Genomic DNA, 72,089 nt, shown 5'->3' with positions numbered 1-72,089 from the left:
AGAACCAATGTTCTTGATTTGTTCATTTTTGCGGGTGCTGAAGCGCTTCTCTGCAAAATTATTGGCTCGTTGTTCGAAGACAAATGATTACCTGTTTATACCAGATGATAATTAAAGGGGTTGTCCCGCGGCAGCAAGTGGGTCTATACACTTCTGTATGGCCATATTAATGCACTTTGTAATGTACATTGTGCATTAATTATGAGCCATACAGAAGTTATAAGAAGTTTTTCACTTACCTGCTCCGTTGCTAGCGTCCTCGTTCCCATGGAGCCGACTAATTTTCGCCGTCTAATGGCCAAATTAGCCGCGCTTGCGCAGTCCGGGTCTTCTGCTGTCTTCAATGGGGCCGCTCGTGCAGAATGTCGGCTCCGTGTAGCTCCGCCCCGTCACGTGCCGATTCCAGCCAATCAGGAGGCTGGAATCGGCAATGGACCGCACAGAAGCCCTGCGGTCCACAGAGAGAGAGGATCCCGGCGGCCATCTACAGCAGGTGAGTATGAAGACGCCGGACCGCCGGGATTCGGGTAAGTACTACCCGGTTTGTTTTTTTAACCCCTGCATCGGGGTTGTCTCGCGCCGAACGGGGGGGGGGGTTAAAAAAAAACAAAAAACGTTTCGGCGCGGGACAACCCCTTTAACCAATCAGGGACTACTTTTAGGTGAGCTTAAACCAAGTGACTAGTGAACCAATTCTCATCATCCTGCCGGTGGCCATGTTTACTCGGAGCAATCATCGCTTACATTCGCTCTTTAGAGACATTTTTTGAAAGAAAGTTGTCCTGTGTAAAGACACCCTAAACTCATCAGACGGAGAACAGAAAGATTGGAAGAAACACAAACTAAGGATTTGTTTTAAGTAGGAGAATTATTTTATTAGTTTTTAAATTTTTTAAATTAAATATAGGGAAGGAGGAGTACAATAGGACAAAGAAGGCTGGGGTAAAAAAGCAAAGAGATGGAGGGATATCAATCAGTGGCGTAACCATAGAGGATGCAGGGGATGTGCTTGCTCCTGGGCCCAGGAGCCTTAGGGGTCCCATAAGGCCACTCTTTTCCATATGGGGAGCCCCGTACTATAAATAAAGCATTATATTTGGGGGTCCTGGTACAGATTTTGTATTGGGGCCCAGAAGCTTCAAAATATGCCTCTGATATCAATGGTAAAAGGGGGAAAGGGTAAGAAAAGGAAGAAGGGTAAAGGGAAGGTAGGAATTCGAATGAAATTTTAAGGTGTTTTCTTTTTCATGAAGACTCGGTTTTTCTCTCAGGGGCATCAGGCTGGTTTCAGGTGTAGACTGGGACCTAGAAGAATAATGAAACATGAGAATACCTGAGTGGATGCGAGTAACAAAGCGATCTGTTATATCATCACAATAACATTATAATGAGCCACCCTTATAAACGACATACCCGCGTGAAAGTACTCCCAGAGTGAGAAAATCGTGCGAGTTTTGTGCATTGTGATATGCACAAAACTTCCTTGAAAATACAACCCGTTATTCGTGAGCGGTGAATTTAGATGGGCGACTTTTCTCTCACAGCGATGGTGTAAGACGGAAAAATCACAGCATGTTCTACTCTCATGCAGATGTGCGTCTCCTGCTCGGCACACAGACAACGCGGGTGTCCGGGTGCTGTGCGATGCGACTCGTGTCCAAGAAGGTAGGGTGGAACACGCTCTCGCCCATGTGAATTCAGAGCTCTTCACAATTAATCATGTGGCACATGAGTAGATTTGCTTTTGCTAAAAGACTTTAAAAATTTTTATCAGTCGTTATCCAAATGAAAACAGCAAACCACAAGTTCAAGTTTGTACAAGTATGTTAAACTCCTGCCCCCTCTCCGCCCCTCGCCGGCTGTTGCAAAGGGAGGGGGTGTGATGGGGCGGGCGCTAGTGTGCTAATCTCCTGTCCCCTCCCCTTGCTGGATGCCGCCATGGGACGGAGAGGGGGAGGGAAGGGGGAGGGAATTCAGCAGAGCCTCTGATAAAATCCCTCTCACCTCCCTTTTTTCGACAGCTCCCGTAGGCTCCCATAGAAGTCTATGGGACTAGCTGCTTTATTCCGGCTGGAAGATAGTTCCAGAACCATCTTTTTTGCCTGGCATAAAAATGGCCGGCCGGAATGCGCACCATTTGCGCTATCTTTTCGGGACGGCCGTTTTATGCACTGGAAAATCGTCCATCTGAACTGATTCCTTGGAATTCAATGCATCAGATGGTCGCATGTATTGGCCAGTCAAGGAAAGCGTCCGATATACGTTTGCGTGAGTAAGCGCTGAGATGGAGAAAAGAGAAAGGGAGAGATGGGAGCGATGACAATATCTGCATAGCTGCAAAATATGGTAAAGATATAAAAACAACAGAAACAAATGATTACCTTTAGCTAGATGGAGCTCTTATCATTTAACCACTTGTTTTTGAGGAGCGTCTTTAGAGATGGTCTTTTTCTGGGGTCCGGCTGCAGGAGTTTTTTCATGAAGTTTACGGCTCCTAATTTAAAATGACATTTACAAAATAAATCCGTGTATATATTCTTGTTCTAGACACTACAGAGACAAGTTCTGGAGGCAATGCTTTATGTCCCATGTGTGATGGTAACAGCCCCCCGTCATACACTGAGTGTTACCTTTAGAAAGGTCTGATGGAAATGCTATTGGTTTTTCTTTCAGTTGGTTCAGTATGTTGCTTCCGTTGTCCAGCTCTGATGTATATGGGAAGTTGCCGGTCAGCATGGCGTAGATGGTGACTCCACTGAAATAGAGAGTACAAATCAAAGCGGTAAGTTAGAAATTATCCATATTGTTGTATTTGTACAATTGTGCTAAATGGAAGCTTTTACTAGAATCCATCATCTGGTTTCTCCTGCCAGCGAACGGCACTGGCTTCTTCTTGCCCAGATTGTCTACTCTGACAGGTCTCTCCTTGTTTGTATATAGAAAGAGACATGTCCGTCTGGGTGATCTGGGCGGGGAGAAGCCAGCGGGGCCTGAGGACTCCTTATAAAACCAGCTAAGTCTACTTACATTGACCAGACGTCAACTTTTGAATCATACGGCTTGCCCGCAAGTAACTCAGGTGCCGCATAGGCTCTTGTGCCACACTGCGTTCTCAATGGCTGGGGGCATGATCCATAATAGCCGATGGTGTTGCTAAGGCCAAAATCTGTAAAATCATAAAAAATAGTCCTAAGAAGTGACTCATATTTCTATATGGATTCATATCCTACACAAGTCTAGTAGGAATTGTATCTCATTTATTTACACTTCTGCTCTTTCTATGCTGAGGAGTCATCACTGAAGCATTCATGGAAGGCGCTGTGCGGGGCATCAGCAGGAAAGTTACTTACCCACGAGTTTTATGTTGTTATCTTCATCCAGTAGGATGTTTTCTAATTTGATATCTCTATAAATAACAAAGGAAATGATCAATCAGTTCAGTAATAATAAATTACAAGCTAAGTAGAAGGTAATGGAAATCATGTTTAGGGTGGCTTCACATGAGTGTATGCAAAACCGCTCACTGCAGCACATGAACGAGGCAAGTGCTGAACTTTTTGGGCATGCAGAGCCATTTCACCCACGACACACCCTATCTGTGGATTAAATGGCTAATTAGCCTAATGAGCTTCAGATGTGTTTTTTCCCTTTTATGCAGTGTTTCGCCCTTCCCCTTGTGTATTTGCGCACCTCATGTAGACCTCTATAGGACCTTTGTTGTGCAAAACGCAGGAAAATAGAAATAGTAGCAGGTCCTACTTTTTAACAAGTGTGAAAAACGCACTCCTGAGAACATACCCAATAAAATCAATGGGTTCTATTCTCTGTTTTTGCGTGCACAAATATGGTCGTGTGGAGAAACCATTACTTTATTATATGTATGGCATTTCTGAGCCGCCATGAAGTAACTGCATTGCATTATGTATCCGGCCCCGGTCCTGAATGTTACAACCCAGAGCCGCAGTCACAATTCTGCTGGTTTTTGTTGGAAACCGTCAAGAAGCTTGGTGGCGGACTCCTCCATAACAGCTTAGCTGAGCCCCTGTATAATGCAGTGAGGCGGTTATGCCTCACACACCAGATTATTGCAGTAACGCCACTTTCCAAAATGTCAATCACTGGAGGAAGCTTTGTAAGAACATTGACTTAGTGAAAAATGACAGGAGGTTTCAGCTCTGAAGCCTCCAGAAATGTAATGCTAGAATCGTAGAATTCAGGATCAGAGCACAATAAGTAATGCAATGTATATAGAATGTGAATATATGGAATATACAGTGCATGAAGATTGTTTACCTGTGCACAATCCCCTTTTTATGTAGATGTTCTACTGCTGTTATAATTTGCCTGATGTACGGTTTGGCTTGATGTTCTTCGATCTTCTTTTTTGCAATAAGTTGGTCCAATAGGTCACCGCCCTCGCAGAGCTCCATCACTAGGTAGTATGAACTGCCGGTCTCATAGGCTTCATACAAGGGCACAATGTTTTGGTGCTTGATCATCTTTTGGAGTCTTATTTCCCTCTGCAGGTTCTTTATTGAGGTGGGAGTCTTTAGGGATTTGGCCTTGTTTATGATTTTTACGGCGACCTATATTACAGACAGGATACATGATGTGCAGTTAGCAAACGGAAATAACCCCAAACCTTGAATATTCACTATACTAAGATATAGCAGAGGTGAATTCATCATTATAGCAATTCTGTTCTTCACCTTGATCCCTCAGGTAACTGAGAGGGTTTACATGCCGTCCTATGAACCTCAGAGATACCATCTAGCAATATGATGGCACATGCTGGCACACTGGCGCATGATTAACAGCTCTTCTACATTAAAACAGTTCAGCTCTGCTATACCGGTGTGGGTATTGGTCTGTGTCGTTGGTTGTAATGTAATGTAGCATCATTCATCACCTACAATATTCTTCTTATAATAAATGAAAACTCTACCTTGTGGCCGGTTGGAAAATGCAGGCCTTCAGCAACCTTTCCAAAAGAACCTTGGTTTATGGTTCTGCCAATATAGTACTCGCCCACACGCAGTTTATGGGGGTAGTATGGCAGACCGGGCTGCTCACTTCTTCTGCCGTCCTTGGCAGGCATGTTTCTGCTAAAGAAGAAAAGATTTCTTTCCATGTTAGTCCCAAAAAACATAGGGTTTTAATGAGGCAATAATCCCCGTCCTGGCTTATAGGGCATATAAATATGTCCATATAACCATATCATTCAGTGCCTAATTAACTATAGCATACGGGCTGGTGCACAAATAACAGCTATACGTTGACCACTTATTACATTACATCACTAAGGTTTGTCCAAAGAAAGGCAAAAAAATGAGATAAAAAACAATTTTCCCCATTCAAGTGGAAAAATTTCTTGCTGACTCTAGTCTGGCAATCGGAATAATCCCTGGATCACTGACCCTTCTGGAGTAATTAGTGGCTATAACATCTAATATTGTATTGCTTTAAAAAAGGCCCCCGGACCCTCTTGTACTCTTCAGTGATTTCACCATCACCCAGACAGCTGTTTCATAGTTTTTGCCCCTCAATAATGTGCAGCAGGTCAAAAACCCAGAAGCAGCTGTCTGTGTATGGTATTCTGGCTTAGTTTACAATTCCCAGTCATTATTATAAGGCTTGTCTAAAAAGTCTACATTGACTTGCAGGAATGCTGCCTTCCAATAGGGGGCGATGCAGAGGTATTGTTCCATCTTCCATATTTGCATATTTCCCAGAGGAGCATGCATGGCCTTATAAGTCTCTTCACTATATGATACCCTTCCTGACCCATGTATTATGGACAAAAACAGAGCTGAAATCTGGTCCCCGGCTAATGTTGATGTGGCAGCAAATGAAAATATTACTTGTCCACTCAGGAACTGGTATTAATTACAAGATAGAAAAAATGGGAATTTTCCAAGCAAGCAGTGCAGATTGTATAGAAGATGATGGTGGTCTTACCTCAATATGCAGAACAGTTAGGTCTCTTCCAAACTGGAGGAGGACAATCCGTCCCCTCGCCCCCTAAGGGGGAGCAGAGGTAAAGAAAGCTCTGGAAAGAGAAGAGAGAAAGTGGATCACTTACTGAACACAGACCCCCGGACACATCCAGTAGCCCCCAGTATCATCCCCAGTAGCCCCAGTGCTCCTTATCCCCTTCGCGCCCCAGGAGGTACATTTATGTCCTATGTGTGTGTTGGGTCAATATGACGCATGATCGGAAGGCGAGGCTCCATAACATTGATGTGTGCCTCAAACTTGCAGGTTACCTGAGTATGTCTGGCGCATTTATGCAAGCCCATTGAGCTCTTGCACTGCGCAGAAAATAGGACATGTCACATATTTGTTTGTGCGACCAACATGTGTGTGCAAAATACACACGTGAACAAACCCATTGAAATCAACGCATTCTATTCACTGCTTGTCATGTGTGCTGGTTTTCACGCATTATACATAATGCAAATATGACCGTGTAAACCCGGCCTAAGCGTCAAGTTGAACTTTGCTGCATCTGTACATATCCGGTCACTGAGCTACCTAATAATATGAGGTGAATTACATACAGCGATCTGCTATCATATTACAACCACTGACAGAGGAATTGAACAAAATCAACTATCTCATTACACGGACACCATGGTGTTACCTTATAGAAGGGGGTACAATTATAACATTGGCTTGTACATTCCCACCCCCTAAATAATGCATTTACCAGCGCCCCATATTTGGACTATGATACAAATGACCTGATAGCTTGGTATCAGCAATTACACCACCTTTTGCTTGAGGTCCTTAAAAATAAAACTTCTTACCTGATGAGCTTTCAAAAAGTTTTCAACAGATGAGCTTTTATCACAATAAAAGTTTTCAATCCTATAGAGAAACTCTGAAAAGTACGAGCACAGTGTCACCAGGATGCGACTGCGTCCCACCAACAACACTGTGTGGCCAGCCAAGCAGCTGCTAGAATGTTAACCGCTGTCTGGATTGTGACATCATCATGGTAGGGATGTCATGCAGATCGGGGCATACTGCGTATACAGCACTGATACATGTACTGCTTAGGCTGCCTTTACCATCATGGCATTCATTTATAGTCACCCAAAGACACCATTGTTTTATAATGGCGGCCCTTCAGGTTTCTGCAATGTTTCCATTGTTTGGTGACATAATATACCTGTGTGCAGCGCCTTCATTGCAGGCAAATATTAAAACCTGCTGACAGAACCCCCGATACCCGGAAATTTGTGTTGTTTTATTTTTGTACAATATCTAAGTGCGGCTCTAAAACCCCATTCACATGTATTATACTGGAGTCTGTTCCAGTGTATTGGTGCAGAAGCCATGAGACGTCCACCATGGCTGTCATGTAACTTAACCCCTTACGCACGGACCCATTTTATGTCCCAAGGACGAACCAATTTATCAGTTTTTTCATTGAGACATTCCTAGAGCCATTACTTTAAAATTTTTCAAAGGGCTTGTTTTTTTGCGGGACAAGTTGTATGTTTTATTACATCATTTTGGAGTAGATATAATATGTTGGGGGGGTTGAGAAAAAAAAAATCACTATTGTTTCTTTAATTTCATTTTCACGGCATTCAGCGTGCAGAATAAATGATGTGATGACATTATTCTTTGGGTCAACACGATTCTGGTGATACAAAGTTTATACAGTTTTTTTATATTTGCTACTTTTGTAAACTGAAAACACTTTTTTTTTTTTGTTTTACGGTGTTCACCATGCAGTATAAACAATATGTAAATTAATTCTGCGGGTCGGTACGATTCCAGCAATACCAAACTTATAAAGTTTTAAAAAAGATTTAGATTTTTTTTCTCACCGTTTTTTTTTTAAAGAATGTTTTTTTTTTTTAGCATTGCATTCATAGACCCCCAACATTTATTTTTCTTGGTCAACTGTGTAGTTTGAGGTTTCTTATTTTTTCGAGACAAATTCAAATTTTCATCCGTACCATTAGGTGACCCATATGACTTTTTGATCGCTTTCTATTTAATTTATTGTGAGGTGAGATTTACAAAATTAGCTATTTTTTGCCATGTTTTTTGTGTGGGTAAAATAATTTACCAACTAATTACAAACGCGGTAACAAAATATTCGTAATGATATAGATATATATTTTTTGTACATAATGAAGGGGGAAAGGTGAAGTTTTAACACTTTTATTTTCATTCTTTCTTTAATATTTTTTTACATTTTTTTTTACTTTTTAATCTTTGTTCCACCATCAGACATCAATATCTCTACCTTTTATGTTGCTTATAATACACCGCTATACTTTTAGTATAGCCGTATATTAAATTAAATTGTCTATGAAGCTCAGCCACAGGCTGAACCTCATAGGTCACCGTACATGGCAGACCTGGAGGCCATCTTCAAGCAGTTGGATGGTATGACAACCAAATGCAACCAATTGATGGCATCTTGGGGGTCCAGTGGGTAATAGAGGGAACCCCCTCCCTCTCTCAGCCTTTAACATGCTGCAGTCATATTGACCGCCGCTTGTAAAGGATTAGTCAGTGACGATCGGAGGTTTCTCTGGTTCCTGCTGTTTGAGCAAGTGCCAGACTGTCAAGTGACAATTGAACATCTGCTCTCCCTGGCATGGGATACTCGCTGTAAAATGCACATGGATGGTTATTAAGAGTTCAAATGGGTTTTCTATGGCCTCATCATTGTTTAACAGGCAGAGCTCTGTAGATCTGGTACTGGCTGTGCCAGGTACTGCAGCTCTCTGCGGCCTTCTGCCATTCAAGTGAATAGGACTAAGATGTGTTACAATGCACCAGGCACTCTGCCTGGTAAACAATGAAGGGGACGCGTGCCATGGCCCCTTGAGTCAGCTGATCGATGCCAGGAGTCGGACCTCCACCAATCTGATATTGTTAGCTAATTTTAAGTAAAAGGCACAAATAACAAAGTCCCTGAAAACCCCTTTAATCTTTAGTGCAAAACATAAAAGATAAGTGTTAAAACACATTAAAAAGGTTTTCTGAGCAGAGCCGGCGCATCACCAGCGACATTTCTGTGCGGGCCTCTGTGAGGCTCGCACAGAAATAGGAAATGCTGCGATTTGTTTACTGTGTGAGATTTTTAACGCAGTCAAATCACAGCTGTCTGCATAGGATTGTGCGCATGCATGCAATACTATGATAGCGAGTAGTGGCCGAAATTCTGCGGGAAATCTCACCGCGGAATTTCCGCCCGTCTGCATTTACCCTTAGGGCTCAGTCACATGGGTGCCGATGCGCCAGTGTTACTGCATGAAGAAGACAGCCACACTGCAAGTGCGGACGACTCTCTGCACCGCCGGAAGAAAGAACATATGACCGGCAATGGAGCCAGTCATGTGTTCTTTCTTCCGGTGGTGTGGAGAGTCGTCCGCACTTTCAGTGTAGCCGTCTTATCGTAGAGGAACACGGGCACATTGGTGCCCGTGTGACTGAGCCCTTAGTGAGAATATGTGGTTACATGTAAAGAATATTTCCAAGGTCAAGTAGCTTGTGCCATGTCCTGAGGTACCTACTTTGTAAAGGTGCATTTAGACATGAAGACAACCGCTCAAAAAATGGCTTTTCAGAAATCATTTTGCATAATCTACTAATTGGTACTAATGCCTATTAGTATCAATTAGTAACATGTGAACCTCTGGGAAATGAATTTATTCTCTGAATTAATTCTCTTTGTTCTGCCAGTGGGGCTAATGGCTGAGAACAGCTGAGACAATGTAATCAGCTGTTATCAGCGCTCACCTGCAGAACACAGCGTGCGGTCTGTCTTATCAGCTCTTCTGCTGAACTACGGATTTTAAGCCGAACTAAAATCCATTGTTCGGCAGAAAACTGAAAGATGGGCACATTTACATGCAATGATTATCGCTGAAAAGATGTGTTTTGAGCGTATTTTGAGAGATAATCATGTCTAAATGGCCTTAAAACCCTGGACTACGCAACCACTTAAAAAAAAAGGTGGGCACTGCATAGAAAAACACTCAACTGCAATTAATACCATAACCTTTATTAGTAGCAAAGACACAAAGATTTTAGGAAAAATAAAATCAAGATGAAAAAAATCTTTTTTACGTTATCAAGTTGTTTATTAGTGGAAACAATTAAAACATACACTAAAAAAAAGTACAGAATTGGACTCTGCATCTATAATGACCTAAACATTAAAGGGGTTGTCCCGCACCTAAACGAGTTTTTTTTTTTTTCAATAGCCCCCCCGTTCGGCGCGAGACAAACCCGATGCAGGGGTTAAAAAAGAAAACCTGAGAGTGTTTACCTGAATCCCCGCGCTCCGGTGACTTCTTACTTACCTGGTGAAGATGGCCGCCGGGATCTTCACCCTCGGTGGACCGCAGGGCTTCTGTGCGGTCCATTGCCGATTCCAGCCTCCTGATTGGCTGGAATCGGCACGTGACGGGGCCGAGCTACAAGGAGCCGCTCTCCGGCACGAGCGGCCGCATTCAGAAAAGAAGAAGACCGGACTGCGCAAGCGCGTCTAATCCGGCGATTAGACGCTGAAAATTAGACGGCACCATGGAGACGAGGACGCTAGCAACGGAACAGGTAAGTGAATAACTTCTGATAACTTCTGTATGGCTCATAATTAATGCACAATGTACATTACAAAGTGCGTTAATATGGCCATACAGAAGTGTATACCCCCACTTTGTTTCGTGGGACAACCCCTTTAACATTTTCAGGCTATTTGTTCCACATAGTGAATACCATAGAAGCGGGGGAAAAAAAAAAAACAATACCAGAATTGATGTTTTTTAGACACTTTGTTTCCTGAATATGGAAAAATGTGTGACCAAAAAAGTTGTATGTACCCCAAAATGGTATCAATGGAAACAGCAACTCATCCGCCCTTAAACAAAATCTCTCACTCAGCTCCATTGATAACAGAATAATGAGTCTTCAGAATATGTTGACAAATTAGGCCTAATTCCCACTGGTGGATTTCCGCCCCGTATCACGTGGTGGAAATCCGCGACGTTGCCCTGCAGCTATTAGGTTCTATTGACCCTAATAGTGCAATGCTCACGGTGCGGAATTTCATTGTCGAATTTTGCCCCGTGAAATCACCCGTAATCACCCGCGGCATGTTCTATTTGCCACAGGTGTACGTGCGGACTGCTTCCATTGCAGTCAATGGAATCTGTCCGTCACGCTATCTTCCTCTGTAGCGCCTGAAAATGCTTCCCGCCCACTGAAGCCTGTGTCATATGACACGGCCAGCGCGTCATGTGACGCTGCGGGCGCATCATGTGACACTGCGGGCGTGTCATATGACAATGCCGGCGCGTCATGTTCTGCACTGCGCATGCGTGCCGGCAAGGGATACGGGACATCGGGCAGGGGATCCGGAGGTGAGCATGGGGTCTCTGGGGGGCGCCGTGACAGACTCCGCTGCGGATTTCCTTTTGCGGAGCCTGTCACGACCTTGGGCACTAGGCCTTAGTTTCTTTTTGTTAAATTTCACCCACTGACTGGGTGGCGGGGGGTTACTGCTGTGTTCTTTGGCTTCCAAGAAATACTAGAGTAGAAAACCCATCAGAGTGCCTGTTTTAACAAAGCACTGGACACAGCACCTCACCTGGGCTTGTGAGTTTGCTAAATGAACCTTAGAAGACTGGCAACGTGTCATGGCCCGATGAGTCATAGAATTATGGAATGGTAGAGTTGGAAAGGACCTCCAGGGTCATTGGATCCAACCCCCTGCTCAATGCAGGATCACTAAATCATCCCAGACAGATATTTGTCCAGCCTCTGTTTGAAGATTTCCATTGAAGGAGAACTCACCACCTCCCGTGGTAACCTGTTTCACTTATTGATCACCCTCACTGTTAGAAAGCTTTTACTAATATCTAATCTGTGTCTCCTCCCTTTCGGTTTCATCCCATTGCTTCTAGTCTTTCCTTGTGCAAATGAGAATAGGGCTGATCCCTCTGCACTGTGACAGCCCTTCAGATATTTGTAGACAGCTATTACGTCTCCTCTTAGCTTTTTGTTTTGCAAGCTAAACATTCCCAGATCCTTTAACTGTTCCTCATAGGACATGATTTTCAGACCACTCACCATTTTGGTTACTCTTCTCTGAACTTGCTCCTGTTTTTCTTTTTTTTTAAATTCTGAGTGCCCACAATGGGCACAGTATTCCAGATGAGGTCTGACTAAGGAAGAGTAGAGGGGGATAATTAGCTCACGTGATCTAGACTCTATGCTTCTCTTAATACATGCCAGAATTGTATTTGGCTTTTTTTTGCTGCTGCATTATGCTATTGACTCATGTTCAGACTATGGTCTATTAGTATACCCAAGTCTTTTTCACATGTGCTGCTTAGTCCAATTCCTCCTGCAGCGTTCAAGGAGCCAGTCCACAGGCGAGGAGATGAGGGGGTAGAGTTAGGCCGTGTCAAGGAGCTCTACCATCTCCTCCCTTGGGGGTTGCATGAGACCCGTTCAAGTTACCGCTGGGGAAAGTTTCATGGGGGTAACCCAAAATGTAGATTATTTTAAGAGTCCTGTCATTTGTGACGCCACCGTTCCTTCCTCCGCGGTGATATCAGATGATGAAATAAGTGATCTACATACAGGGAAACGTTTAAGGAGCAAATTCGGGAATGGTCGGCAGTGCTCATTTACTTGAGGCATTATTCACTGTCCAAAAACAGTAGATACACACGCCCGCAGAGAATGGTGTATAACACAAGAGAGGAAATCACAGGATCACAGAAAAATCCACAGTCCAAAGTTATCTGTGGGATTCTGTTCCTAGTCACTCTTCTTCACTCTCTAGCTCTCTACCTGTCAGCACTCACAAGTGGACACAAAATTCACTCAGTGCTGCTTGGTGGTTCCACTGTCTCTCTTCACTCATAGTGTATTAGGGGTAACACTGGCATCTCCCGGGTAAAGTAGGCCCAGGGAAGGCTGGTGGATATCTTCCATTCCGGCCCACACAGAACAGATGGTGTCTGTGTGGCTCACTTGCAGAACTCCATACGCTCCTCTCTCTTGCAAGACTAGAAGAGACTCCTTGCAAAACACCTTGCAAACATATATACATAGCACAATCACATGCCAAACAATGAGATACATTTTCCAGGCATCTCACATACCAGATAGTCAACCCACTCAGTGCTGCAGCTATGCAATACACATCATATTTATGCAACATATAAGACACTTACAACACATAGGCACAAGACAAATGCATGCATGCATCATGGAGGGGCCCTCTTAACTCCCATACTGTAGGTGCTTTTATTCATTTTTTGCCCAGATGTAGGACCTTGCATTCCTACTCATTAAATACCATTCTGTTAGTAGTTTCCCACTGTTCAAGCTTTTCTAGATCTTTTCGAATCCTTACTCTTTTCTATCCCTCCTAGCTTTGCGTCTGTTTGCGTTTGTACTCTTCCTCATTTCTTTTCCTTTCCTTTTTAGATTGTGTTTTTTTAAAAATTTTTATTGCTTGTTTTTTCCATCTTATGATGTTCTAATGTTACGCCACAGTCAGGGCTGCAATATTAGGGGGTTACCATTCACTATCAAGAGATTAGAGAAATAGAGAGGGTACATGGAGGGTGGGATGGGTCGGAGATTGACCTTTAGTGAGGGTCTTCTTCCCTCTTTATGGGGGTTCCAAAATTCGGGACCGAGCATAATTGCAGTTCGCACTTGCAATACCATAGGTAGTACCTGAATGGGCCCACCTCCAGGGGTTTATTGTATGTGCTTTAAGGTTTAGCACTTTGTCTGAATTTATTTGGGGAATTTTGTAGCACTTCCTGGGTTGCAGGTTGTCAATTTCTTTGTATTACTTAACAGTGATTTGACTTTGTTTTTGAAAAATAGAAAACTTAAAAATAAAAGAATTTATAAAAAAAGAAGTGGTTGCATACTGGTGTGGGGTGTAGTCTCATGGCATGGGTTGGGTCCACTGATCCATTGAACAGTGCCCGCTACGTTTCACTGCTTGGTGACTATTTGCAGGTCTTTATGGATCTCATGAAGCCCCGCGATGATAGGATATTTCAGCAGGATAATGCATCATGCCATGAGGCTTAAGTTGTCCAGAATTGGTTTGAGGAGCACTCGTGAGAGTTCCTATGAATGGAAAGGCCTGCATGTTTACCCATCATGAGCCCAATGGAGCATGTATGTGAAGTATAAATCCATTCACACCTGAGATCATGCACATACAAATATCGTGGAGCTGTAGGTGGCTATCCAGATGGCATTGCTCAAGATCCTTTTAGACATCGGCTGTCCACTTGTGGAATCAATGCCACGTTAAGTCGCTGCACTTTGTCGGGACAGAGGGTGTCCTATTTAATAATAGTTCCTATCCTATGACTTTTGGCATATCAGTAAGACTCCAAAAGTATACCTTTAACACAAGTGAGAAACTGGATACTCCAGGATAAAGTTCAAGATATTTGTTCAAGTTGGGTTAAAAACAATGAAAATGGCTAGTAGACCCCAGGTTCGTGAGTGCACATGCATGGACCTGGGTTTGCTAGCCATTTGCATTGTTTATAATCCTTCTTTAATAAAATTCTTGGATATTCCAGATGTAGAATAAAAGCCAGTTTCAGAGTTGCTACTTCCACTCGCTTCAGCAAGAAGTGTATGAACAAGGGCTGATGGTGTAATGAGGTGATCACAGGTGAGAGGGACACTTATTCGCATCCACAACAGTTATGACTAACACCAACCAGTATGGACGACAGTCATGAATAATATACTGTCAGGGTAATTTCTGCGTACATCACCAATCAGGCCCACCCCACTTGCCCCGCTGCCGGCGGTAAAGAAGAAACCACCACACAGAGGTCTGGTATAGTTCCTCACACGGGGACATGACTGCGCTGCGCCTCTTTATTACAGATTACATAAGATCTTATACCCTTTGGTCTCATCACCAGGAATGGGTGATGGGCTCATTGGCTAAAATTCACAGCATAACCATATATGGGAAGTCCGGATTTCCAGCCTGAGACAGTGAAAGTTATGTACGTAGTTGAACAGTCGTTATCTTGCTACGGCGCCTCTGGAAAAACAGCCAAGTACACGCGGCCTTCGTGTCTGGTTATTCCTTGTGTTCAAGAGACATTTTGTCTTCGCCTTGCAAGGCCTCTTGGCATATCTGATATAAGGCGAAGTATTAAGTTTTTCATAGAGTTAGTACATATAAGAATAAAGTTAGTATATATATAAAAAGAAAGGCACATAACTATATCTATATAAATGTATATATTCCAGTGTTTTCTACCTACAAGGATATATATGTATCCTTCTCAATACCAGAGCGTATTAGTTTATTCATTATTTTACTTCTTGAATAGACGCGCTCAGATATATAAATACGTAAATGGGAATTTATACCATTATGTTATGCAGCAGAAAACAAGTGCTTTTGTAACATTACAGGAGCAGTCCCATGAAAATAATGTATCACCGGTCCACAGGACTGAAGGTAAGTATCTAATTTGTGGAGTACTACTAACACCCACAATGTTCACGAGCATGGAAAAGCGCAGTGCAAATGGCTCCTTTTAAATAGGAAGTCATTCCTGCTACCACAGTACTGCTCTGTGGGTTTTTCCATTGGATGGTTGGTCAGACTTTAACCCCTTCCTGCTACATGACATACCGGTACGTCATGGAGCGGCGGGATATGTATGAAGAGAGGTTGCGTGGCAACCTCTCTTCATACAGTGCGGGTGTCAGCTGTTTATAACAGCTGACATCAGCGGGCAATAGCTGCGATCGGCCGCGCGGCCGAATCGGCGCTATTAACCATTTAAATGCCGCTGTCAATTCTGACAGCGGCATTTAAATTCCCCGAAGCGGTGAGATCGGGGGAGCCGTGCAGGTGTAATGGCAGCCAGGGCCTAATGAAAGGCCCCAGGGCTGCCTTACCAGACTGCCTATCAAGCCATCCCCATGGGGTGGCTTGATAGACTGCCTGTCAAAAAGAAGTATGACGTCATGCTATAGCATTACATCATACTGCAGGAGCGATAAAAGCATCGCATGTTAAAGCTTCCCAGGGGGACTTTAAAGTAATGTAAAAAAAATCAATAAGGTTTTTTTTAATTTAAAAAAAAAAAAAAGTTGTAAAAATTTAAATCACCCCCCTTTTGCCATATATATTATTAAAAAATCTAAATCATACAATAAAAATATGTATTTGGTATCGCCGCGTCCGTAAAAGTCCAAACTATCAAAGTAGCACATTATTTTTCCGGCACGGTGAACATCGTCCAAAAAATAAAATTAAAAAATGTCAGAAATGCACTTTTTTCGTTACTCTATCTCCCAGAATAAACGCAATAAAAAGTGATCAAAAAGTCAGATGTATTCCAAATTGGTACTCTCAGAAACTACAGAACATCCCGCAAAAAAATGAGTCCTTGCTCAACTACGTCGACGGAAAAATAAAAAAGTTATTGCGCGCACAATATGACCGCAGAAAATAATTGAAAAAAATTAAATGTCTTTGAAAAAAAAAAAAAAGAGTATAGTAAAAAAAAAAACTATACAAGTTTGATATCGTAGTAATCGTACCGACCCATAGAATAAAGTTATCATGTCACTTTCATTGCTGTTTGTGCACCAAAGAAACAAAACACACTTAAAAAAGCGAAATGTCGTTTTTTTCATTTTACTCCACTTAGAATTTTTTAAATGTTTTCCAGTACATTATATGGTACTTTAAATATCACCATTGAAAAATACAACTTGTCCCGCAAAAAACAAGCGATGTCGATGGATAAATAAAGGAGTTACGATTTTTTTGAAGGGGGGGGGGGGGAACGAAAATGGAAAAAGGAAAAGGGGCTCCGTCATTAAGGGGTTAATTAGCCAGATATAATATGGAAAGACAAAACCTGCGAATCTCACAAGGGTGATATAAGTTCTTGAGAACAATTAAACCTAACTACCTTACCCAACTTGTATGGGAGCCTGCTAGATGGAGGGACACTCTGGATTTATTATTAACTAACAAACCGGACAGAATCACGGCGGTGCAAGTTAAAGGACCCCTTGGAAATAGTGACCACAATATAGTTAATTTCCAGTTTTCATTCAATAGGAAGCCTTATTATGGAGCGACAAAAAACCTAAACTTTAGTAAAGCAAAATTTGATCAGCTCAGAACTACTATCGGTAACATTAATTTGGACTTTGTCCTTAAAAATAATAGTACGGATAACAAATGGGAGAAGTTTAAAAACATCCTAAATACCTCATGTGAGCAGTTCATCCCCTTTAAAAATAAAAGAAATACAAATAAAAGGAAACCAATGTGGTGCGACAAGACTGTAAGAGAGGAAATAAGCAGAAAAAAGAAAGCATTTAAATTATTAAAACAAGAAGGCAGTGAGAAAACATACAGGAAGAAAACAAATTGTGTAAGGAAAAGATGAAAACTGCAATGAAGGAGGCAGAAAGACTGATTGCCAAAGAGAGCAAAAATAACTCCAAACTATTTTTCAATTATATGAATGGGAAAAGGATTTGCACTGAAAGCAGTGGCCCTTTAACAAATAATGCAGGAGAAATCATAGAAGATGAAGGGAAAGGCAAAGCTATTAAATAGTTTTTCTCAAGTGTATTCACGAAGGAAAAAGAAATGTCACATGAGATGCAGGGGCATAAAATGAACCTCCCACAAAATAGAGATGGTTAAAAAAGATTAAAATCGACAAATCGGCAGGCCCAGATGGAATACACCTAAAGGTTCTAAGGGTACTAAGTAACATGATAGACCGCTATTTCTTATATTTGGGGACACTATTGAAACCATGGTTGTACCACTGGATTGGCGTATTGCCAATGTGGTTCCAATATACAAAAAGGGGTCAAGAAGGTAGCCTGGTAACTACAGACCAGTACGTCTCACTTCAATAATTGGAAAAATATTCAAGGGATTTCTGAGAGATGTCATCCTGGAACACCTCAAGGAAAACAACAGAATAACTCCTCATCATCATGGGTTCATGAGGAGTTGATCATGTCAGACCAATTTGATTAGCTTCTACAATGAAGTAAGTTCTAGGCTGGACCTGGGAGACTCTATTGATCTTGTACATATATCTGCATCTTTCTAAAGCATTTGACACCTTGCTGAATAAAAGACTGATATATAAAATGAAGCAGCTCACACTGGGCAAAAATGTGTGTAGTTGGGTAAAGAACTGGTTCTGAGATAGAAAGCAGAGGGTGATAATAAACGGATCATACTCTAATTGGGCCACCATTGCTAGTGGGGTGCCACAGGATTCAGTATTAGGACCCATTCTGTTCAATATATTTATCAACGACCTGATAGAGGGGCTGCACAGTAAAATATCCATATTTGCATACTATACAACATTATACAAAGTGATTAATACAAAGAAGGACATGTACAGCTGCAAATGGACACAGATAGGAATATACTGCATATATAATAGTCTGGGGGAACAGAATTTATCTTGTCATAATTTGCCAAGTTCCAGTCTATTTAGTGCAAGCTAATTCCTCCATAGATCCATCTCAGGTTACTTAATGGAGAGTACTGATGCAATGTGCGAGGAGAGAGCCCAAAGCCAAGGAAATGGTGGGGATAGAGTTGTCACTTGTCAAAGTGGTTCTACCATCTCCTCCCCTGTAAGGGTAGCACAGGACCCGTCCACGTTACTACTATGGGGAGGTAACAGAAAACCGCAGTGTGGTTTTAACTTATAGATAATTGTCACGGGTGACGCCACCATTCCTTTCTATTTGGTGAATCCAGATGATGGAATAACAGTCCAAACACACAGGCAGTAGCTTGAAACAAAGTCGGGAATGGACAGCAGTGTTACTTTATTATAAATCCAAACAGAGCAGTTCAACAGGTACATAGGCCAAAACAAGTCACTGGTGCAGACACAGTTGATGGTGCGACAGGGAGGAAATCACAGAATGAATATCGGGCCCAAAGTCTCAGTTATCTGTGTGACTCCGCTCCTGGCCCAAACTCCTTTTCTCTCTCTTCCAACTCTCTATCCAGCACTCACTCTCAAAGGCAGCACTCAGCGCTGCATGGCGATCTCCTCTCATCCACTCATTCTGTAGAGCTCCTGACAGTAGGAGTCCCAGGGTAATGTCAAGGCCATGGTTCAGCCTTCTCCACTAGACGCAATGGGATGAAACTGAAAGGGAGGAGACACAAATTAGATATTAGAAAAAACTTTCTGACAGTGAGGGTGATCAATGAGTGGAACAGGTTACCACGGGAGGTGGTGAAATATTCTTCAATGGAAGTGTTCAAACAAAGGCTGGACAAATATCTGTCTAGGATGATTCAGTAAATCCTGCACTGAGCATGGGGTTGGACTTGATGACCCTGGAGGTCCCTTCCAACTCTACCATTCTTTGATTCTATGATTGTTCCATTCACAGACCATGGGGGTTCAAATAACACTAGGTCCTGCCAGCTCCTCATATGACGCGGCGGTAGGTGGGGAAGCGTTTTTGCACGCTATCTCCCGCTGGTTACAGCGGGAGATAGCGTGAACGGACGGCTTCCATTGACTGCAATGGAAGCCGTCAGCGCGTACACCCGCGGCAAATAGAGCATGCTGCAGGTGAGGACAGGAGATTTCACGGTGCATAATTCCGCGGTGGAATTACGCATCGTGAGCATTGTGCTATTAGGTTTAATAGAACCTAATAGCAGGGGGCAACGCAGCGGATTTTTGCCGCGAATTTACGCGGCGTAAATCCGTTCGTGGGAAGGAGGCCTAACCCTTTCAATCATGCAGAGATGCAATTCTTAGTTTTGCAGACGCACTCCTCATTCAAAGACTGTATACAGGGCAAAGTGCAAAACAGTACTTTGGCAGAAAAAAATCAGAGATGGGGACGCAGCACTAAACCAGCACTGCATTCTCTTTATTCTCAAGAACGATATGTAAAAAGAACTCATCGCCCACGTTAACCTAAACAGTCGCCGTATCCGAAAACAGCCTAGTCATTAAAAGGTTAAAAATGTAATTTAACATGGAAAAGAAATTCAAATTTCTTAAAGTAGAAGTACTCCATCCTCACCTCTTGGGCGGGGTCTCTGATAAACTAACATGATAGGGTCAGAGTCCAGTAAAATTTGACACCATCTTCATCTTCCATTTTAGTCTGAGGTTTGCGCTCTATCTCTATAGAGGAGTCTGAGGAGATCAACATCTTCTTTCACTTCTTCCTCCTTTTTCAGAATCTTCTCTAGTTCCTTCATTTTCTACAGAGAGCGTCAGGTAAGGAATAGGAGGAGGGCAAAGCTGAAAAATAAAGACAGTACATAAATACCTGGAATTACAAAGACACCAATTTAAAAACAAAGCAGTTTTAGGATTATTCGGCAGCGCCCCGTCACCGAGATCACAGCAACTGTTCCAGATTAATAACTGTGTGGTATGTCGGAAAACAGGGGTAATTATAGAGGCCTAGTTGGGATGGGCACATGGGGTAATAAAACCAGGTATGCCTCCTCCCATGCCTGCTGCAACCCCGACACTTTTGGGGGTGTATCTCTAGACCTCAGTGGCATGGACAGAATGTAAAAAGTAGCGCTATGTGAGGCTTCGTAAGCTTGCTGAGGTGCGGCGGTCTCACAGAGAAGGCGCACAACAAGCTGCTCCTGGAACTGCAGGAAGGCGAGCGTTCTTGGGGCTTCTTGTAGATTACTAGAGATGAGCGAACGTACTCGTCCGAGCTTGATACTTGTTCAAGTATTAGCGTGTTCGAGATGCTCGTTACTCGATGCGATGTTCGAGTTACTTTCACTTTCATCTCTGAGACGTTAGCGCGCTTTTCTGGCCAATAGAAAGACAGGGAAGTCATTACAACTTCCCCCTGCGACATTCAAGCCCTATACCACCCCCCTGCAGTGAGTGGCTGGCGAGATCAGGTGTCACCCGAGTATAAAAATCGGCCCCTCCCGCGGCTCGGCACAGATTTATTCTGACATAGAGGAGGGAAAGTGCTGTTGGTGCCGGAGCTGCTATAGGGAGAGTGTTAGGAGTATTTTAGGCTTCAAGAACCCCAACGGTCCTTCTTAGGGCCACATCTAACCGTGTGCAGTAGTGTGGAGGCTGCTTTTTGCAGTGTTGCACTTTTTTTTTTTTTTTTGTATATCGGCCGTGCAGAGCATTGCGCCCTGCAGTAATTATACATACTCCAGGGCCAGTAGTGGTGGTGAGGCAGCGACAGAAGACATATATTTATTGAATATAGGCAGTGGGCCTTTCCAAAAACATTTGGGGAAAAAAATCTATTTGGGCTGCCTGTGACTGTCCTCAGTGTACTGGGTCTGTGCTGGGTGTAGTTGTCCTCCTAATTCATACGCAGCCAGCTAAGTGTTACAGCAGGCTTGCGCAAAATTATTTCCTGGCTCTGCTGTGCGTTCGGTAAGCAAAGTCAGCCTCCAACCACAGGCCAATAAGCGGCACATTTAATTACAGCGTTCTGTTTCTGCACTACTGGTAATACACCATGTTGAGGGGTAGGGGTAGGCCTAGAGGACGTGGACGCGGGCGAGGACGTGGAGGCCCAAGTCAGGGTGTGGGCACAGGCCCAGCCAGTGCGGTGGCCAGGGGTAGAGGCAGGGCCAGACCGAATAATCCACCAACTGTTTCCCAAATGCCCCCTCTCGCCATGCCACCCTGCAGAGGTCAAGGTGCTCTACGGTGTGGCAGTACACACGACCGACGAACAGTGGTGTGCAACCTTTGTCGCGCCAAGATCAGCTGGGGAGCCACCACCACCAGCATGCACAGGCATATGATGGCCAAGCACCCCACAAGGTGGGACAAAGGCCGTTCACCGCCTCCGGTTTGCACCACTGCCTCTCCCCCTGTGCCCCAACCTGCCACTGAGATCCAACCCCCCTCTGAGGACACAGGCACTACCGTCTCCTGGCCTGCACCCACACCCTCACCTCCGCTGTCCTCGGCCCCATCCAGCAATGTCTCTCAGCGCAGCGTCCAGACGTCACTAGCGCCACTGTTTGAGCGCAAGCGCAAGTACGCCGCCACGCACCCGCACGCTCAAGCGTTAAACGTGCACATTGCCAAAGTGATCAGCCTGGAGATGCTGCCGTATAGGCTTGTGGAAACGGAGGCTTTCAAAAGCATGATGGCGGCGGCGGCCCTGCGCTACTCGGTTCCCAGTTGCCACTACTTTTCCCGATGTGCCGTCCCAGCCCTGCACGACCACGTCTCCCGCAACATTGTACGCGCCCTCACCAACGCGGTTACTGCCAAGGTCCACTTAACAACGGACACGTGGACAAGCACAGGCGGGCAGGGCCACTATATTTCCCTGACGGCACATTGGGTGAATTTAGTGGAGGCTGGGACAGAGTCAGAGCCTGGGACCGCTCACGTCCTACCCACCCCCAGAATTGCGGGCCCCAGCTCCATGCTGGTATCTGCGGCGGTGTATGCTTCCTCCACTAAACCAGCCTCCTCCTCCAACGCAACCTCTGTCTCGCAATCAAGATGTGTCAGCAGCAGCAGGACGTCGCCAGTAGTCGGTGTCACGCGGCGTGGCAGCACAGCGGTGGGCAAGCGTCAGCAGGCCGTGCTGAAACTACTCAGCTTAGGAGAGAAGAGGCACACGGCCCACGAACTGGTGCAGGGTCTGACAGAGCAGACCGACCGCTGGCTTGCGCCGCTGAGCCTCCAACCGGGCATGGTCGTGTGTGACAACGGCCGTAACCTGGTGGAGGCTCGGCAGCCTCACGCACGTGCCATGCCTGGCCCATGTCTTTAATTTGGTGGTTCAGCGCTTTCTGAAAAGCTACCCACACTTCTCATACCTGCTCGGAAAGGTGCGCCGGGTCAGCGCATATTTCCGCAACTCCAAGACGGACGCTGCCACCCTGCGGACCCTGCAACATCGGTTTAATCTGCCAGTGCACTGACTGCTGTGCAACGTGCCCACATGGTGGAACTCTACGCTCCACATGTTGGCCAGGCTCTATGAGCAGCGTAGAGCTATAGTGAAATACCAACTCCAACATGGGCGGCGTAGTGGGAGTCAGCCTCCTCAATTCTTTACAGAAGAATGGGCCTGGTTGGCAGACATCTGCCAGGTCCTTGGAAACTTTGAGGAGTCTACACAGATGGTGAGCGGGGATGCTGCAATCATTAGCGTCACCATTCCTCTGCTATGCCTCTTGAGAAGTTCCCTGCAAAGCATAAAGGCAGATGCTTTGCACTCGGAAACTGAGGCTTGGGAAGACAGTATGTCGCTGGATAGTCAGAGCACCCTCATGTCTATATCTCAGCGCGTTGAGGAGGAGGAGGAGGGGGAGGAGCATGAGAAGGAGGGGGGAAGAGACAGCTTGGGCCACTGCTGAGGGTACCCATGCTGCTTGTCTGTCATCCTTTCAGCGTGTATGGCTGGAGGAGGAGGATCCAGAAAGTGATCTTCCTAGTGAGGACAGCCATGTGTTGTGTACAGGTACCCTGGCACACATGGCTGACTTCATGTTAGGATGCCTTTCTCGTGACCCTCGCGTTACACGCATTCTGGCCACTACGGATTACTGGGTGTACACACTGCTCGACCCACGGTATAAGGAGAACCTTTCCACTCTCATTCCCGAAGAGGAAAGGGGTTCCAGAATGATGCTATACCACAGGGCGCTGGTGGACAAACTGATGGTAAACTTCCCATCCAACAGCGCTAGTGGCAGAAGGCGCAGTTCCGAGGGCCAGGTAGCAGGGGAGGTGCAGAGATCAGGCAGCATGTACAGCGCAGGGAGGGGAACATTCTCCAAGGCCTTTGCCAGCTTTCTGGCTCCCCAACAAGACTGTGTCACTGCTCCCCAGTCAAGGCTGAGTTGGCGGGAGCACTGTAAAAGGATGGTGAGGGAGTATGTAGCCGATCGCACGACCGTCCTTGGTGACGCCTCTGCCCCCTACAACTACTGGGTGTCGAAGCTGGACACGTGGCCTGAACTCGCGCTGTATGCCCTGGAGGTGCTTGCTTGTCCTGCAGCTAGCGTCTTGTCAGAGAGGGTGTTTAGTGTGGCTGGGGGAATCATCACAGATAAGCGTACCCGCCTGTCAACCGACAGTGCCGACAGGCTTACACTCATCAAGATGAACAAAGCCTGGATTTCCCCAGACTTCTCTTCTTCACCAGCGGACAGCAGCGATACCTAAGCAATAGGTAGGCTGCACCCGCGGATGGAAGCATCGTTCTCTATCACCATCAAAAACGGGGACATTTTTGCTTTATCAATCTGTGTATAATATTCCTCCTCCTCCTCCTGCTCCTCCTCCTGAAACCTCACATAAACACGCCGAACAGGCAATTTTTCTTAGGCCCACAAGGCTCAGTCATATAATATTTCTAAACAATTTTTATACGTTTCAATGCTCATTAAAGCGTTGAAACTTGCACCTGAACTAATTTTTATTTTAACTGGGCTGCCTCCAGGCCTAGTTACCAATTAAGCCCCATTAACCAAAGCGATTAATGGGTTTCACCTGCCCTCTTGGTTGGGCAATTTTTCTGAGGTACATTAGTACTGTTGGTACACCAATTTTTGGGGGCCCTCGCCTACAGTGTAATCCAATTAATTTTTTGCCCACCTGCATTACAGCTGACGTTACATCAGCTGTGTTGGGCAATGCAATGGGATATATTTATGTACCGCCGGTGGGTTCCAGGGAGCCACCCATGCCATGGGTCCACACGGAGTTGTAACTACATGTGTCCACTTCTAAAGAGCCCCAGTCTGACTGGGGCATGCAGTGTGGGCCGAAGCGCATTTGCATTAAACATGACATTACCTCAGCTGTGATGGGCAATGCAATGGGATATATTTATGTACCGCCGGTGGCTTCCTGCCACCCACCCATGCTGTCGGTCCACACGGAGTTGTAACTACATGTGTCCACTTCTAAAGAACCCCAGTCTGACTGGGGCATGCAGTGTGGGCCGAAGCCACCAGCATTTAATCGGACCTTACCTCAGCTGTGCTGGGCACTGCAATGGGATACATTAATGTACAGCCGGTGGGTTCCAGGGAGCCACCCATGCTGTGGGTGCACACGGAATTCCCATTGCGGAGTTGTACCTGCCTGTGACTATTTATAAAAAACCGCGGTCTGACTGGGGCATGCAGACACCTTGACAGAATGAATAGTGTGTGGCACATAGGTTCCCCATTGCTATGCCCACGTGTGCAGCTCCTGATGGTGGTGGCACAGGATTATATTTCTCATTGCTTCTGTACCGCATTGTAGCCGTGCCAACCCTCTGCAGTGTGTGCCTGCGGTTCCTCCTCATGGCAGACGCACTTATAAATAGACATGAGTGTGGCGTGGCATGAGGGCAGCTGAAGGCTGCGTAGGGACAATTTCGTGTGCGCTGTGGACACTGGGTCGTGCAGGGGGGGGGGGGGGGTTGGGCAGCATGTAACCCAGGAGAAGTGGCAGCGGAGTGTCATGCAGGCAGTGATTGTGCTTTGTTGGAGGTAGTGTGGTTCTTAGCTAAGGTATGCATTGCTAATGAGGGCAATGAAGATGTAAAAGTTGTTGGGAGGGGGGGGGGGCACTCTTGCCGCTATTGTGGCTTAATAGTGGTACCTGGGAACTTGAGATGGAGCCCAACATGTAGCCCCTCGCTGCCCTATCCGTTGCTGTGTCGTTCCCATCACTTTCTTGAATTGCCCCGATTTTCACAAATGGAAACCTTAGCGAGCATTGGCGATATACAAAAATGCTCGAGTCGCCCATTGACTTCAATGGGGTTCGTTACTCGAAACGAACCCTCGAGCATCGCGATAACTTCGTCCCGAGTAACGAGGACCCGAGCATTTTGGTGCTCGCTCATCTCTATAGATTATGCATTACAGGTAGCGATCTGAATAATGCCGGGCTCACACGGCCGTATGTGGAATCCGCTTGTGGAGGCCCGCAGCGGATGCCGGTTGTGAGGCCAGCTGTGTCCCTGCGTACGGCCACGTAATATACTGCACATAACTGCATACTCACAGTACACAGTACTCATGCACAGTACACCTTTTTTTGTTTATATTTCCCAGGCCCTCACTTAGCGATCACATAGGTAACGGCAGCCCGTACACAATGTAATTACGAATGGGCTGCAGGTATATCCACGACCATAGAGCACAATAGGTTCTATGTTGCAAATATCCGTTCTGTTTTACATAGTATTGACCAGCCAATGCATTTGATTCATCTGCGTATTGCCGCGGATCAAAGACATACAGAATCCGCAATTTCTATCTGGTCGTCTGAGACCAGTCTAAGGTAGATCGCTAAGCTTTTATCATGTGACAGGGGACCGCTCAACGAGGCCACCGGTCACTGCTCCAGGCTATGGTCTGTCTTTGATAGTCGGAAGCACGGGAATTTAAAATTTTCTAAGCCTCGCTGGCTCCTGCGCATGTTTCAGTCATTCTGCTGGCAGGCGCATGCACAGAAGTCGGGAAAGGTCTGTGAAGGATTATCACGTCAGGGTTCAAATGCGGAGGGCTCTGGTAAAGCGTTTCATCTGCTCACCATTCAGGAAAAATTAAACTTCAACTTTTTAAAACTTTTATGTGATCGCCGTTATCCAATGTGATCAGGGATCACTCACCATGGCTCTCAGTCACTGCAGCAGGTTCTTGGTCACCTTTAGTAGCCAAGAGCAAGGAGACTTTAAATTACTGCAGCAATCTGCAGCTTTAATACATCTGTCCGACAGTTTGACGACAGGCGCATGTGCAGAAGCTGCGGTAAGGTCCGTGGATAAATCGGGGGGCCTTAGGTACATAATTTCATCTCCACTCATGGATATGATCTTGAGGGGAGATGAAGCAAACTTTTTTTTTTTTTTACTTTACATGATGGATATCTAATGGATAACAGTGATCATGTGACCAGGGACTGCATACCACGGCGCTCAGTGACATCTCCTTGCTCTCTGCTACTTATGCTAGCTGGGAGCAGGGAGATTTTAATCTCTCCGGCCTTCTGCGCATGTGCCCAACATTGTGGGACATCATGGAGGATTGAGGTGAGTGGTTTATTTCCCTTTTTGTTTACTTTTATGCGATCGCCATTATCCATTGGCTAAATCAGTTTTAGCTTAGTGTCTGAAGGAGGCAGACCTCTTGCTCTGCAGGTCTTCTTTTTTTAAATTTTTTTTCTTCTTCTCTTCTAGCTAGGCATCGGGGATTGGCTAACAAGTGGGGAAGGGTCAAAAAGTGCTGCCAAACACACTGTTACCCACTCCTCTAAGAATACAAAATGGACCAGAGCATCACTAATGACTGGCTTCCCGCCAGCAATAATGGGGTCATCTGAATGTTCCGGACTCCTACCCCCAATTCCAGTGACCTGTCAATGCGATGTCACTGAAGCAGTGATCCTGCTGGTGGCTGGGGGAGCTGAAGGGAAGAGGATTACGATACATGAGTAGACGAGAGTAGGTCAATATTGCACCAGCGTACCTCCACTTCTTTTCCCCTTCTCACCTTCCCCCTTGGATCCATCCACCACTGCGCAGATGACTGTAGTTGCTGGCACGCTCTTCCCTCCCCCATCAGTGCAGCGATGATGTACCTTCGGGGCAGGGGGCAATATCTGGGGTCCCATTAGTATGCAGGAAAGGGGTGCAATTACCCCTCATCCCTGCACTATCCTTCACAATACTCTCTCATTCCAGTCGGGTTATGCTCTAGCGAGCCCCTGGCCTCTAGAACCCTAGAGGATGCAACCAGGGACCCCCCTCTGCCCATGCTGCTACTTGAAGATGGAGCCGCCTCCAGCCTAAGCTTAACTTGAGCCTCCGGCTGTAGGCTGGTATAGGCAGCAACTGGGGGCAGGACTGCCAACTTATGGTGTTTGGGTGAAAATTGCCCCCCTCCCTGCGTGAATCCTGTAGGTATCCGGCCTGGCCCTTGCTCCCAGCTGTGAGTGCTACTGGCCTTGCCTCCAGGCAGACAGGCAGGGTGGGCTCAAATCAAACCCTTGGCTCCTAGGCCTGTTTAGGCCGTGCCATAGGCGGGGCTCCGGATGCTGCGCGACCCAACAGCGGTGCTGCCTCTGGATGGGGCTCAGATTGAGTCCATGGATTCTAGGCCTGGTAGACAGTGATGCAGCTGGGGCTCTGGATGGTGTGCAGGGAGGGGGTGGAACCTTCTTCTCTCCATGCGTGTTTCACTTACAGCACCAAAAATCCAGCCTCTCCCCCCCAACCTTCCAGGCCTGTTTAGGCTGCAATGGAGGGGGGAGGAGTATAGAAACCCATCAGGGTTCTAACCGCCATGTGGACAATCTGCTGTCATCTGTAAAGCGAGAGACGCATTATAGCTAATCTGCCTTCATACATTGAATCATAGTATGAGGCGGCGTATTTGCTCCCCTCTTTCTGAGGTGCAAATATCCTGCTGATAGACCCCGTGTCTGACAGGACATTTGGCCTTTCCGTATCTGACATCATAGTTATATACGCAATGATAAGAGAACCTTCTTTAGGCCAAGAATGGTACCCTTCACAAAGCAGTATTTTTACCATGCTCAGGCATGGTATGTACCAGTAATTAACACTTCTATCCATGGGAGGAATAAGTCCATCATGCAACAGTCTGCATAGCCTGACTTTACATTCCCAGGAGTTTGAGTGGTCATCATCTACCATAAACCAGGGTTTTTGACAAGACTTTATTTGTATGTGGTGTGGCAAGTGGGGTTCACTCGCCACTGGATCGCCAACCTCTCTGTTAGTAAATAGGCACCACACGTGTACAAAATGGCTCACGAGACTTGAAATCTCTTTAAATTTGGCACCTGCCAGTTTTATTTCATGTTACAGCAAAGTAAATACAGCATATCATATGCCGCATATCATAAAATCCGAGCCGCAGCCCATCCTGCGGACAGGCTGCGGATCGGATAACTTCAAGGATCTCTCCCATGATCTGTTTATACCCAGGACTGCGACGGTAACAGAAGGGCATCCTCTACATCTAAAAGAAAGCAGGTTTTATCACGAACACATAGAGGGGTTCTTTACTGTAAGAGCAGTGAGACCGTGGAACTCTCTGCCTGAGTATGTGATAATGGCAAAATCGATAGAGGAGTTTAAGGGGGGACATCTTTTTAGAGCACTACAATATTACTGGATATTGACATAAGGTGAACAGTGGTTTGTTTTTTTTTTATCTCAAATCTTGATCCAGGGATTACACTGACTGCCATTTTTTTTTATTTTTTATCTCAAATCTTGATCCAGGGATTACACTGACTGCCATTATGTAGTTGGGAAGGGATGTTTTTCTCCAAATGAGCTAAAGTGGCTCGTTGTTTTTTTATTTATTTTTTGCAATCCTCTGGACCAACAAGGGGGTGGAAATCGGCTGAACTAGATGGACATTTTCTTCATTCAGCCTAACATACTATATTACTTTGTTACTATGTAACTCTCTACCGGCCAACACTCACACTTCTGGTAGCACCGGCACATCCTGGGTAGAGTAGGCCCAAGCCAAGCAGAAGGGAATCGCTCAGCTTCCTCCATTCTCTCCACACATGGACTGATCTGTCTCTGTGTAGCTCTCGCACAGACTTGCAGACTTGTCATCTCTTCCAAACAGAATAGAAGAAGACCCAGTCTCTAACTCTCTTCTACTTTTGCAAGAACTCCTGCTAACTCTCAGACTTCTGATAGACTGACTTGCATACACTTTGCAAACACCTAGCACAATCACATGACACATAAAGTGATACATTTTCCAGACATAACCCAGATGTTAACCCATTCAGTGCTGCAGAGGTGTAATACACATCAAATGCATACCACATAGAAGACACTGATAATACTATTGCATGAGACAAACATTTAACTGTCAGGACGCGGGGTCCGGGAAACTGGAGGTCCCTGAAAATACCCGCAACCCCTGTCCCTTCCTACTTGCCCCCCTGGGCTAAGCCCCAGGGCGACAACTGGGCGACGGTCCCTACACTCACTAAGGAAGGGGAACACGGGGACTAACGAACAGACAGGCACTGGAACAAACAACAGCAAGGAGAGTCAGGCAATCCGGGTCAGCAACAAGAGGGTACGCGGTACAAGAGGGTCAGGCAAAGGCAACGTCAGGTCCAAGGGCAGAAGGTCAGTAACAGGAGTCAGGATTCAGGATTCAGAAGAACGCAGTACGCTGGTGTAGCAGGAAACCCAAAACTAACACTGGCACTGGTCAGGAGACACCAGCAGGTTTAAATGCTGTCAGAGCTCCCGCCCCAGCAGCTGATTGGGGCGGGGAGCCTGACAGCAGCTGAGTGCACCCAGCAGCACTGGGGAACCCGCCCCCAGCACTGCAGGAGGCAGGACAGGAGACACACATTTGGTTGCCCGGATACCTGGGACGCGACGCGGGGCAACACCCACCATGTCCCTAGCAACCCGGCGGCGAGGCGGAGCCCGGCGGCCAGGGGAGGTGATGAGGACCGGGGCTCCCCTGCGCCGCACAGTGGCCGCACGTGTGATCGGACCGGCGGTGCGGGCACGACGGACCCGCGAACCGCCAGTTCTTACAGTACCCCCCTTTCTACGGGGGGACACCGGACCCCCACGGCCCGGAGCAGGCTTGAGGGGAAAGGCTCTGTGGAACCGTCGGACCAACAGGGGTGCATGTACGTCCCGGGCAGGGAGCCAAGTACGGTCCTCAGGGCCAAAACCCTTCCAATGTACAAGATATTGCAAAATACCTCTCACACGCCGAGCATCAATCAAACGCTCTACCTCAAACTCCAGTTCCCCCTGTACAAGAGTCGGAGCGGGCGGGCTGTGGGCGGGCAGAACTGGGGTTACATATTTTTTCAGCAGCCCCTTGTGGAAGACGTCATGAATCTTCCACGACTGCGGAAGAGATAATCTATACGCCACAGGATTGACCACCTGAGAGATGGTGAACGGACCAACAAAGCGGGGAGCCAGCTTTAGGGATGGAACCTTGAGTCTCAAATTTTTTGAGGCCAGCAATACCTGCTCCCCAACCACGAATGGTGCAGAGATCGTGCGTCTTTTATTAGTTTGACCAAGCAGTTTATCCTGGGAACCCTGAAGGTTCTTACGAACCTGGGCCCAAACTGTGCACAGTTCATTAATGGCAGAGTCCACAGATGGCGTGTCAGAAACTGAGGGCGCAGAAAAAGAAAATAGAGGATGGAAACCATAATTACAAAAGAACGGCGACACATGAGAAGACGAATTTACATGGTTGTTAATGGCAAACTCGGCGAGAGGTAGGAAGTTAACCCACAGATGTTGATTGTCCGAAACGAACAGTCGCAGGTATTGGATTAATTCTTGATTCATCCTCTCAGTTTGCCCATTCGACTCGGGATGGAAGGCAGACGAAAAGGACAGACCAATATTCAATTTCCTGCAGAAAGCTCGCCAGAAGCGAGCGACAAACTGTACACTTCTATCTGAGACCACATCCTCAGGAACCCCATGCAACCGCACCACCTCCTTAATAAACATGTCAGATAACAGTTTGGCGTTTGGTAGCTTGCTCAGAGGAACGAAATGTGCCATTTTGGAGAACCGATCTACAATGACCCAAATGACCGTATTCCCCTGTGACGGCGGCAAATCTGTGATGAAGTCCATTGATAGATGTGTCCAGGGCCTGGACGGAATGGGCAAGGGAAGAAGAGGCCCCTCAGGACGTCTCCTGACACTCTTCCCCCTGGCGCACACCGGACAAGCAGTGACAAACGCCCGAGCATCCCTACTCATATGAGGCCACCAATAAGTTCTGGAAAGTAATTCCTGCGTTCCTCGGATACCGGGGTGCCCAGCCAGGACCGAGGCATGCGTCTCTTCTAACACCTTCAACCTTAATGGTAATGGAACAAAGAGTTTGCCTTCTGGAAGTGCTTCAGGAGCTGATTGCTGCGCAGCCTGAATTAGCGGTGAGAGGTCAGAGGAGACAGCTGCGAGAACCACCCCAGGGGAAAGGATAGTCTCAGGCTCCGACTCGGGAGGTTCCGGAATACCAAAACTCCTAGACAGAGCATCAGCCTTAACATTTTTTGAACCGGGTTGGTAAGTAACCAGAAAATTAAAACGAGAGAAGAAAAGAGCCCAACGAGCTTGTCGAGCATTCAACCTTTTAGCAGAATCTAAATATATCAGGTTCTTATGGTCTGTGAGCACCATGATCTGATGGCGTGCTCCCTCCAAGAAATGCCTCCACTCCTCGAACGCCCATTTTATAGCAAGTAACTCACGATTGCCTATATCATAATTTTGTTCAGTAGGGGAAAATTTTCTGGAAAAGTAAGCGCATGGTCTAAGATTTGTGAGTGTAGACGGCCCCTGAGAAAGGACCGCCCCTACTCCAAACTCAGAGGCATCCACCTCCACCACAAACGGGCCCGACAGGTCTGGTTGGACAAGAACAGGTGCGGAGGAAAAGGCAGCTTTCAGGGTAGCAAATGCCGCCAGCGCATCTGGAGACCAGGTACTCACATCTGCCCCTTTCCGGGTGAGATCCGTTAAGGGTTTAGCCACTACAGAAAAGTTCTTGATGAACTTCCGATAATAATTAGCGAAGCCCAAGAAGCGCTGGAGGGCCTTTAGAGTGATTGGTTGGGCCCACTCTGTGATGGCTTTCACCTTCCCCGGATCCATCTGGATATCCCATGGAGTAATGATATACCCTAAAAAGGATATCTTCTGCACCCCAAAAACACATTTTTCAAGCTTAGCAAACAGCTGGTTAGCCCTGAGTCGAGTCAGGACCGTTTGAACATGTACCTGGTGTGTCTCCCAGTCGGGGGAAAAAATCAGAATATCATCTAGATACACTACGACGAACACCCCCGTGATGTCCTGAAAAACTGAGTTCATGAAACCTTGAAATACAGCAGGGGCGTTACACAACCCAAAAGGCATGACCAGGTACTCAAAGTGACCGAGGGGCGTATTGAATGCAGTCTTCCACTCATCCCCCTCCTGAATACGAATGAGGTTGTAAGCTCCCCTTAGGTCGAGTTTAGAGAACCACTGGGCACCGGTGACCTGGTTGAGGAGGTCTGGGATGAGCGGGAGGGCGTATTGGTTCCTGACAGTGATCTTGTTTAGCTCCCTGTAATCAATACAGGGTCTGAGACCCCCATCCTTTTTCTCCACAAAGAAGAAACCAGCCCCTACTGGAGACTCGGAGGGCCGGATGTGCCCCCGGGACAAACTATCCTGGATATAGTCCTTCATAGATTCCCTCTCCGGAACCGTAACATTATAGATGCGACCTTTAGGAAGTTTGGCCCCCGGGATCAACTCTATCTTACAATCCCATTCTCTATGGGGAGGCAAGGCTTCTGATAGCTGTTTGGAAAAGACATCCGAAAACTCGGAGAGGTAGTCAGGTAGTTCAACTCCTTCACAGGTGGAGACATCCACCCCCACTGGGCGCACGTGGCTGTCACAGCGAGAACCCCACTTGACCAGTTCCAACGTATCCCAGTTAATTACTGGGTTGTGTTCCCTTAGCCAGGGTAGCCCCAGCACAACATCCACAGACAGGTTCTTCATAACCAAAAATGTACAGGACTCCGTATGTAAGGCCCCAATAGTGAATTGTAACTCCGGGGTAGCCAGATTTACAAGACCAGCCTGCAAGGGAGTAGAGTCGACACCAGAGACCAGAATAGGGGGGTCTACACGGAAAAAATACTCAGACAGTTTAGCAACAAATTCAAAATTAACAAAATTAGCAGCAGCTCCAGAATCCAGAAACGCTTGCCCAGCACGGTAGAAAGACCGGAATTCTAAGGTGCAGGGCAGCAACATTTTAGACTTTACAGGGAGTACCTTAGCTCCTAGACAGTCCTCCCGACAACTGCCTAGGAGCGGAAGTTTTCCTGCCGCGGCTTTTTCTCACAGGTCACAATGCGATGACCCGGCTCCCCACAGTAGAGACAGAGGTTCATTCTGAGACGATATTCCCGACGTTTCTTCGGGGTCATGGTTCCCAGTTCCATGGGTTCTGTGGAGGGAGGGGTTAAGGTCGGAACCACCGAAGGAGTAGACGTACGGACAGGGCTGGTCCGAGTCGAGCGTCTGGCCCTCAAGCGTCGGTCAGCCCGGATGGCCAGAGACATGGCTTGCTCCAAGGTTCTGGGCTCCGGGTGTGCCACCAGGAGGTCCTTGAGGCCCTCCGACAGACCGGTCAAAAACAGATCCTTTAAGGCCGCGTCATTCCACCCAGACTCCGTGCAGTGTTGGCGAAATTGTGAACAATAGTCCTCAGCCACCTTCCGCCCCTGTCGCAAGGCCAGGAGTTTAGAGACTGCGAAGGCCGCACGGTCAGGCTCGTCATACAGCTGGCCCAAAGCAGTAAAAAAGGCGTCTAGTGACTGTCGGGTGGGGGAGTCAGCTGGTAAGGAGAAGGCCCAATTTTGGGGTTCTCCCCTCAGGCGAGTTATCACGAAACCCACTTTCTGGTATTCTGTGCCAGAGGTGTGGGGTCTGAGGTCAAAATAAAGCTTGCAGCCTTCTCTGAACACAAAAAACTGACTTCTCTCCCCGGAAAAGAAGTCAGGAGGTGTAGCTCGGGGTTCAGAAACCGTACCAGGAGTGGCAGGGAGCTGCATCATATTAGAAGCCCCTCGCTGCTCCTGATGCTGCAGGCGAGCAGTCAGGTCCTGGACCAGGTCCGTCAAAATCTGTACCTGGTTGGCTAAAGCCGCAACAGCCTCCATAGTGGGTTTCAAGGTTGCTGGTCGGATGTAGGGATCCGACTTCCGTTCGGCCAGTGTTACTGTCAGGACGCGGGGTCCGGGAAACTGGAGGTCCCTGAAAATACCCGCAACCCCTGTCCCTTCCTACTTGCCCCCCTGGGCTAAGCCCCAGGGCGACAACTGGGCGACGGTCCCTACACTCACTAAGGAAGGGGAACACGGGGACTAACGAACAGACAGGCACTGGAACAAACAACAGCAAGGAGAGTCAGGCAATCCGGGTCAGCAACAAGAGGGTACGCGGTACAAGAGGGTCAGGCAAAGGCAACGTTAGGTCCAAGGGCAGAAGGTCAGTAACAGGAGTCAGGATTCAGGATTCAGAAGAACGCAGTACGCTGGTGTAGCAGGAAACCCAAAACTAACACTGGCACTGGTCAGGAGACACCAGCAGGTTTAAATGCTGTCAGAGCTCCCGCCCCAGCAGCTGATTGGGGCGGGGAGCCTGACAGCAGCTGAGTGCACCCAGCAGCACTGGGGAACCCGCCCCCAGCACTGCAGGAGGCAGGACAGGAGACACACATTTGGTTGCCCGGATACCTGGGACGCGACGCGGGACAACACCCACCACGTCCCTAGCAACCCGGCGGCGAGGCGGAGCCCGGCGGCCAGGGGAGGTGACGAGGACCGGGGCTCCCCTGCGCCGCACAGTGGCCGCACGTGTGATCGGACCGGCGGTGCGGGCACGACGGACCCGCGAACCGCCAGTTCTTACATTAACATTATGGAGAGACCCCGCTAACTCTGGGCCACTACACTGGCATCTGTCGTAATCTGTATTATTATTTGTTTGTAATCTACATTATTATGTGCTTGTATGAAGTACCCAACGGGCTACTTAAAACATCAGCAGTAGCAGCCGATTCAGAGACATCCAACACTGGAGTGCTCATGCCTGTTAGTACTACAGTTGCATGGGACAATATCCTGTACTGAGAATAGGGTCTATATATATCCTCTTCTGGTCTTCTTTCAGATTGCTTTTCTTAAAAATTTGCCACCATAGCTACGCCCCCTCTGCCACATCAGCACCACGTCTGCTCCTATGGCAAGACCCATAAGCCCCATAGACCAGCAGCGCTGGAGGAGGAAGAGAAGATGCCACACAGCCCTCACCTGTAATCCGGCCTGAGATAACTGCCCCTACAGCGACCCGGGAGACAATTCTCAAGAAGGGAGAACAGCGCCTGCTGCCTCTAATTTCATAAGTATACTTGTATTCTTCATGTTAGGAACTCCTGAGAGCTCCCAGCACCTCTCTGGATACCTGCCTCCCAACAGGACAGAAAAAACACTAGGGAGGTTGGGAAAGGAAGGGGAGCTTTAAAGCTCTCTGTGTGTTCCTGTCCTAGCAGAAGGCGGCAATCTCAGGAGTGCTGTCTCTTCTTAAAATAAACCCTCAAAGTTGATGGCTACCTAAGTATCCATCAACTTTGAGGGTTATATTACTTAAAAGATGACACATCAACCAACTATTACTGTAATTGATAACTTCCTTCAGAGAATCAACCTTCCATCACTATCTGAGGTACAACTCAACAGCCTTATTGCTCCTATTCTCCCATCAGAAGAAGCTGATGTAATTATATCTTAAACCCAATAAATCTCCGGGCCCTGATGGCTTCACCAATCAATGCAAACTTTTTTTCATCCATATTATCCCCACATTTAATTTATACTTTTAATAGAACAGTTTCCTGTGGACGTCTCCCAGTAGGAATGCTACAAGCCATTATTGTCACAATTCCCAAACCAGGAAAAGCTTCAGATACATCTGCCAATTTCAGGCCAATTTCTTTACTAAATTTGACACGAAGATATATTCAAAACTCCGAGCTCAGAGACTTCTTTCAGTTCTTCCTAACATAATTCATAATAACCAAGGAGCCTTTAAGAAAGGGAGAAAGACCCTGGATGGTACCAGGAGGGTGATCAATCTAATTGTAAGGGCTGAACTCAGTGGAATGTCTTCTCTGCTCCTTGCTTTGGATATAGAGAAGGCACTTGACAGACTATATTGGACTACATTTTGCTTTTGTAACACTACATAAATTTAGCATACAAGGCAATATGTTCAGAGCAATACAAGCTCTATACAGTTATTTTTCAGCCAGGGATCTAGCGGATTGGTCAATCTTCAAAACCTCTTCGAATTACTAATGGGAACTTGTCAAGGGTGCCCTTTGTCTCTGTTATTATTTACCCTAGTAATGGAGCCTCTTGATGAACTAATTAGAACAGAAGAGGGCGTGAGGGACATCCTGACAGGTTTAAGAAATCATAAAATTGGCCATTTTGCAGATGATGTGCTTTTAGCATAATCAAACCCTCGTTAACAGCTGTGTATAATATCCTACTCGAGTTTAAGGCTCATTTACAGGCAAAGATATCATAACGATTAAAAGATTGAAAGTTTTAGCGATCATTTTGCATAAAGTGGTAATGGACACTAATGTCCATTAACACTTTATTATCTTTATTTGCATGTAAAAGAGCCTGCGAGAGCTCGGGCTGGGCTCTGCATATAGCTGCATTGTTCTCCTTGGGCTGTCAGCAGAATACAATGGAATCTCCTGCCTCCAGTGGAAAACACAGCATGCGGTCTGTTAAGAGATACTTTATCTCTCTTGGCTGAATAGTGGATGTTAATCTCACCTGAAAATCATTGTTCAGATAAAAAGTGCCTGATGCTTAATTATCGCTCATTTATGGTCATTTGAATAAACCACAAATACTAAGAATTAATGTAGTCAACTCTTTGAGAGACTTTTTTGCCCTTCGAAATAATATACAATATATAAACACTTTTTTTAATGTGGAATCCTTGGTTTCAATTATTTCCCTGATACATTTGCCTTTGTTTTTTATTTGAGTTATTGCTTAAACTTTGTTTCTAATTTTTTCTTCTCCTCTGTTCTCTCTTAAAGTATCTTTTTTAAGTCTTTTGTGTTACATATAGAATTGTATGGTTCACTGTTATATCGTACCAGCCACTATCTGTGAATCTAAAATGGTTTTGTAACCTTTCTTTTGAATGTAAGGCTTGAAAATGTTCAATAAAAATTGATTGGAAAAAAAGGAAACGTCTCCCGAATCCGTCCTTTCCTCACTGCAGAACCTCTTCCTATTGCCCTTATTCACTCTTGGTCTGATTACTGCAAGATCGGTCTTCCATTCACTAAACTAAATTCGACCGGAATGCAGTAGCCAGACTTATCATTTTGGAGGCATCGCTATACTGACGCCTCCACCCTGTGTTGGTCACTGTACTGATTGCCTGTCCAATATAGAATACAATTGAAACTCATCACTCTCAACCATAAAGCCCTTCCCAATGACGCATCACCCTAAATCTCCTCCCTCATCTCGGTCTACTACCCTATCCATGCTCTCCACTCTGCTAAGAACTTAGAGTAAATTTCTCTCTAATTCAAACTTCCTACTCCCGCCTCCAAGATGTTTCACAAGCCGCACCAGTTTTCCGGAACCCACTATCCCAGACAATCAGGCTAATTCCCAATGCCCACAGCTTTACGCGTGCCCTAAAAACACACCTACCATATTTCCTAAGCTAAACTCTTCTGCCTTTACGCTGTCTCTACAATCTCCCTTGACAACCTCTGACCCTTCTTCCCATTGCATCCCCCACACACCACATCCATCCATTATTCATAAACACAGCTGGGGATCCACTCACACAGCTTTATGTATGTATAGTAGTCTATGTGTATACTTCCTTATAGTCTGCAAGCTCTTGTAAGCAGGGCCCTCACCCCGGTAGTTCAAGACGTTCATGGGTTTATTACTGGACGTTATGACACTTTTTTTAAAGTTATCCCCAAAGTGTAAGTGCAGAAAAGTATATTAGCACTATATAAATAAAGATTATTATTATTACTCCAAACAGCTAATGGAAGCCAGGAAGGGGAGTAGGTGATAGACACACTACTGTTCTCTATGAGAGTTAACTGAAAATATCTTTCATGATGGCTCAGTACCGTATAAAAGGGTTGTCTCATCATAGACATTGGTTGCACATCTGGATTAGTGGAGTCCAACCCGTGTGATCCCAGCCAATCACTAGAACAGAATGCAGCACATCATTTCCTATTGGCCCCATTCCGCTTTTTTAAATCTAGCAATATTATGGGCCATCATACTCAATAATTGGCCATATGGTTGTCCTGAAAAAAACAGATGGAGCCAAAATAAAAGTGTTGTTCTTTCTATAACTAGGGATTATTTTTGCAGTAGCACTTATATTTCAAGCATCCTGAAAAATCCTGAAAAATCATGCTGCATCCTCAAAAATCCTAAAAAATCATGCTAGGGCTTATTTTCAGGCAATGTCTTATTTTCAGGGAAACGGGGTAGCTAAGTATAAATGCTTGGCGTTTGTTAATCGCTGCATTCAAAGACCCCTTACAGTTTTGGGTTTTTTTGCAAGCAGTGCTGTGTAAGGCTGCCTTCACACTAGGGTGAAAATCATGTAAGATTTGGGCATTGCAAGACGCACCCATTGTTTTTAAGGGGGCAGCGCGGCTTTGAAAGAAATGTGAGAACTCTGCGATCCTCTGTGGCGATGCGAGGCTGTTTTCATATGAGCATCCATGGGCTTTCACATGGTAGCAAGTGCGATATCCGGCCGTGATTCCCAGCCGGTTATCGCACTCGCCAGTGTGAAGCTAGCCTTAGGGCTCAGTCACACGGGTGCATCGGCACCCGTACACCGTCGCCGATGCGCCAGTGTGACTGAGTCGTTACTGCAGAAAGAAGTCGGCTGTACCTGAAGACGGACGTCTCTCTGCAGCGCTGATAAAAGAACACATGACTGGCAATGAAGCCGGTCACATGTTCTTTCCTCCGGCGCTGCAGAGAGACCGTCTTGAGGTACAGCCATCTGCTATCCGCAGTAACACGAGCGCTGATGCGCCCGTGTGACTCAGCCCTAAGGGGTATTTTTTGTGGGATGAGTTGTACTTTGTTGATCGTTTTGATTACTTTCTATTTCGTTTTTTGTACGATTATAGGAAAATTAGCTATTTTGGCCATATTGGCCGTTCATATTTCATGACAGTTTGGAGCCCAGTGATGTATATGTTGTAGGCAATGTGTGAAATGAGTCATTATATAGAATGCCCAAAATGGGACGGCAAAGTATGAAATGATTAATATTTCACACATTTCCTCTTCATTCTATGCAGTGCCAAACAGCGAACCTGCAAAGTATAAAATACTCCCACTAGTAGTGGATTGCCCCCCAACCTCCGCATCCTAGCCTCGGCCATCCATCTTTTTTCCTGCACCAAAAGATATGATTCTAAAGGCCTCCCATTTCTCTTGATCATCTTTGAGATTTTTCGGCATCTTGATTGAAGCCCATCTGTGATAAATTATGTTATTATTTCATATTATTTTATAATTGTCCTTCTCACGATCTATGTTAAAAAATGAAAAAATCCTAATGTCCGGAAGTTTTCACACTGACCACTGAGCCTAATAATAGTCTGACACTTCCAATACCAGTGAAAACTTTTCAGTAGTCATCTCATTATCATCACAGGCAGGATTACAATTAAAGGTGACACTTGTATAGAGATAACACAGACATTTTCCACCGGAAGTGACGGACCGCAGCGATAACTGGTTTACATCCGGCCTGGTACCACTATGATTTGTGTGCCCTCTGAGTACTGACTCTAACTATCCGAGTGCCTCACGTTGCCCCCGGGCCTTTATGTGGTGCCGGTGGCATTATGCGGACGGGCGCACATTTCTGTCTCGTCACTTCCGGTCTCTACCGGACGTGACGTATCGCGGCATGGTATGCCAGAACTATAGGCTACCATGCTTGTTCCGCAAACTAACGGGTCCCCCATGCATCTACTTACAATTTTACCCGGATGCTTTAGTACTCTCCAGCCCTGACACCTTGCGGACTTATTTGGTCACCGGATGCGACATAGCGTTCCTGAACCACACTGGCTATTCCAGATTAAGGTAATTACAACTTCAATAGATTACAATTTGCCACACCTGATGCGGTGGGAACCTCCTTCTTTTTGTCCAATCCTGTGCTGACACTTTGGTGGGGGATGTGTCTTTTGAGTCTTTTGTGATTGGTGGGGGTTCATTTATATGCTTGTCTCTGTCTCTATGTGAACATGCTTGACAAAGTCCTCTGCGTAAGACGAAACGTTGCAAGTTTTGTTTTTGCTTATGGAGTCCTTTGCTAAATAAAGATGGAAATTGGAATTGCATCCCCTGAAGAATCCAGGATGTTCTTTTGAAATAGCTTCAATTGATGCTGCTTTCCTCAAATACTCTCTCTGTGCCTGACTGGGACCCTTGAAGTCCGGATCCCACGGTGAGCGTGCATCTACCAGCTTGACGCTGTCTTCTATCATTTTTCTCCCTATTTATAAGCCTCTGTGGCTGAAGGTGTGCTGTTGAGATCCTTTGTTTTTCTATATTTTTTACATTGTATTCATATTCACTGCGTTTTCTACATGTGCAAAAAAGAATAAGAAGATCCAATTGATGTCTTTTTTTTACCCACTGTCTCCTGCCAACATGAAGTGAATACGCACGCAACGGCGTATTTGCTGTGCTTTTACTCAATCCCATAGAATATAATGGGTGATTTCAATCCCTGATACGGACCAAAATAGGACATGCAGCAATTTGTTTTTTTATGCACGTACAATATATGTGGAATTCACAGACGTGACTACCACTAAAAACGTATTTTATTAAATATATTAAAAGACATAAACTGGGCACTACAAAGACAACACACAGCAACCAGGTACCTCCAGACACAGATTCGTTATAGGAGGATAAGGACCTGGAGTTATTTGATACTTGATAAGCGATAAAAAAAATGTTTGATAACAACCAAAAACACTCTACCCAAGATGGATTCAAAAAAGCAAAGGATAATTCAATATAGGAGCCAAAAGAGCTGGTTTATTCTATGTGTAAACAAGGCAGGGTTACCATTTGGACTTTCACTTGTGATGGAACACTATCACTATCAGTGATCAGGACTCAGGCTCCAACAATTGAGCGTCCTGAATTGTTATGGGTGTCGACAAGACAGGATCACCATCTAGGTATTCACTTATGATGATCAGTACTTGAGTAAGCCAGTACAAATACTCAGATCAGTACTAGAGTTGGTCAGTACTTATACTCTACGCGTTTCACCATTAATTTGTTGGATCATCAGGAGATACAGTACTTGAGTCATAGGTTCAGAGGTAGAGGGAATGAGAAATCCCCGAGAGAACATCAAACTGATATATAAAAAGCTGTATCTAATATGAATACAGCAAAACTTGTGTAGTGATCAGAATAAATATCCTTATTATAGGAGAGTTCTATACTCTCAATTAGGGCATTAAGGTAACTCTTAGGGTTGGGGGCCTGCCAAAAGGTACCTCTAAGCAAGGAAGCTTGTCTTGTGTGCTAGCGGTTAATAGCTGGATGATATATGTAGGTACATAACGAGAGGTGTTTATTTCAAAGTATGCCCGTCAATACACGCACAGAGGTAGAGTAGAGCGTCTCCGAAAATATGGGGGGGGGCATTGCTCTCAAATATCTGAGCGCTAGAGAGATGGTATAATGCTTGTCATGCACAAGTAGGATACTCAAAGTAGTTAGCGTATCGAGTTAGAATTTAGGTCATCAATATGGGGATAAGGCATAAAATTATGTCCTGATCTCCTGACCCAATTAATTGCACTTAAGCAAACAAGAATAGCTAAAGTGCTAGATTCCAACCCAAAGTGCTCGCATTAGAGGTCATTGGTGTGGAGGTATGACATTAATATAAGTCAAACTCTCCTGACCTAATTGTAGAAGCACTTTTAGATGTCTAAACTGCTCGCATAGAGGTCATTAGTATGGAGGTATGACATTAGTATGAGTCAAACTCTCCTGACCTAGTTGTAGAAACACTTTTAGACGCTGTGCATGCTCTCAAGATAGACAAGCCATAAAGCTAGTTTCCTAGTAGTTAGATTTCAGGCAAGCAACCTCAGCAAACCCCCCAGATATAGGGCTCAAGAGAGAGCAAAGAAAAAGGTATGACCCATCGCCTTGATGGTAGGCTAGGGAATGAAAAATGCCCCATTTGGAGCTGCTTATATATCCATAGACACGCCTCCAAGGGGGCCGGCTTAATCGATACAGCCTATCGTGGCATGTCAGTCCATAAACAGAGGCTATCTGCAGCTAAGAAGCAAAGAAAATCCGGTGTAGCAGTCCCAATCCAGGAATCTGTACCTGAACAGCCCAGGGATAGATTCTGATCCTGGGGTGCAGGCCTTTAGCTTCTGGATCAATCCACCGATTGCCTATGCGGAAGGACAATGTAGCTGTGGGTATCCGGGACGCAAGCTGTTACCTAGGTAACGGAATACGGAACAGACGTCAACACGTAGCTGACGTCACTGCGCACGTACAGCTTCTTCTGTGGGGATAGACCCACTACTTGATGTCGTTGCCTGTACTGCGGCGTCCTGAAGGATACGCCCGCACATGCATAAACAAGAAAGGGGAGTGTCAAGGACCGAAGACTTACCTCGGGGCGGGTAGGAGGGACTAGACGGATGCCGGGCCGAACGGACAATCCCGTCGTAACGGAGGGAGCGGTGCCAGATAAATGAGGTCACACAGGAGGCGTGACTGATCGTCAACTAAGCACAATTCTAGAGTAAAAAACTCCTAATTAAAACAACATAAAGGACTGATGTCTCCCTTTTGAGCTTGTTATGTGTGTAAGTATCTATATTACAGCCGCTGATGTTTCACAACGATATAAATAATGATGGTAGAATTAACATTGCGGCTTTAAATAAAAGTGTAGTGACCAAAAGACGTTTGGAGAAGGTCTTTAGAATAAGAGAAAAAAAAATATGTGGGGTTTACAATGGGGTTTATATTGTTAGTATTACATCTGTAAGATTGCAATAGATAGAAAATATGCCCATGTGAATGTGCCTTTAATCATGTTACAAGGCCTGTTGAATGGTCAAACGTTGACTTATAAGGATAGGTGATGCTGTGGAGGTACTTTTCCATTTCCTATTTGCATACCTTTTTCCCAGGGTGCATGGTATGGTCCATATAAGACTCCCTACTCCAACTTGTTGCTCTCCTCAAGGAGAACTGTATTCCCCAGACTCAAGAAGGAAGAAAATGGTCTCATCAGACTGAGAGTATTCCACAATACGGTAGGCAGGATCATTGTGGCCTTGTGTGACTTGTCAGTGTGTCAGTGCATCAGGCTGGGAGTAATTCACAATTCTGTAGGCAGGATCATTGTGGCCTCGTGGGAGCTGATGTGCCGTGTCAGTGTCTCAGTCTCTGGACTTAGCTCCGCCCACCCCACCTCCTCTCATTGCAAATAATGCAGAGAGGCGGAGAGGGGGTGGGAGCTGAGACCACTGCTCCCGGCCCTTCCAGCCTCCTCCCCCTGCAGCCGGGCGTGAATACCCAGCCGATATACAGTCGTCTGAATAAGCCCTGAAACATATGTCCTCCACAGTAAAGGTCCTTTGTCGAGGGCAGATTTGTTGTCCAAATGAGCGCTGATTATCGCTATACTGTAACATGTCGAATGGTGCTTGTTTAAAGAGCCCTTTACATGAACAGATGCAAACTGTACAGGCACAAAACATCCTTAGGGCTTATTCAGACGACCGTATTTCGGCCATGTTTTCACGCCGGCCAATATACGGCGTCTCTCTCTGCAGGGGGAGAAGGCTGGAAGAGCTGGGAGCAGTGCGCTGAGCTCTCGCCTCCTCTCCACCCACCTGCACTATTTTCAATGAGGAGAGGTGGGACGGAGGCGGAGCAAATTCCTGAAACTTAGCCCCGCCCCCGTCTTGCCTCCTCTCATTGCAAATAGTGCAGAGGGGTGGAGAGAAGGCAGAGAGGGTTCAAGAGCTCAGAGCACTGCTCCCGGCTCTTCCAGCCTCCTCTCCCTGTAGAGAGAGAGAGACGCCGTATATCGGGCAGCGTGAATACCCGGCCGATATATGGTCGTCTGAATGCACACTTAGGGTGACTACCCACTACAGTTCTTTTTCACTGTGAAATTCACAGCCTTTTTTTTTTGCTGCAGGGGTCTATGGGACTTGTAATGTTAAAATCGCGATCGTGCAAAATCGCAATTTACCACGAAATTGCGATTTTAACATTACAATTCCCATAGACCCCTGCAGAAAAAAAATGCTGCGAATTTCGTAGTGAAAAAAAACTTTAGTGGGTAGTCCCCCTACGTATGTGCCTGTGTATGAGGGGTGATGATGAGCGATACAGCTATAGGGTGATCGAGCTCTGGGCTTACAGCTAACTCCAATCAATGTGCAGCCTTGGGGCTCATTCATATGGGTGTATGAAATTTCAGTACTTGAAATATGCAGTTTTTTTACTGCATTTATATGGGCGGATACCAGCAAGCGTTCGCGTACAGAACGTATTTTAATATGCACGAGGCTGGGAGAGGGCAAGCAACAGGCTGATACGTCACCGTTACTTCACCCGCTTGCATGTAACACCTTCCTGTGGAATAGAATGGCAAGTAAATGCCAAATTAGTGCCAGCTGTCTTCTTTCCCCAGCGTTATATGCAGAGTAACTTCCTCACCCTCCCCTCCCTTTTTTCAGCTGCCATACAGTCTATGGTAGCTTCCTGCATAACACGGACAAAGATGGAGCAAGACCTGTCTTGTCACGGATGAAAATTTTGCGCGGAGAAAACACATTTGTCTGAACGAACTCAAAGGCATTGCTTTGTTGTGTTATAAATGAATGCAGGAATAAGGGCTCATTCACACTAGTGCTTTCAGTCCTGTTTTTTGCTATTTTGTCGTGCGAACAGCAAAATGGAAAGAAAAGGCTTCCGTTTTCAAGTTCACAGAAATGTATTGGAGGGGAAGGATTTCATTTTCAATCCATCTCCGTTCCGGTTTTTATACTGGATCACAAGCGCAGACTGCTACACTTTTGTTTCCATTTTCTGAAACGGAATACAGATGGGTCCTTTTTTTTATTGCATTGTACTCAATGGGAGGCGGATGGAACTTGATGACAACCTGTTTTCCATTTCCCGCTTTGGCTTTTTTCTTGTGGTGGTGGCTCAGTGGTTAGCACTGTTGGCGTGCAGTGCTGGGGTCCTAGGTTTAAATCTCATCAAAGACATCAACTTTTAAAAACTCCATACAGCCATCACCCTTGGTCAGATTTGAACCTACAACAGCAGCAGTGCTAACTACTGAGCCACCATGCCTCTGCTTTAAGTACCAGTGTTAGCACAACATAGCGCTATATGTATATTCTTGTTGTTCCAAATTAAGAGGCAGACAAAGGAAGGGGCTACTTCTGTCACCTATCACATCCTTGCAATGTGATTGCGGGGTCCCAATCAGTTGCTATGGCACCCAGAAGCTTGGATATACCCTTCGGGTATGCTGGCCATGGTGGCCGATGAGGCACAGCCTCTGGCTGACCTCATAGGCTTTCTAATGTACTACTATACTGAAGTCCAGGAATTACATACACTGACACCAACATGCGTGTGAAATGTTGTGCTCCTGGGACCTGTAGTTCTATGGGTTTACAGCAGCACACTGCCACAGGTGTGGGATGATTGAGCTGGCTTGGTGTAGAGTTCTCCAGCCAACCAATCCCCGTCGGTCTGCTGCAAATAGATAACAGCCCCTCTTGCTGAAGGGTTCTGGTCATTTATCCATTTGTCATTTATCTCATTGCCTCTAAGAGCGCTGGTGCTTGGAGTCATTCATGTTCTGCTTCGGTGTAAGCTGCATGCATGAGGTTCTGGGTGGGATTCCCTTGTCTGTTTGTTAGTGTGAACAGTGATGTGTTCAGACATTAAGTGTGAACTGTCCCGTTGTTTTTCCCTTGTCTAATGTTCCTGCCTGTTTCCATCTTGGGCTAGCCAACCCCTTAGGTTACAGTGTTGGGGCATCCCTATTAGGATGATCATTGATCACCCCACTTGTAGGCGGGGTTCCCTTTTTGGGGTTTTAGTTGTCTTGTAAGAGTAGGGACTCGAAAGATGACATGGGTTTGTGGGCTTACATATTTTGGCCAAAATACAACCCTATACCTCGTATATACTAACTTATTAGATATTTATAAGTGATGATCGTTCCTATGTAAGAGAACAGGAATGATCATCACTGGGATGACAGTTGTCCTGTGTAAAAGGGCCCTAACTCCAGTAACCGAGGCCTTTTACAGGTCTTTCTAAAAACTCTAATGCAGAGAAAAAATTTTTTGCCAACATCAATTCCCTGGTTGCCTTAGGGCTCATGCACATGACCAGGTTACAGCATGTAGGAAGGATGTTTCCATATATACCATACCTGATGGATGTGCACAGTAGTATACAGGGGCTATAAACCTTTGTACTAAGGAAACTAAAGGCCCTTTTACGCACAACGATTATCACTTAAAATTTGTCCCAACGGCCAAAAATGAGCAATGACCATTACATGTAACCGCGGGTATCGTGCACTTTTCGTTTGAACAATGGATTTTAGTTCACTTAAAATCCATTGTTTAGCCACGGAAAGACTGTACAAATACATTCCGTTTGAATGTATTTCGCTCATCTTGCAATAGATGAGCATTTTTACACTACCCTTGAGGAGAGTAATGGAATGTGTTGGCAGCCTCAAGGAGAACAATGGAGTGTGTGCAGCTGTTTACACAGCTAGGGATATGTTTAAAACACACACTGGGCTCGGCAAACAACTCCGGGGGTCCTTTTACATGCAAAACAAGATAATAATGAGTTAATGGGCATTAATTAACCTCATCCTCCAAAGCACTCCAGCATAGGGTTTGAGTAAATCAGGCCACTACACTATATGTTAGGTCCTCTGGCTGAAAGCTGCTCCTGTCTATGACCCTAGCCTTAGGCAGAAAGGTTCTATGCAGTGAGCCCGAAAATTGCTATGGCTTCAGAAATTACAGATAGATCTTCTATCCTTAACCGTCTGGGTCCAGTGTATTACATCTGAGGAACTAGACGATTGAGCAATCTCCTACGTCTATACTTTTGCGATATTGGATCCTTTGCAGCTAAGCTCTCAGATTTGATCTGATAAGTTAGTTGAGACCCTTTGGGTCTCTGACGGTAAGGCTGTCTGTCCATGGGCAGGTTTGAATTGCATTCCCCGCGGTGATAATCCAGCCACGGGGAACGCAGTGAAAGCTCTCTGCAGCGGGTTACCGCAACGCCCAAGGACAGGCAGACTAATAAGTTCTCAATATTGTCTCTGGAATTTCTGTGAAGGAAGGTTAAAGGCAGGGGCGTAACTACATGGGCCCCCACTCATCACTATGGTTCTTGCAAATACAATCCCCAGTGGCATTGGAAGAACATTATGTAAGACAATCAATGGAAATAAAGACACAGACACAAAGATTTATGGAGAAAGAACATTTTATTTCTAGTTATAGGAGATAATAAATTTTATTATGGGGAATTTGGAGGCTGAGTTGATCCAGAGGAAGGCGAAAACCCTATAAGGAAAAAGCCAATTATCCTTGTATAAAGGGAAAAAATTCCTTCCTGACCCCAAATATGGCGATCGGAACAAATCCCAGGATCGAAGCCGACATCTGATCTATCTGACTTTTTAAAATGTGTTATTGTTTTCATAAATCTATTACCATCTGTTAGTGTGAAATATAAAGTGTATTGAACTAAACCTATTTATAGACTGTGTTGATCCAGAGGAAGGCGAAAACCCCCTTTAGGAAAGAGCCAATCATCCTGTTTCAAGGGGGGAAAATTCCTTCCTGATCCCAAATATGGCAACCAGAATAAATCTCAGAATCAAACGCCAGCAGCTCACCTCCCTAGTGTATGTGATGTCAGCTAAAGTTTGTGTTTCATTTTTATGTTTGTATTATATTATTTATGTGGCTGTTTCCTTATAAATAAAACTTAACCCTATTTAAGGCTGTGAGTTGATCCAGAGGAAGGCAAAAACCACCTTGAGGTATGAGCCAATTGTCCTCAAGTTGGAAAAATTCCTTCCTGATCCCAAATATGGCGATCAGAGCAAGTCCCAAGATCAAAGCCGACAACTACACCTATCTGTGTGTGCGTACTCGTGTCTATGTATGTGTTTGTATTTATACTTGTGTTTAATCTGGTGTGGTGTAGGCTACTTACCCGGCCTGTGCCGAGGTCTTACTAGTAACCAGGAGTTCAGGGATAATAGTCACTCGGGCTATTTTTCCTGAACTCGCCAGCTACAAATCAAGCACAGGCCGCTCCTGGTGGTGTAGAAGGTCTTCAGGAGAGGATGATGTTCAAGTCAGCCGGAGGAGGTCAAGGTAGCTGATGTTAGCATGCAGGATACAGATGGTGGAGAGAGGATGTTGTTGGTAAGCGGAGCTCTTCTACAGCAGCAGAGTCGCAGGTTCAGGAGACAGTTGACGTGGGCTTAGTCTATAAGAAATAAGAGAGAAAATTGTTAGTTTTACCAGTTGTGGATACAAACAAGTGAACTACTGTAATATGACGATTTGTATCAGGAGCTGATTTATATTTGATATACAAAAAAAGTTATTTTCTGCAACTGTGACTCTACTATGAGTTATTAGCAGTTTTGTGATTGTGGAAGCCATAATGGAGGCCATATTGCTTGCCAACCAGATATATCAAAATCTCAGAAGGGAATGACTCAAAGGGGGAAAATTACAGGGCATTTTATGCCAGATTCTGGCATAAAAGGTCAAATCATTTGGCAGAAGCCCGGCTGTTCTGTTGCAGTGTATTAATGGTAGGTGTCCTTTGTGTATAGGAATGTATTGTTGTACAGATAGGTATGTGTAGGTGTACAGATATAACTTACCAGATGGTTGTGGCTTCCTTCACAATCGGATTCTTCTCATCATCCTAGGAAGAAGCAGAAACATAATTATTGGAAAAGAAATAAAAATGTAGCTGAGGAGGGAAAAGACTGCGGACCAGGCATGGTGACACGAAGCAGGGTTATTATATGACCACCTGTGCTGTCTGACACAAGAGGAACAATAATGATGAACACAGAGGTCAAAATGAAGAACATTATCCCTAGAGGAGGAAGATCTTACCGGGTCCAACTTGGTGAAGTGTACGATAATCCGTCTATCGGGTGAAGGGGTGTCTTATCCTCCAGCCACAGCATGTCCCGATTCTCCAAAACTTCCCTGAATGGTTTGAATGGTGGCCGTGCTCTTTTAAGTTCCAGCACCTCCCAATCTATGGTGTCGAAGAACTGGTGACCTCGGATGTTCCTGTAGACACCCAGCCTCTCCTCAGGCTTCTTACGTAGCAGTCTCTCCAGAAGATGCTTCACATCAGCATCAAGCCAAGGTGGGAATTTTGGCTCCTTTCTGGTGATGGCTTTGATGACTTTTCTCCTGATGGAGCCGTAATAGAAAGGGGACTGTCCTGCCGCCATCCAGGATACGACAATTCCCAGGCTCCACCAGTCGACTGCTGTGTCGTAGTCTTCTTCAAGAAGCACTTCTGGGGCCATGAATTGAAGTGTGCCCGTCACTCCACTGATCTTGTTAGACGAGGTGACACCGTCTTGGGCCAGCCCCAGGTCAATCAGGCGGATGTGTCCAGATCTGTCCAGCATGATGTTGTCTGGCTTTATGTCACTGCAATGAAAAAAAGAGACATGTTAATCTGTTCATTGATACAGAGGTCTTAGGTATGTACCACAGAAAAAAGTCCTAATTGAGGATTCTGGGAAAGTCTGGAACCCATTGCAAGGAAAAAGAGAAATGTGGAAAAGTTTTGCTTACCGATGGACGATGCTGCGTTGATGCAGGAACTGGAGACCGCATGCTATCTCCGCTGTGTAGAATCTGAGAGAAGAGTGTAGTATCAATGACATGAAATCAGTCCGCTGACATCATGTCACCATCAAAGTGTCCGTCACCACCAGAAGAGAAGAGGCAGCCTGTATGCCCTCCACTCTTCTATATTTGTCATGTCACCCTCAGTCCCCCCAACCCCTGGTTAGTCATTTACTCACCTCACATGGTTGATGTCCAAGCTGCCGCACATTTTGATCAGCGCTCCTAGGCTTCCTCCAAGCAGATACTCTGTGATAAAGTAGACTCGGTCTGCAGACTGCTGTGCGGCATACAGGTGACAGATGAAAGGGCAGTCTTGGGCCTTCAGTAGTATCCGCTGCTCTCTCATTAAGATGTGTGGTTCGCTCCTTGTTTTGTTGACAACCTTGATGGCCATGAAAGTGTTTCTTTCGGGGAATGATGCCAGGACCACCTCAAGAAAACAAATAGGAAATAATCACTGACAGCGACCAGAGGGGAAAATCATATACATTTATTGCATGAGGGATTTATCAATAGGCCGCTTTCAAATTGTGCAAGATTTGTGTGTTTTTAAAGAAAAAATGGGTAAATCGCACATTAGCGAGCATGATATTGGGCCACGTTTCACATTCCGATATCGCGCTTGGTTCTATGTAGGTAGCCTAAGGCTAGTTCCACACATAGCAGCATCTACATGAAAAGAGATGAAAATCATGCTGAAACAACATAAGTTGACATGAAGCAGAGTTACAATCCGCACCATAAATCAATTTACACAATAGAGTTTTTTCCGTGAGCATAAGGCCTCCTGCAGCGGGCCGACTTACATTGCGAAATCCAGAGCGGGATTCCACCTACGGATTTCACAGCAAATCCAGCCCATAGCATGTTATGGCAAAACGCGATTTCCTGCCCATGAGAGGAAATTAATTGCGATTTTCGCAGGAAACAAATCACAGCTTTCTGCGATTTGCTGCAGGCTACGCACGGCCGGCTTCCATTGAAGTTAATGAAAAAAGTCATCCATCATGCAAGCCATTCCGCAATCATCATTGCGGAATGGCCACAGGAGCCGTGTCATCGCCATAGCGACAGTGTGGCATCCTCTCAACTGCGCATGCTCCGGGCGGTACATTCGCAGCAGAGAAGGCCGCGTCATTGCCCTAGCGATGGCGCAGTGTTCCATGTACTGCGGATGTGCCACCGGGGACATTGGCAGCGAAAGAGAAGATGCCAGATCGGTAACCTAGGGTCACCATATGAGCTGCGGATATATGGGTCATTGCTAAACGACGGCATGGGAAATACAAACAAGTCCTGCAAGGCTTTATTATCATAGCTGCTATAGTACAAGACCCCTACAGGGATATAAAAAGTGTAAAAAAGAAAATATAAAAATAATGTGAAAAACTAACATCATGTAAAACAAAAAAAAACCTCTTTTTTGTGTTCTTTACCTTATTTGTATAAATTTAAAAAAACGTAAAACCCCACATATTTGGTATCATCATATCTGTAACAACCCGTACAATTAATTTGAACACATTATTTATCCTGCACAGCAAAAAACAATAAAAAAACTACAAAACAGAGGCATAATGCTTATTTTCAACATTTTGCCTCCCAAAAATCACAATAAAAGTGATCAAAAAAGCCGTATGTACCCCAAAATGGTACCAATAAAGACTACAGCTTGTCACACGAAAAACACTCACAGAGCTCCGTCCACAGAAAAATAAAAAAGTTATAGGATTTTCAATGCAGCGATGTGGGAAAAAAATTTCCAAAAAAGAGTTTTTACTGTGGAAAAGTAGAAAAACCCAAAACAATCATAAGAATTTTGGTATAATTGTAATCGTACCGACCTGCAGAGAAAATGTATCATGTTATTTATGCTGCATGATTAGCGCTGTAAAAAACACATAAAACGAGCAATGACAGAATTGATGGGTTTTCTCTCCCTGCTATCAAAAAACATTTCTAAAGTTGTACAATATAGTATATTTACCCAAAAATGGCACCAATGAAAACTACAGTTCGCTTTGCAAAAAACAACCCCTCAAGCGGCCATGTCGACAGAACAATAAAAAGTTATGGCTTTTGAAAAGTGGAGATAAAAGTCCCCCCAAATCATTGCGTTCTTATGCCCAAAATTGGCCGTATCCTTAAGGGGTTAAAGCAGCGATTATGGGTGACCGTCGTTCACACATCAGAGTCTTTCATCAGTATTTTGTGAGGCAAAAATGGAAAGTCCAAAGGAAGTAGAATGGGAAGATTTACATTTTGGCTTAAAAATACTAATGTAAAATCCTCCCCGTGTGAAGGAGCCCTCGCTGCGCCCCAACCCGAAAATACAAAGTTCTGGAACTTACCTTGCTGAAGCTTCCTCTGCCCAAGATCTGTAGGGCGGTGAAGCGACTGATATCAAAGCTGTGGTGTGGTGGTACGAGGTCCTGGCTGGTGCCCGGTCTTGGCCCCTCATCCTTAGGCTCATCCTCTCCGCTCCTCCTCTTCTTTATTTCCGTGAGTCCACTCACGCTGTCATCTTCTCTCTTTCTCTTTTCTCCAACTCCTCCGTGTCCATTGGACGCCATTATTCACAGTCTTGTACTTTTCAATCCAACCACTGCCGTCGTCAGTTGAAAGGAAATGGCAGTTGGCCGAGTGAAGGTCAAAGGTCAGGGAAGCTGCCAGTACTTTGCTTGCCAGTACCCTGCTCTGCCATATACACAGTGATGTGGGCACCATGAGTGATGGTCTAGTGCCCAATGAAACAGGGAAATTCATAGCTGGTTCTTCTAGTGCCACATTATTAATAGATGGGGTAGGGATGGCACTTCATTTCAGGGTTGGCAGCGGTGCCCATAGTTCATCAGAACTTCTGGAGTTTTAGAAAACTTGTAGTTGTGTGGAAATTTAAATGAACAGGGTGGAGAAATAACCCATAAATTGTACTACTGAGAGGGATAATAATGCCGGTGAGGGTCATTTTCTGCTCTATTCAATAAGTGTTCATCATCCAGATACATGATGTGTATTTCCATAGGTTACAATGGGCAGCGCCCTCGCCAGCGCAGATCTGGGTGTAGCGAGTGGAGATGCTTCTATGGAGGTCACAGAGGGATTCATCCACAATGGGGGTTTATAGTGAGGTATGAAATGTTAGAAAGGGGTCATATAGAAATGTTAGGAGGGTCTTCTAAACAAGCAGTGGTGGTGAGAATTACTGTTGGGGGCTGTAAATTGGCACAGTAATGTGCATACGGCATTATAAGACTTTATTTAGATTGAGCCAATAAAGACTACTATATTAGACAAGTTTGTGAGTCCAATCTGAAGTCTGGGAGAAGGAGAGGTTGTGTACAAGATATCGCCAGGTTTTGGGCCTCGAAAGAAGAGCGTGTAGCGTAATATGCTCACTTCTGCACAGTGAATGAGTGTATTTAACACTTGCGCCTGTTCAGAAATGGAGCGTATTTGCGCAGGCACCACTCGTTCACACAAGCCAGGGGGAATCACCGCACCTGATATAAAAGGATACATTGCCTAACATGGTGGCTGTGATTGCAGGTATGCGCTGCACTAAGTGCATTTCCGTGCGGGCAGATATGCGTGCTTCCACACCTCCCATAGACCTCTGTGGGGCTTTTTGGTTCGCAAACATGCACAAGATAAGGCAGGTCCTATTATTTTGCACCCACAGAAAAACAGGAGCAAAAAAAGAAAAGAAAGGGGGTAAAAAGCCCATTGAAATCAATGGGTTTCATTCTCCACGTATCACACTCATCTGTTTAAGCCCTTATATAAGGAGACCATACATCTTCATTTAGGTCAGACAGTCCCACTTTGTGACCTTTTGTCCAGCTTTCCCAGGGTCGGGACATGGGGTCACCATTTCAAGACGTGGGATCCCCATTAAAGTGATTAGCAGCCAGGGTGCTGCAGCTACACAGCTGGTAATCACTGACTGGCACCGCTGCCAGATATAAACACTGATGGCAGTGTGTGCATCTGGGATCCTCTTCCGCTACTCCCCTAACTTCCAGGGAGTGCTAACACTGGAAGCCTTGGGAGCAGATAAGGGGGAGTGCCGCATAGTGAAAAATCAGCTGCAAGTACGAGGCTAATTTCTAGATTTTGACTGCCTTTTGCATGAAGAAATGCTGCAGAATTTGCTCCCCATCTTTTTTTAAATGGCTTTGTACTTTTTACAACAAAGGAGGTAAAAAAAAAAAGAAAAAAAATCATACGTTGTGATAAGCCACGCCCCTGATCACACCCCTTTGACCCTGAGAAAATCTGGTCACCCTACATGCCTACTGTGAAGCTTCTTAAGCCCCAATGCAAACTCTGTGACAAGGCTCCCAGCTATGTCATTTATGACAGTGGTCTCATGTGGCATAAAGGGATCATTTGGTTCCCCTCATGTTTCCAAGTCCAAGTGCAAACTCTGTACCCCCTGTAGCTTGGATATGAAGATTCACATTTGTAATATCCAAGGGGTTGGACAAAAATATGGAAACACAGTACACAGTGCATACCTTAAATTACATGGAATTATAAAATGATGGTTCCATTCTTAGATCTGATGTTGAAAGGTAATAATGAAACAGGGAGAATTGAAATGGAATTATATATAAAACCAACGTCTGGTAACACGATTCTACATGCCACTAGTGGGCATCCTAATAACACAGTAAGGGCTTATTCAGACTACGGTATATCGGCCAGGTTTTCATGCCCGGCCGATATACGGTGTCCCTCTCTGCAGGGGAAGGAGGCTAGAAGAGCCGGGAGCAGTGCACTGAGCTCAAGCCCCTTCTCTGCTTCTTGACGCTATTTGCAATGGGAGGGGGCAGGACGCAGGCAGAGCTGAGACCTGGAACTTAGCTCCGCCCCCACCCCTGAAGTCGCCCTTAAAGTGATACCCACAAGGGAATTTATAAGGGCAAAAAGACTTTGTAGTGACCCAGTAAGTTATGACGCAGAAAAAAAAAAAGAAATATACCGTAGGTTGCAAGACCAAGGATACAAATAATCTATCTTTAACAGAACTGGTAAAAAAGTAGATATGATGGAAAGGGAAAAACTACTGGAGAATAAGAAAGGAATTCTGTCTTGGAAAAAGAGAAAGGCCTCAGTGTTCCCAACAGCCTACATACAACCGTGATTTTATAACATCAAAAAAGCTTTTTTTATATAGGTTCTTGCTAATCTTAAAACAAGATGAGATTATAAATGATAATCAATGTTTGTGGCGAAGAGAAATCAAAATGTAGGTAACATTCTATCACCCAGGTTATATGTATCAAATATAGAAAACATCTCACTGGTTGACATTTAAGGGTTTGTTTAGATGTGGGAACTCTTGTTGCAGTGTGTGGCATTTGGGTTTGAGAAAGGAGAGATTTACCAATAGTGAAGGGATAAAGAGTCTAAAATTAATAGCTTCATAAACTGTAGTTGTGAAAATATAGTATTTGTCATTACATGTACTACGTGTGGGATATACTATGTGGGATGCATTACGAGAAAGATCAGGACACGCATTGCAAAACATGGGAGACAGATGAAAAATTCCAACCCGAGTGGCTCAGGAGCGGCCGGACATTTCTTGGAGGTACACTCAGGTAACATGGAGAGTTTGGCATTTTTTTTGGCATTGAAAAGGTTAATAGTCCCAGAAAGTGCAGAATAAGTAAAGAGATGGTCCCTAATAGAGAAGCCTATTGGATTCTAACACTGAGCACCAGATTCCCAGCAGGAATGAATACAAAGACAGATTTCATATATATTTTTTAAATTCGTCCAATTTTTACATGAAATTAAATATTCTTTGAAAGACCCATGAAATTCATTGCAGCTAGAGCTGGTCATGTGATGAAATAGACTGGAATGAATTGAATATGATAAAAAGAACGAATAAATGATAAATAAAATATATAGAGATAAACAATATGGAAAAACAAAATCCGGTATTTAAATTTAATAATAATAATAATTAAATAATTCAAACACCAAGTTTTTCTATGACAACATAGTAGGAGACTTGAGACCGGGTAAAAAATGTCACCTCCTAAATAGGGAAAAGGATCTGAGAATAACTGTTCCAATAGAAAGATGCTTGTTCTCTTTCAGACAAGCAAAACAAGCTACTAATTGTGCTAAAATATTAGAAACTCACTTAATAGTTTTAACAAGATGGTATTTTACACCCTTACGAGTAAGAAATAGACGCTTCATTCCAGACGCCCTATGTTGGAGAGGCTGTGGACAAGAGGGATCCCTTTTGCATATATTCTGGTCATGCCCGCTAATTTCATCTTCATCTTTTATTCTCCACGATAAATACATTTTCAGAAACTAGTATCCCAAAGCTCCCGGGTACAGCCCTCCTTCCTCTAGATTTATAAATAAATAAACCTATGGCTGCACAGCCAATAAACAGCAAGCTGCAATGTCCTGTGTTCTCTGACACCTTTCTATCAGACCCAATATTTTTCAGCAATTTTACCTACAGTAGCTGCTCTGTAGATCAGACTATATAGGCAAGCCTTCACTCGCAACCTGCATCAGGAGGCCTTTGCCATTCATGATCCTGTTGGAGATTCATTAGCTGTCCTTCTTTAGACCATTTTTGATAGGTACTAGGCATTACATACTGGGAACACCCCACTGGGCCTGCCATTTTGGACATTCTGGGACATTCTATTCATGAATGAATAGCTAAGAGCTATCTGCCATTGGCTGAGCGCTCCGCCAATATCTAAGCAGTAGCTGCTTAATGTAAACCTGCTACGGCAAGATATGAGGAAAATATCAGAGCGTCTGACAGAAACTGAACAACGTATAAGCGACGTAGAAGACGCAATACAGCCGATGCAGCGAGACGTGGAAAAAAATCTGCATGACATACAATATCTACAGAACAAGGTAGACGACCTAGAAAATAGGTCAAGAAGGAACAACGTGCGGATTGTGGGCCTCCCAGAAAAGACGGAAGGAAGAAACCCTGCAGAATTTTTTGAAACATGGCTGCCCGAACTGTTCGGAAGAAACACTCTAACTGCAATGTTTGCAGTCGAAAGAGCCCACCGTGTACCGACACGACCCCTCCCCCTGGGGGCTCCAGCCAGACCGATACTCATCAAAGTACTGCATTACAGAGACCGTGATACCATACTCCAAAAGGCCCGCGAAAAGGGTGAAATCCAATATAATGGCGTGAAAGTCTCCTTCTATCCAGATTTCTCCACGGAAATACAAAAGAAGCGAGCAACATTTGTAGAAATAAAAAGACGACTGCGAAACCTACAAGTGCCCTACGGGATGCTGTACCCGGCTAAACTGAGAGTGGCGGCGCTGGGCACGACACAATTCTTTGAAAACCCAAAAGATGCAGGTGCCTGGATAGATCAAAATGAAGAACAGATTCGGAGGGGAAGATCGCCGCGCAAGACACCATGAAGAGGCTGCACCTAAAGAAACGTTCATGCAAAGGGAACCGAAAATTTCTGAAAGGAGCTCCTGGGACGACAGGATGCATCGCGTAGGAGAATGGAGGACTGGTACCCCGATCCGATGAGACAACGGATCAGTGAGTTACATGTTGGGGGTGTCTGTTGTTTGGTCTCTCTCTCGCATATTAGGGGAATATTAGATAAGATACAGTTAAAAGGGATAAGGTTAAACGATAGAAAAATGATTCAGGGTGGGATAAGGGGAAGAAATGTCAACGTAAATGTACAAATGATAAATGTGTTGCAAATAACGAAAATATGTATAGTAAATGTGGATAAATGTCTGTACTGGGGGATGTGGGGGACCAAACCAAAATGTTACTGGAGAAGCCCTATGCGGAGAACAAACAGTAATACACATACACATATACGGGGCGACACGGGCGAGACACAAATACAGAGATGGGGACCCTCCCAGTGCGACTCACTCATAAAAACAAAAAGGGGTGGAGGCGCCCAGAAAATAATAACCCTGCGGAAAACAAAAAACAAGGAAAATGGGTAGTAGGATAAGGGTCGTATCGTGGAACGTGAGAGGTATGAGTGACCAGACAAAACGATCAGCAGTACTGCAAGTCATCAAGGAACAAGGCCCGGCTATTATATGCTTGCAGGAAACACATTTATCAAAAGAAAATACGGACACGTTCAAAATAGGGGGGATGGGTCAGAGCTTCCACTCCACACACACGAGGTATTCCAGGGGGGTCAGCATAGTGATACACAGAAATATACCGTTTAAATGTCTCTCACGAAAAATTGACCCAGAAGGCCGCTTTATATGCCTACACTGCAGAATCTACAACTACACATGCATTATAGCTTCAGTATATATCCCGCCACCATATAATAACATGATAATGAGGCAAGTTATAGGATTCATAACAGATAAACCGGACATTCCAGTCCTTATCATAGGCGACTTTAATTCGGTCATTAACCCTGCACAGGACAGACTAAGGGCAGGAAACGCAAACGAAGAAAGGAACCTGACACCACTAGGTAAACTACTAAACGAGATATCATTGATAGACATATGGAGAACACGGCACCCCACAAACAAACAATACTCCTGCTACTCATCCACATACCAATGCTTATCTAGAATAGACCTAGCGGTAGGGAATATTCAGATATATAGAGATATAACCTCGATAGAATATCTACCAAGAGTTGTTTCTGACCACTCCATCCTACGTCTGGACATACAGCACAGTAACACTGTGAGTCATTCCCAAAAAAGATGGAATCTGAACTCGCACTGGCTAAACATATTAAACAAGGAAATAGTGAAAAAAACACTAGAGGAATACTTCATATTAAATAAGGATACCACAAGTATGACGATTTGCTGGGAGGCCATGAAGGCATATATGAGGGGGGTATACATACAGCAAATCACACAGGCAAAAAAAGGACATAGAGAAAGAGGGCAAAAAATACGAGACAAACTAAAAGAATCAGAAGAAAATTACATAAAAGAGAAAACTATAACAACACTCAACCTATGGAAACAGGCCCAAGAGGCCCTTAATAAATACGTCCTAGAAACGGCAGCCACTAAAAATGGGTTCAGGAAACAGACATATTATGAGGAGGGAGAAAAAACGGGACATATGCTGGCAGTTATAGCCCGAGCACAAACCAGCCCCACATACATCATTGAACTAAAAGACGCACAAGGCGAGATAGTCAGGGACGCAACATCCATAAGAGAGATTGCACGGGAATTTTACTCCTCTCTGTATTCCTCGAAACTGGAAAAAACGGTAGAACAAATCGAGGAATACTTGGCGGATATAAGAACACATAAATTGACGGAGGAACAGAGAGAGTTTCTAGATGCACCAATAGACTTGGAGGAGATGCAAGAGGCAGTAAAAGATATGCAAAATAACAAGGCCCCAGGGGAGGATGGTTTCCCAATAGAATTTTACAAAAAACATGCAGACACTTTATTACCACAACTCCTGGAGACATGGGCGGGGGCGGAAAAGGAAGGGGAACTGCCACAAACAATGCGAAAAGCAAAAATAATAATTCTGTTAAAACCAGAAAAGGACCCCCTGTTGATGGACTCGTATAGGCCGATATCGCTGTTAAACAAGGATGTCAAAATTATAGCAAAAGTTTTAGCCAAGCGGCTATCACAAGTGGCATCCACTTTGGTGCATCCAGACCAGAGTGGATTTATACCAGCAAGATCAACGGCAACGAACATCCGTAGAGTATTTCTAAACCTACAAATACCCGTAGATAATACCGGAGACAGAATCATATGCTCACTGGACGCGGCCAAGGCGTTTGATAGCGTTGAGTGGCAATACCTGTGGAAGGTACTAGAAAAAATGGGCTGTGGCCCAATATTTGTGAGACGAGTAAAACTCCTATATGCTAGAGCGGAGGCGGATGTGTCCATCAACGGGGGGTCATCAGAAACATTCCCACTACATAGAGGGACAAGGCAGGGATGCCCACTATCGCCACTCCTGTTTGCACTTGCAATAGAGCCCCTAGCATGCAAAATTCGGTCACACCAGGAAATAGTGGGATTCATAAGAGGAAACATGGAGGAGAAAATCGCTTTGTATGCAGACGACATGTTATTATTTTTAGGGGACAGGGAAAAATCTTTAGAAACCACGATGCAAACAATAAAAGAATTTGGAGCCTTCTCAGGACTCGCTATCAATTGGACCAAATCCGAAATACTATCAATAGACACCCCAGACATGCAAGTTGCCAACAGAGAATTAACCCTGAAATGCACCCCAACAATTAAATATCTGGGAGTTAAAATTACGAAAGAGGTCAGTGAGTACGGGAAAATAAACCTGGAACCACTTATGGAAAAATGGAAACAAAAACTTCACATATGGAAAAAACTACCCATGACAATCATAGGAAGAGTGAATCTTATAAAAATGATATGGATGCCCCAATTACTGTATCTAATACACAATTCCCCACACTGGATAACACAAAAATTTTTCCACAAGGCCAAGGGACTGTTTAGAGAACTCATATGGGGAGGGAAGACACCTAGGATAAAATTAGAACTGCTATACAATTCAAAAGAAAAGGGAGGATTAGCCTTGCCCAATCCGTTCTCGTACTTCATGGCCTCCCAGCTGCAACATCTCAGGGGATGGGAGACAGAAGAAACACAAGACGCCAGTTTCAGAATCCTTAAAAATCTCTTTAACGGATCACATTTGTTTGAAACCCTGGAACGTGGAGCGTTTAAAAAAAACGGTCAAAGTGCCCCCACGCTATTATTGATACATAAAATATGGTGGAAGACCAGAAACATGCTTGATATAAAAAACTGCACACAACATACCCCGATATGGAATAACCCGCACCTGCCAGAAATCAACAAGCTAAAAGGATTCCAAGGGTGGAAAGACAGGGGAGTTAGGAGAATGGACCAGATACTGGAGGGGGGGGAACTAAAAACCTTCGAGCAGTTAAGGCAAAACCACGACATCCCCAATAGTGACTTTTACAAATATCTGCAACTTAGACACGCTATACAAGCGGAAAAAAACACGGCGGAAATAACAATGGTAATAAATATAGTAGCGGACATAATAGGAAAAGCCACCACCACAGCGGGGAAAATATCTGTACTATATTCCCATATACAGGACACGGTCAATGCACACAACCCGTTATCAACAAGAGCAAAATGGGAGGCAGACATAGGGCCCATTGAGGAGTCGCACTGGGAGGAAATCCTACAAATGACACCCAAGCTATCTCTGAGCGAATCACACAGAGTCTCACAAATATTTCTAATACACAGAGTGTACCGCACCCCGGCCTTCTTACACAATATAGGAATGAGAACCTCCCCGATATGTGTAAGGTGCAAAACCCACACGGCGGACCTAATCCACATGCTATGGCGATGTCCGAAATTGCACAGATATTGGATGGGAATAAGAAATGCAATTAACGCGGCATTTGGCATACGTATGGACTTTACACCATACGTGTGCATTCTGGGATACATACAGGATCTAACATTAGATGATCATGAAAAACTAGCGGTAGCCAGACTATTGTATATAGCCAGAAAAACAATAGCCCAGCGCTGGTTGGACGAAGAACCACCCACACTGGGAGAATTCAAAAATAAGGTCAACCAAATTTTACCGTGGGAAAGGAGTATTTACACTAAGCGTAAGACCAGTCAAAAATATCAGGACATATGGCTGAGATGGATACACGCCCAGAGCAGTAATGTTGGATCAAATACATAGGGAGTGGTGAGCCGTGTGGGGAGGCACCAGTAAACCGGGGATTTACTAAGACATAACAACGTATGTAATGGATATATATAAAGTTTATTGGGAAATGTAGAACAAATTACAGACTCGATATACAATAAAATAAAGTGGTAAGGAGTAATAGGGAAAAGTTAAGAGAGGAGGGATTGGAGAGAGAGAGACCGGGCAACGGGCAAAAGAAATATGACCCCCCCTCGAATGCAACAAAAAATCTAACCCTGAATCAATAAAAGAAAACAGCAAGAAGATAAGCAACACGAAGACCAAAGAAGAAAACAAATATACGTTACATGAACTGTTATTATTGTTTACAACACAACACTGTGTTCATTCAGAGACAGTTTACCCAAAGAACAGAACGTTGAGAGAGAGATCTTAGGGGGGATGGGGGAGGGAGGGGGGTGAGGGGAAGGGGGTGGGTGAGAGGGGGAGGGGGAGGGAGGGAGGGGAAACCAAAGATTTGTTAAAAAAATGTTTTAAAATATGCAAAAGGTGAAAAAGTTTAATAAAAAATACTTTAATTTAAAAAAAAGCAGTAGCTGCTATTGGCTGAAGCCCTCAGCCAATCTGCACAGCCCTTTCAGGAGGCGGGGATTTTTAAATCCCCGTCTGCTGAAAGAGTTCAGTAGCAGTGCCGGGGAGCCATCCGGAGGAAGCGGCTGACAGCAGGAGAGGTGAGTAACTTTCTTATTATTTTTTTAACCACTTTTTTATGATTATCGGGGAAGGGCTTATATTTCAAGCCCTTCTCCGATAATCATTCTGCAGGGCTTGTCAGAAACCACTGCTTTCAATGGGATCGGCAGCAGTGCCGATCCCATTGAAAGCATTGGGATAGCATGCCGCGGACTTCTGCCGCAGCTGTCACAGCTGTGGCAGAAGTCCGCGACATTCTCCATATCTTTTCAATGGGGCTAGCGCTGCTGCCACTGGCCCCATTAAAAAGACTGTCTCTCGCACTGCTCTGTGAGAGTTTTCACTTACTCTCGTAGCACAGTGGAGAAAAAAACGCCGGTGGGTGGGAACCCTTAGAATTGAGGAAAAAAATTCCATCTTGGTTTCATCAGACCAGGGAATCTTGTTTCTCACAGTCCAAGAGTCCTTCAGATGCTTTTTGGTAAACTCCAGGTGGCTTTCATTTGTCTTTTAATGAGGAGAGATTTCTTTCTGTCTACTCTGCCATAAAGCCCAGATTGGTGGAGTGCTGCAGTGATGGTTGACCTTCTGGAAGTTTTCCCCATTTGCACATCGGATCTTTGGAGCTCAGCCAAAGTGAGCATAGGATTCTTGATCACCTCTTACCAGGACCCTTCTCCCCCGATTACTTAGTTTGGTGAATTGGCAGCTCTAAGAAGAGTCATGGTTGTTCCAAATGTTTTCCATTTAAGAATTATGGCAGCCGCTGTGCTATTGGGAACGTTCAGTGCAGATTTTTTTTTAGTGGCCTTCTCCAGACCTGTGTCCACACAATCCTGTCTCTGAGTTCTACAAGCAGTTATTTTCTACTCATGGCTTATACGATGCATATCAGAGCCTCGTATTGGCTCTGATATGCATCATGAGCTGTGAGACCTTATATAGACAGGGGGTGTCTTTTACTTTGCGCAAGGCAACAACATAACAAAATGTAATAATGGTGAAAGGGTCTGAATGCTTTCCAAATGCATTTCTCAGCTGTTCACAGTGGCCATTGTCAGGTGATCATCAATGTTATTCACTGTCAGTGGTTTTAGTGTTATAGCTGATCAATGTATGCTGGACTTCTCTTTCATAAGTAGGTACATTTTAGGTCTTTGAGGAAGGTGGGTGACAAACATTATTGTAGGTATTATGGAAGCCATATTAGTTGTCACTCGTATCTTCTAATCTTACAAAAGTAGGTGTCAAATTTGTTTTTAAAGTTCTATTCAGCCATTTCATAATGACACAAAAGATCAACTAAAACTTATTCTGAAGCACAAAGGTTCTTTGAGGTCTATATGGTAAGCCAACATTGGCAAACATACCCCGGTTTTAACTCTGATTGTCGTCTCACAGCCGAGTATGGGACAGAGATGGTGCAGGCCTTCATCAGTGCCTCCAGTACCTCATCACGGAGCATGCTGACTCTCACAGCAATCATGGAGAAATAGGTTATCTTGTCAGATCTCCTTTTAGCATAGAAGCCATCAGGAAGGAGGAAATCAACATCAAATATACTGTATTTATGAAAATATCACACATTAGATTATCATATACTCCCCCTGTTGTACAGTGTGCCACATTCATCAATAATGCAAGATCTGGAACAGAACATACACCACGTGGGCTGGTGTCACATCGTCTGCACCGGAAATTCCCCTTATCAGTCTTAACGTCACTTACAATCTTGTTAACGCTGGCAGATGTGTTCAACTCTGTGCTAAAATATGCCCTCCTATAGTAGAACCAAGTCAGCCTATAAACATATAGTTCTTCCTTTGTCAATCAGAAAGCTGAGCTACTGGTAGCTCAGCAATGATGCGTTTGGTAACCCTGGTCCTTCTGAGTCAAGAGGACCTAACGTGGTCGAGCGCGTCATCGGGAGTCAAGAATGCTGAGGAAAAAAGATCAGGTAACGCGCCCATTACCTGAGTGAACACATGATTCTGGAGGAGGCTGAATGAGCAGCTTCGTGGGCTAGGCAATGAGTAGTGGGAGGCACCCACAGAAAATCCATAATGGTGCTACATAGACTGAGGCTCATCAACACAAAGGGACTGGAGTGGACTTCAATGCAGTCAAGAAATGTCAAAAGAGGTACACAGACATTATCCTGGCTGGTGTAGTTAAAGGCTCATTGGCCCTGTGGCAGATTTTCAGCTTGGAGACAGCGGGGAGCATTTACATAAGTCTTTATAACATGGTGGGCTTAGATACAGTGTATCAACACTAGCACACATCTAAATAATGTGGTCACAAAATAATAGATACCAGTTCTATACAGTCATAGTGAGTACCGTGCAGTTACCTCCAGTGACTCATATTCCTCTGACTAGTGGTGTTCACTTTTGCCTTTCTTCTCTATTTGGGCCCAAGACTGCCATGGCAATTTTTTTCTAGCTGTAATTCATTTCTACACCCTCTAACCATCCTGCTGCTCCTCCTGCTCCTCTCAATGACATCTACATAGCAATAGTACCTCCCTTTCACCGCAACAAAGCTAATAGTACCCCCATAAGGTATTGGTGACACCATTGTATACTAGTAGGTAATATTGCCACCTTTGTGCCCCCCATAATGTAACAGTGCAACCATAAAGCAATAATGCCTCCTTGTGTCCTTATAATGTAATAGTTCCCCTACAAAGTAAAAGTGTTCCTTTGTGCCCCCATAATGTAATAGTGCTCCCTTTTTTGACCCATAAGGTAATAGTGATCCCTTTATGCCCCATGTAGTGGCCCAGAGTTGGGGTAGGTGTATGTCTGTCTTGCATAAACTGTTTTGTGTACATGTGTCTTATGCACGTGCTAATAAACTGTCTTATGTCTTGTCGCCGCATTCCCCCCCTTAATCTGTGAGTTGTAGTTAGTCTTGCAAGGAGGGAGGAGTTAGAGGAAAGCAGGGGGGGGGGAGGGAGAGAAGAGAGTCGAGATGCAGTCTGTGGAGGTTGGTGGAGTCCTGGGCCGTCTGTGTGTTCTAGAAATAGGGTCATGGGGAAGTAACCAGACTCTCACTGGACTTTCTACTGACTCGAAAGTGGAGGAGCCTACACTGCCATGGAGACCTCAAGGAGTAGAGTACTAAAAAGGAAAGAGAACTTGTGGACATTTTGTTTCTTTTTGGTTGGCACTGCTACAAAACGTTTAGGTAGAAAAGGGATTTTTTTTTCTTCTTAAACTAATAAGAAATAAATAATCCTAGTATAGAAATATATATTTCACTTGTTCTTTGCTGGGACTCTAGAAATTTAATTTCATGTAAAGATAAAATTTTGCACCCTTTTCTGTCTTAGTGTTAGAGCCAGTGTGGAATAATGTTTTGGGCTTTGGGGAGAAGAACAATGTATGGGCCCCATAGCGAATGCTGAAGTATCCCGGTATCTCGGTTCAGCACAAAAAAAGAAAAAAAAGACTGGCCAGTCCTCATTTCAATACGTGCTGTCATAGATAACATCTGACACTGGAAGTGGGATCCTGGGAAATCAAACCAGGAAGGGTTACCGGGTTAGCTGGAGGGGGAAGTTCATTGTTGTTCTGCCATGCTGACATCATGTCTAGGTTAGAGTTGTTTCTAGTCTTCAGCTTAGTCTTCATAGGAGTTAGTAGACACTCATTTTACTAGGTAGCTAGAAGTCTAAGGTAATGGGGTAGTACACTTGTGAATCCCTGCTCCGGACCTGCATTCGCTCTATTTTCAGAGGACATCGGGGTTGGCTTCTTTTAAGTAGGGGGGAGCTGTGGGGGCCCAGAGTTGGGGTGTTTTTAGTGTAGATGTATGTCTGTCTTGCGTAAACTGTTTTGTGTATATGCGTCTTATGCGTGTGCTAATAAGCTGTTGACCCTTTCCCCCCTTCCTTAATCTGTGAGTTGCAGTTAGTCTTGCAAGGAGGGAGGAGTTAGGAGGAGGCAGAGTAAGAGAAAAGGACAGAACAAAGTCGAGATGTAGTCGGTGGAGGAGGACGTGTCAGTGTGAAGCTGAAGCTGACGTATGCTTCTGCCTCCACAGAACCGTGGGCTTCTCTCAAACTCCTTGAGACATACAAAAATGGGACTAAATCTTTAAGCAATAGCATGTAGAAGTGTCAGCTGAGAAGTGTAGCTGAACATCAAGAGAAAGAAACAGCAGTGTTGAGGACCTCACTGCATCGGGAAAGTATCCCTGAGGATCGTCTAATGAGATAACTTGGATTAAAAACGCCTAGGAACCAAGAAGATAAGTACAAAGGAAGCCTGCTAAAAGTGTTGTGTCTGAACTGTCATCTTGCTGTACTCTTGGAAAATCAAGGTTGGATTCCGTGTGTAAAGGAAACATTTACCTCTGGTTTTGAAGATTAACTTTGTGGACTCTGTTATTTGCTGACGAGTAACTTTCTATGGGAAAAGAGGTACTGGCATCACGTGACAACACTGTTAAAATTGATTACCATCATTTATACATTTTTTGCCTGTTCTGTTTTTTGCACCTGCATGCGACCGAGCTAGGCCCTTGTCACCATTGCCAGGGGGAGAGCATAGAGCCACCTGTGATAACCATCTTGAGAACATACCCGTGTTCTCCTCCGCAACGGCATGCCTCAGGTTCAGACGCCGCACCCCATAAAAGGTAGTAGGGCCCATTTTTAACCCATTGCTAAAAAAAATTTCCTGTTTTTAAGTGTGTGCTCTGAGATTATGGAATTACATACTTGTTATTTACTTCACATTTTGCTTTGTACCTGTTGCAGATAAAACTGTTGTTGATTATTCATCCATATTTCTGATACAAAGAACCACATGACTAATGGCATACCAATAATGCCAGCATACCACGCAGTTACTGTAGGACCCCTTATGATTGGGGTATGGGGATAAATGGCCTGGCCCCCTGTGCCACCCGATGACATACCGGCCCCCTTAAGTCACACTGCTGCTGGACAATGCATGCCTCCGGGCAGTGTTTAGCCTGAGTCTTTTCCCCGTCCATACTTAGAGCAAGACATGTAGGCAGTGTGGGGCTACGGACTTCTGGAGTTGAATGATGTCTGGCAGTAGTGATAAAGTTGTTCTGCTGCTGTGGCCAGTAGGGAGGGGGACACAGAAAGCATTTTATAAATTTGAGGGGCTCAGAGGGCACATTATTAATTTGTGAGTCCACAGAATGGGTGCTATTAATCTGTGGGGCACTATTACTTAGTGAGGCCCCTGGAAGGATTAATAGTGTGCAGAAACTAGTTGTGGCTGAATGAATGCTAATGGTGGTCTAGGCCCAGATAGAGAAGAAAAGGAACTACAGAGGAGACCAATTGAAGAAGACATCACTTGTGATCAATGGAGGTAACTGCACTGCAATCACTATCACTGTATAGATCTGGCATGCTAGAGCTGAGCCACTGTATCTAAACCCCCTGTATTATAAAAGGGGTCTTCTAAATATGCTGTCTCATATATATCACATGTACAGGGGTACCTGAGAGTATCTGCTTAGCACGTTTTCCTTTGGGATTTGAATATTGCTCATCAGGAGGTATCCGTTGTCAAGGTTCTTAAAAGCCATCTTGGGCCCAATGTCTCCAACGGATATTCCTGAAAAGAGGTTACATGATGAATTCTGATTTATTATAAACAGAAACGTAATATCACAGCATTTATATCAATTGTCCAAGTGTAAAGCAGAAAGTATTAGCTGGTGTATATGTGTACAACTAAGGGCACTCTCATCACACTACGGCCGTACCCCTCTGGAGGAGGATTGCACCGTATCCCACTGTAGAAGTTTGCATATTGGATATTTTGCCCATAGGGTCCTATTGTAAAAATAACACGTATACAGCACAGTTTTTGTTTTTTTCTGTATACCTCTCTATGCGTTAGTGAAGTTTACTACATTTTTTGTGGTATACTAAGCATCCAGTGGAGAGCAAAATAATACTTCTAATTCTCGTTGGGTGAATGGAGCCTTTGAATAAGCCTGAAAAGCTTTTCCCAGCATGCACACTAAGCGCGCATTACTAGCATGATGAAAATATAGTCTTGCTTTGGAGTAATTAGCTGTCTACCATTAGGTAACATAGTATGCTAGGCCCAAAAATGGCTTGTGTCCATCTAATTCACCCCATTACCCCCCACCCTTCCCATTGTTGATCCAGAGGAAGGCAAAGAAACATCAATGAGGTAAAAGCCAATTTTTCTTATTTAAGGGGAAAAAAATTCCTTCCAAACTCCAAGTTTGGCAATCAAAATAATCGCTGGATCACCGGCCCTTCTGATGTAATTAGTGACTATAACATATAATGTTGTAACACTCAAAAAAGGCATCCAGGCCCCTCTTAAACTCCTTTATTGAATTTGCCATTGCCACGTCCTCAGGCAAAGAACCCCCTTCTATGTTGGTGCAGAAAACTTCTTTCCTCTAGACGTAGAGGGCGCCCCCTTGTTACAGTCACAGTCCTGGGTATAAGTAGATGATGAGAGAGATCTCTGTATTGTCCCCTGATACAGTTATACATAATTTTTAAGTCACCCCTCAGCCATCTTTTATCTAAAGTGAATACTTCAAATTTTGATGACCTTGCTGGGTATTGTAGTTTGCCCATTCTGTTTATTACTTTAGTTGCCCTTGTCCAGATCCATTTGCAACCACATTCTATCCTCTCTTGTGTTAATTCCTTTATATAGTTTTGTATCATCTGCAAATATTGCTATTTTACTGTGCAATCCTCTACTAGGTCATTAATACATTTATTGAAAAGAATAGGGTCCAATACTGCCCCCTGTGGTACCCCACTAGCAACAATGACCCAAATGTACCATCAATAACCAGCCTCTGCTCTCTATCACTGACCAGTTACCTACCCTTACTTACACACATTCTCGCCCAGACCAAACATTCTCACTTTATATACCAACCTTTTATGCGGCACAGTATCAAACTCTTTAGAGAAGTCCAGATACACAAGATCCAATGACTCCCGGGTCCAGTCTAGAACTTACCTCCTCATAGAAGCTCATCAGGTTGGTTGGACAGAAGCCGTCTCTCATAAAACTGTGCTGATATGGAGTTATACAGCTATACTTCTTGAGGTAGTCCACGACAGCATGTCTTTGTGACAACTACTATTTCCCTACACAAGAAAGTTACACTTTTAAAGGGAACCTGCCACCTTCAGCACTATAAACTAACTTATGGTGATGTTAGGGCGGTGCTGTATTTATTATACTCTACTGGTCTTGTTTCCTGGTTCCCGTGGTGCCCGCCGCTGAAGGCTACACTCCGGCTTTTTAGAGTTCTGTGCGCTTGCTCTGTTATAAAATCTATGGGCACCCACACGACTCTGAAAAGAGTCAAATTTTCAGGCGCCACTCAGACTTTAGTGACGGGAACCAGGAAATGGTTAAATATAAAAACCTTACAGGACCTGGCTTCCTGTCACCTCACCTAGCAGCACCATAAGTTACTTTATGGTGCTTTAGGAAGGTGACAGGTTCCCTTTAAGAGGACCTACCACCACTACTATTATTTTTGCTTCAGTAAATAATTACACTTTCCATGGAAAAACAATTCTGGAGCATATTTTCTTATAGCTCTACATTGTAGCGATTCTCTGCTAGGCCTCCTGGACATGTCTGAATAAATTGTCGACTGGTTGTTACTATTCCTTTTGTCAATGGGGTGTGTCCACATATACAACTTTCATCACTGATTGGACAAGTGTCACTTTGTAGGGATACGCCCCTTTGACAAAGTGAATGGTAACAGCCATTGTCTTCATTTCTTCTTACTTTTCCCACAGAATCAAAGGAACAGAACAAAGTTCTAGGAAGAAAAACTCCAGATTTGTTATTTTACAGGGAATGCAAGATATGGAGGAGGTCTGAAGATGTAGAACAGCAGATTTTTATCTGCATTACATGCTAATGGACAGCCTGTCCCCAAACATCAGCACTTCAGGTAATAAGGAATTGAGCTTGTTGGATTTCAATATGCCCGGCCGTTGGCTCCCAGGAGATAAGCCATTGCCAGGGATGTTGTTTAGGAATGGTTTTTCCCATTCTGCTTGCTGAAAAAAACCTTGTACAATTGTCTGATTTTGGCATGCGTACGTATGTGGGAGCCACAAGAGACACCTGTAGGCCAAATGAGTATTCGGCCAACAGCTCTCTTATCTATGCTATTTTACCAAAAGTATTTGGATCGTGTCTTATGTCAGCCATAGTTTGTTTTGCTGAACATGCTTCAATCTAAAGAACTTACAGAGTTTACACGTGGTGTCATTCTTGATTGTCATATTAGTGGACTATTGGTTTGTGACAATTCCACTACCACCCAGACACCAGCTCAAATGGGAATTACGTGGTCACAAGGTGGAGGAAAGAGGGATGTACCATGCCTAAACAAAGAACCCCAGACAACCCAAAATATTAACCAAAAAGGACAAACGACACCTGAGAGGGTCCGGTCACAGAAATCCCTTATCTACTGAGAATATGCAAGCAAGTAGAAACCAAGTTAGTGTCAGCATTGTCCGACAGGGACTGGCTGCTATTGGATACACCAGTGATGCAGCTGTACATAAGGCATCCATGAGAAAGCCATCACAGTTCTTGTCAGATGTCAAAATACCTTTGGTAGGATAGAATATACAGCCAGCTTTATTTTGGTCAGATTGATGGCCTTCCACCACATTTCCTGTATGATCATGAAAATACCCCCATTGTACAAGCCACGACTGTCCTGCACAGAGCACTGTCCCAAGTCCCACTGGAAACCTTTATTATGTATTACAATGCCAACTCTGACCCAGGCCTTAGTGCCCCATATCAGTGCCCAATTTCACTTATGGTCTTATGTCTGAATGGACATGAACATCTGCAGCTATGTTCTAAAATC

The sequence above is a fragment of the Eleutherodactylus coqui genome, chromosome 3 (assembly GCF_035609145.1).
Source record: "Eleutherodactylus coqui strain aEleCoq1 chromosome 3, aEleCoq1.hap1, whole genome shotgun sequence".
NCBI lineage: Eukaryota > Metazoa > Chordata > Amphibia > Anura > Eleutherodactylidae > Eleutherodactylus > Eleutherodactylus coqui.
This window is presented reverse-complemented; position numbering follows the sequence as displayed.